The sequence below is a fragment of the Staurois parvus genome, unplaced genomic scaffold (genome assembly GCF_062004578.1).
Source record: "Staurois parvus isolate SC_StPar_1 unplaced genomic scaffold, SC_StPar_1.0 ptg000613l, whole genome shotgun sequence".
Taxonomy (NCBI): domain Eukaryota; kingdom Metazoa; phylum Chordata; class Amphibia; order Anura; family Ranidae; genus Staurois; species Staurois parvus.
This window is the reverse complement of record NW_028318409.1, coordinates 954,626-1,026,714: the sequence shown is the minus strand read 5'-3', so window position 1 is coordinate 1,026,714 and position 72,089 is coordinate 954,626.

The window sequence follows — 72,089 nt, the reverse complement described above, 5'->3', positions numbered from 1 at the left end:
TTTTTATTTCCTTGGAAGATTTTACAGTTTAATTTTGAGACTGCTGATTTTGTCAGTTTTTGCAGTTGACTTGTGGCTGCTGTTAATTTAATTATTTGAAGTGAATTGTAACCTTTTTACATATTTTCTTTGGTAGGAAGCTGATATGCATAGTTAAAATTTGCTTTCTCCCTTGGTTAACCACTTCCCGACTGGCCGTTTATATACAACGGCCAGCCGGGAGCGTGCAGCACCGCGATCCAGTGCCCGCTGTGTCCTCCGGACACAGTGAAACACCGATCGTCGGACGGGACCTCTGTACGAGGTCCCAATCATGTGATCACTGATTGGCCAATCAGTGATCACATGCAAAGTAGTAAGCAAGATGTCACTTCTGACATCATTGCTTACCACGTGTGAAATCTGTGAATGATCATAGAGGTCACATGGTACAAGGGTATTCACAACAGCCTTGTACCATGTGAGAAGCTGTGACCAATCACAGCTCACTCAGTAGTTCTCAATGGCTGCAAGAATGCAGACAGAGAGAAAGAGAAATGATTGCTTTTACATCCTATATGGGTGTAAAAGCAATCAGTGTAAAAAAAAAAAAATCTTCATCACCCCCCAAAAGTAGTACAGTGTCACCATGGTGCCCAGGCCAATTTTCAGGTTTCAGCGCTCTCACACTTTGAATGATAATTGCGCAGTCATACAACATTGTAGTCAAACTAAAATTTTTATCATTTTCTGCACACAGCTAGAGCTTTCTTTTGGTGGTATTTAATCACCGCTGGGATTTTTATTTTTTGCTAAATTAACGAAAAAATCCAAACATTTTGAAAATAAAACACGTTTTTCTTTGTTTCTGTTATAAAAGTTTACAAATAAATAATTGTTCTTCATAAATTTAGGCCAAATGTATTCTACTACATGTCTTTGGTGAAAATAACCCAAATTAGGATGTATTATTTAGTCTGTAGGAAAGTTATAGAGTTCACAAACTATGGTATATATCTGAAAGTTGATCAATCCTGAAGTACTGACAGCCAATCTAATTTCTTGAGGTCCAAGAATGTCAGAACAGTACAGATATCCCCCAAATAACCACTTTTTGCAAAATAGACAGTCCGCCGTATATCATAACAGGCATGGCGAGTTTTTTGAAGTTGTAATTTTCGGAAATGAAGAAATTAAAAAAATGATTTCCACTATTTTTTTTGTACATACTGTCACCAGTGCAGTACAACATCATCATATAACTGGCATGGCGGTGGTCAGGGACACTGACTGGTGACAGTACAAAAAAAAAAAATTGATAATTTAAAAAAATTCTTTAAATTTTTTTATTATTCTTTATTACATTTTCTCTCTTAAGATTTTTTTTTCATATTTCACTATGACCAAAATAGTATAATGTTACCATAGTAAAGGAAAGGGAAGTGATCAGTATTTTTTTTTACACAATTTGCTTCTAGCAATGAATTTCTTTGCTATAAGCAAGCATTTACCTGAATGAAATCGATTCATTCAGGTTTTTTTTTTGTGCTTAGCTGTGATTTGGCCACAGCTAATCACATGACACAGCTGGGCTGTGATTGGCCTAGCATGCGCATGTGAACACTGTGACCATTCACAGCTAGACACACTTGTATACAATAGATGGCATGAAAGGAAGCCATCCATTGTATACAATGGTTATGTGACCTGCTGTGATTGGTCACAGCAGGTCATATGGTACTGGCAACGGGGCCGGTACACAGATCTGTCATCGACCGTGCGGGCAGGCACAATGCGCATGCCTGGAAGGACGCCATATGGCATCCACCCGGAGGGACGAGCTGTTCGCCTGGCCGCCATCTGGCTATAGGCTGGGCGGCAACTGGTTAAAGAGATTTAATCTGCACCCAATATAATGCTTTTTTACTTCTATTTGAGAGCATAGTACCGTAGTTTGCTCCTTAATAGTACCAATTTAACTTGGTATATTTATTTGGTCTAGTATTATTGCAGGAATTTTGTTCTCTTTATTCAACCAAAATTAATGACAAAAGGCTCCCTAATGATAGCTGTATGTATAACCATGTCTCATCTTGACCAAAAGCTTCATTATGGATAAAAGGAATGCTTCCTTAAAGTGTTTGTAAACCCTCACATATACCCAGTGAAGTGACTGGTCTCAGTCAATACACAGAGATGAAACAAATCCTCGTATATAAGTTTTACCTGTTTATCTGCAGTATTCTTTTCTACAGTCATACAAAATTCTGAATTTATAAAGCTTGCCTGAGAGTTCAGAAAAAAAGGGGGCAGAGACTGAAGTTACATTCTGCAGAGCTCAATGAGGAGAGCTCTAAGAACTTATTGGAGGACAGGGACACACACAGCTCATAGGAATAGAGCCGAGGCTGTCAATCTGCTGGAGGTCCCTTCCCTGTCACCATTTTCCTTTTGGTGTCAGGAAAATTTGTCAGAAGTGGTTCACGCTGATAGTAGAGGGAGGAACCAGCAGCAAGAAATGACACTTAGTGCTCTGGATAGAAACAAATACACACTATAGAGGGATATGCTTTGTTCATATTTCATGTCTGATGTTTAAATCCACTTTAAGTCTAAGTATTCTAATCAACCACCAAGTGGATTCATGGATTCTATTCTGTAATAGTTAGGGCCAATTTGTATGGTGCCTCGGTTTAGGGACACCTATTTCTTGTTTTGGTGGCCTTAACCTGGCTAAGAATAATGTGGCAATGGCTATATGAGCCATGACTGCGTTTTTGCTGATGATGGGGAAAAAATGTGTGACTCATGAAGGAAGAGCTTCCTCTTTGTCTCTCCCAACTACAATGGATATACAAAGTGTACACACCTCTGTTAAAATGTCAGGTTTCTGTGATGTCATATAATGAGACAAAGATAAATCATCTCAGAACTTCTTTTTCACCTTTAATGTGACCTATAAACTGTATAAACAACAAACTGAAATCTTTGAGGTGGAAGGAAGTAAAAATAAAAAACTAAAATAATTAATTTGCATACATGTGCACACCCTTAAACTAATACTTTGTTGAAGCACCTTTTGATTTTATTGCAGCACTCCGTCTTTTTGGGTATGAGTCTATCAGCATGGCACATCTTGACCTGGCAATATTTGCCCACTCTTCCTTGCAAAAACACTCCAAATCTGTCAGATTGTGAAGGCATCTCCTGTGCACAGCCCTCTTCAGATAACCCCACAGATTTTTGATCAGATTCAGGTCTGGGCTCTGGCTGGGCTATTCCAAAACTTTAATCTTCTTTTGATGAAGCTATTCATTTGTTGATTTGGATGTATGCTGTGGCTCGTTGTCATGCTGAAAGATGAAGTTCCTCTTCATGTGCAAGGTGAAGAAAAACCACCTCAAAGCATGATGCTGCTACCACCATGCTTCACTGTGGGTATAGTGTTCTTTTGGTGATGTGCAGTATTGTTTTTGCACCAAACATCTTATGGAATTATGGCCAAAACATTCAACCTTGCTTTCATCAGACCAGAACACATTTTCCTACATGCTTTTGGGAGACTTCAGATGTGTTTTTTGCTAAATTTAGCCGGGCTTGGATGTTTTTCTTCACAAGAAAAGGCTTCCGTCTTGCCACTCTACCCCATAACCCAGACATATGAAGAATACGGGAGATTGTTGTCACATGTACCACACAGCCAGTACTTGCCAGATATTCCTGCAGCTCCTTTAATGTTGCTGTAGGCATCTTGGCAGTCTCCCAGACCAGTTTTCTTCTTATCTTTTCATCAATTTTGGAGAGACGTCCAGTTCTTGGTAATGTCACTGTTCTCCACTTGATGACTGTCTTCGCTGTGTTCAATGGTATATCTAATGCCTTGGAAATTCTTTTGTACCCTTCTCCTGACTGATACCTTTAACAATGAGATCCCTCTGATGCTTTGGAACCTGTCTGCGGACCATGGCTTTTGCTGTAGGAAATGGCAGGAAAGAACTACTAGAACAGCTGAACTTCATTTGGGGTTAATCAGAAGCACTTTAAATGATGGCAGGTGTGTACTGACTCCTATTTAACATGATTTTGAATGTGATTGCTTAATTCTGAACACAGCTACATCCCCAGGTATAAGATGGTGTGCACACTTTTGCAACTACATTATTTTAGTTTTTTATGTTTACTCTCCCCCCCCCCCCTAAAAGATTTCAGTTTGTTTTTCAATTGAGTTGTACAGATTAAAGGTGGAAAAAGTTCTGAAATTATTTATTTTTGTCTCATTTTTTTACATCACAGAAACCTGACATTTTAACAGGGTGTGTAGACTTTTTATATTCACTGTATAGGCGCAAGCCATATTTTACAAATCATATGGCACAAGCCTAAGATGTAAGTAACAACAGATATAGAACTAGCAATGGAGCAAACAATTATCAGTCCATAAGGTCCATATCATTTGGAAAGTCCATAATCAATAATCAGTAAAAAGCACACAGTAGGCAGCTCCACCAAGAGACTGGAATGTATCTCTGTAGAAAGCAGAGAAAAACACAAGGGGGTGCCACTAAGTGCAGTAAGAAAACAATTTTTAATAAGCCATAAGTATTGCACTCACATATTACAAGAAATGAAGAGCAGGTATAAACATAGATAGCTATGCCATGAAAGATCACAACCGCTTTAGTGTTGATATATTGATGGCAGCATGGGGGAACAAACACAGCTAGAGAACCAGCCAAGCTTCTGTGCTTCACAGGAGGCACCAACTTCCAGAATCGTCCTGGAACGCATAACCAGAAGTGAAATCAAGGACCACTGTGGAGCGGAGGGAGGATCTGTAGCCTTCGTAGCCTAGGTGACGCGTTTTGGAGCACCAATCAGCTCCTTTATCAAACCTGATAGGCTAAGGGGACAATCTCTTTATATATTGGTACAAGGACATGTGTAGGCAGTGCAGGGGCAGTCTAAACATGATGAACTGCACCACGGTGATAGCTAGAAATACTCAAAGCCCATATGTAAACATTTATATATTCTATCAGGGTTCTTCACTTGTGTAAAATAGCTGTCACGATCAGGGGTCAGGCTCAAAGACCAGTTGCTATAGCAGTGGAAAGGCTCACCTGAATCCAGCAGGATAGGTACACAGGCAGGTCACCGTGGCGGAGGAGTGGGATCACCCGAGGTACGGAGTCTAAGTACCAACAGGTGTTCACCAGAGCTCCTGATGGTGGAGATGGATTTTACTGCGAGTTAGCACCAGGTCACAGCCCTCAGGATCACCCCACCAGGAGGTGAGCAAGCGGAGGTCCAGTAGCATTAAGGAGGTCCAATAAGCAGGTAAGGATCAAACGGAAGCATGGTCAGCCAAGGGTCAATAACAAATGGTTGCAAAATATGGAAAACAGCAGAGAAGGCAAGGAGCAAGATACTGGCTGGAGAGCACAATAATCTGGAAAACAGGAAGTGCAGAGACATGGCTTATATCAGGAAGTTCATGGGAGGAGCAAGTGGTTCAAGGTTCATGATAAACAAGGTCAAGGTAGGATCATCCAAATAATTGTCAAGAGAGCTGTCCTGCATTCCAGGTGGCTCAGCAAGAAGAAACATTGCCACTCACCGCAGAAGGCCCAGGTTCAGACCCAGGCTCTGACAATAGCCATGTAGCATATGTATACACAGAAAGATATACACTATATTTCTGAAAATATTGGGACACCCCTCCAAATCATTGGATTCAGGTGTTCCAATCAACTCCTTGGCCACCGGTGTATAAAATCAGGAACCTAGGCATGCAGACTGCTTCTACAAGCATTTGTGAAAGAATGGGTTGCTCTCAGGAGCTCAGTGAATTCAAGCATGGTACCGTGATAGGTTGCCACCTGTGCAATAAGCATCAAATGAAGTGGTATAAAGCATGCCGCACTGGACTCTAGAGCAGTGGAGCTGTGTTCTCTGGAGTGATGAATCACACTTCTCTGTCTGGCAATCTGATGGATGTGTCTGGGTTTGGCGGTTGCCAGAACAGAACTTGCCTGACTGCATTGAGCCAAGTGTAAAGTTTGGTGGAGGGGGATTATGGTGTTGGGTTGTTTTTCAGGGTTTGGGCTTGGCCCCTTAGTTCCAGTGAAGGGAACTCTTAAGGCGTCAGCATACCAAGACATTTTGGACAATTTCATGCTCCCAACTTTGTGGGAACAGTTTGGGGATGGCCCCTTCCTGTTCCAACATGACTATTCACCAGTTCACAAAGCAAGGTCCATAAAGACATGGATGAGCAAGTTTGGGGTGGAGGAACTTGACTGGCCTGCACAGAGTCCTGTCATCAACCCAATAGAACACCTTTGGGATGAATTAGAGCGGAGACTGAGAGCCAGGCCTTCTCATCTGACATCCTTGCCTGACCTCACAAATGCACTTCTGGAAGAATGGTCAAACACTCCCATAGACACACTCCTAAACCTTGTGGACAGCCTTCCCAGAAGAGTTGAAGCTGTTATAGCTGCAAAGGGTGGGCCAACTCAATATTGAACCCTACGGACTAAGACTGGGATGCTAATAAAGTTCATGTGTGTGTTAAGGCAGGCGTCCCAATACTTTTGGCAATATAGTGTATATATTAAGAAATTATGTAGAAAATATATATGACAAGGCTACGGTAGACATATAAAACAGGATGTGGTATGATTATAGGATCCGGAACTGATCATAGCTCATACCTCTATGCCTATAGGACAACTAGAATTAGATATAAAATGTTTTATATGTCTACCATGTCTAATCCTTTAGGTCTAGTAGGCAGGTTAGGAGGTGCCCCACAGTAAAAAAATTATTTTAAAAAGTGCATGGTAGGACTTTTAAGGGGAATCCCACCCCCAAAAAAGTGGGGGGGAAAGAGTGTGGGGTCCCCCCTAAATTCCTAATAGACCCTTGATCCAAACACAGGACTGGCAGGGCAGGAAAGGAGAGGGGGCGATCGAGCGCCCCCCACCCTCCCTGCAGCTAACCAGGCCATGTACTCTCAGCATGGGGACGGTGTCCCCATGCTGATGGGAACAAGGGTCACTGGGCCAGGGTTGTGGGGGTCTGTAGGCAGAGGGGCTCATTAACATCAGGGTACCCCTTTAAATAATGGGTCATCCTGATACTGCCCCCCCTGTGAATGAATAAGGTACTTGTCCGCCTACCCATTCACTAAAGGGTTACATTTAGAAAACATAAAGACACCAGACTTTTGAAAAATTCCTTTGATGCAATTTTCGGTGAGGCAGCATTGCTGGGTCAATGCTGGACACTGTGACTGATGATGGATTACATCAATGGAAGCATTTTTTTTTGGCCTTTTTTTTTAATTAAAGGACTTGTCAAAAACTGTAAATCACTGTCAATCACATTGTCCATTGATGTAGATCCATATAAGTCATGATGAATGATGCCCACCACCCAGCAAAAGTTTTTATTTTTATTAAAGGACTTGTCAAAAAGTGTGTGTGCATTTTTTTTACTTTTCGATTTTTTGGTAAATGAGTAGGGATACTTCATACCGCCCACTTATTACATGTGAGGAGGACTGGTATCTGAGTGTCAACTTATTATTAAATAGGGCTTCCAGATTCTGACAAGCCCTCCACCTGCAGACCCCCCACAGCCACAACCATTTTTTTTTTAATTTGGCCTTGATTCCTGGAACAAGAGTCCCTATTGAAAGGTTTCACCTTACTCTGAGGGCAACTCTAAAACGCTGGATTTCCCAAACCCTTCCTAATTCTTTATAAAAAAGTTTTGCCTAAAGATACACGTTAAGTCTCATGAATGACATAAGGAAAAGCAGAACAAAAACACACAACAGGAATTATAGCAGAATCACTAATCCTGAAATATATATATATATATATATGAACAAATTATCCATTGAACAGACAATGCAGTCTCTCATTTAACACACCTAATCTCCTGACTCCAGATCATCAACCAGCATGGAATTATAAAATGTTCTTTAACCTCTTTGACCAGAAAATGATGTAATTCAGAACGTGGCCTTAAGGGCTCATCAGATAGCATCAAGGGAAGCCTTGTCTTCCCACGCTCAGGGCAGCTGAACATTTAAGTGCCTGAGAACAGCAAGGAAGACACTTCATTATTGCATGCATCCATGTATTTGCTAGTAAAAATAGCTTGAGCTTTCTTTATACAGTGTTGACGTTATTTGGTGTACTGTACAATATATGCATAAATTTATAGTCCATAAAATACAAAGGTTACATTTAATATAGCTTCAAATAAAGAAGAGAGGCTTCTGATCGTAGAAGCTTACAGTATGAAAACTAGCCATGCAGTTAACAATTTGTACAAACTCTGTACAAGCTCCTTTGTATTTACTAAAACATTAAAGCTAAGGGCCCTTTCACAAAGAGGAGTTTTTGAAGTGCTTTTGTGTTGCAAAAAGGGCAAGAAAAGCTCATGAAAAATACTTTCCTATGTATGTCTATGTATGTCTTCACACTGGTCTGTTGCACTTAAAATGCGGTGTAAAAAAATCATGCTTGCCGCATTTTTGGGTCATATTTGGTCAGTAAAAAAAATGCCCCAAAAGCAGCCCCCCCATTAAACTGAATGGGAACCACATCAAAAACGCATCAAAAACACTACAAAACCATATAAAAATACACACCACGTCTGTGGGTAAAGGAAGTGATGTGAAGGGGGGGGGTTTAAACATAATGCAAATGCTTCAAAAGTGTTAAAAAATGCATTAAAAATGCAGCATGCTTTGCGCTAATTATAACACAATGCACCAAAAGCGCACCATTAACACATAGTTATTTTTCATGCAATTTTGATGCGAACCAGTGTGAAAGTGCCCTAAGTACACATTAAAATGAAAAAAGTTTGTGCACTGCGCAGCTAGTACAGAACCCACCCTCTAACACAGGAGCCAGCTGCAACAAATCTGATTTATACACCAAGAAATAAAAATCAAACAATAAGTGCTACAGCGCTCCAATTCCCTCTTTATGAACTATTATCAGAGCATACCTGAAAACACAGTCCTTATTTATATTGGTGATCAAAACAATCCCAAATCCCAAGGCCCAAATCAGTGTTCTACCTTTATCAATCCAAATACATTTTTAAACACTTTCTACCAGGTGACCAACACTGAATTGACCTTCAATGTGGTATTAAACCCAAAAAATGTACTATATATTGCTGTTTACTAATCATTAGATGTGGTGGCTGCATCAGTTTTCTTTTCTTTGGCTTTTTTCCCTCTGTTTTCACTTGGTGATCTGGCCAGTAACACACCTCCAGTATTAGTGAGACACCACTCTGAATGAATAAGCACAGGAGGCACAGCAGGCAGCAGCATTGTCAGTTTTAGGGGGATGGGAGTGTTAAATGCATTAGTAGATTTAACAACAAATTGAATCCAACTCCAGCTAACACTTTCTAATCACTTATAGCAAACAGGTTTTTTTCTACTTTTCAGATAAAGGTTTTATATGACTATATAAAAGCCAACCATTTTATCCAACCGTGATAGTGTTGAATGGTCTCATCCATGTAAACTGATACAATCTGCTGGAGAGCTTGAACTTCGAAAAAACAGTCACTGGCTGAATCACCAGATGAAAATAGAAGTAAGGGGTGTGATACTGTTTTAAAGAGAAAAATACTTAACTTGGAAAATTAAAGTTTTGTTGACACAACAATATTGTTTATACACTATATATATATATATATATATATATATATATTTTCCATGTATTTATAAATGTTAAAGCAGAGTTAGTTTCAGTTGAATAACAAAAAATAGAAGTCAGCAGCTACAGAGACTGTAGCTGCTTGACTTTTGAAATACAGACTGTTCCAGAAGACTACGGAGAGGGAGGTCAATGTCCGTTTCCAATTGCCTTAGGCAATCGCACCGGAAGTGGGAGTGGGTACCAAAGGTGCCAATCCTTAATGGGGAGCAGGGGACAAAGCATTAAAGCTTCCCCTTTTGGGTGGAGCTCCGCTTTAAGGTTTTTTTCCCCAGTATTCCCTTGTGTTAATTTTCCAAGCTACATTGGCTATTTGTCATAAAAATGTTTGTGCATCATCAAGCTTATCCCTGTAGATAGGCTGGAGAAAGGGAGAGTGCTTGTGTTGCTTAATCACTGCACCTGGAAGGGGACATCCATACCAGCAAGGTATATGGGTGCAACATGTAACATGGTATGAAAGGTAGGGTTATCTTTTAAATATGTAAAAATGACATAACATATAAAACAGGAAAGCCACAATCATAAAATATATACATATTCTCTGTAAAGTGTTCTTGGAAAGTTAGTTTGTCCAAGTTAAACATTACATTAGTGTCAGCATTAGGTAGTAGCTGAAGGTTCTGCTTGTTCACAAGTGCACAGGGATATATTGCGGTCATATAAGTGGACGTTCTTTTGGCCATGCTACTCAGTAGCCAGTCTGAAACCACACATGAAAATGAACATAATATAAAAGAGTTTATATTCTACTGTTTATGTATGGTCATATTTCTCGAAGTCACCAAGTGTTCTGAAAGAGGTTCCCAGTACACACTGTATCTGACCCATTCTTGGAAGTGACAAAAGTGATGTTATATGACACTTGCATTATTCATGGCAGCCTTGGTTCTAATGCTCTGACTGTAATTGAACATTTCTCATGGTTCACTTTGCTGCATGCGAACATTATTAAGAAATGTGTATGACTGCAGAGACTGAATAGTACTTGTAATAAGCTAAACAATAATCACAGGTAAAACTGTCATTTACATCAATAATGCAGGTGATTATCATGGTTAAAAAAAATGAATGGCTAGATTAAATAAGCTTGCAGTGCACTGTCAGTAACTTTACAAGTCATGCATGAAATCCTGACATACCACAATATACAGAAACATTATGGTGTTTTAAAAAACGACTTGTTATGATTAACCACTTGCCGACCACCTCCCATAGGAGTATCTACTGCGTGATCCAGCACTTACGGGTAGGGCACACTCTTGTGCCGCCGGTGTACAGGCTGTGCTGTGATTAGTCACAGCACAAGCCAATCAGCGGGTTCCTGGCCAATAATTGATTGACTGGGCAGCACAGTGGCTAAATGGTTAGCACTTCCGCATGGCAGTACTGGGGTCATTGGTTCAAATCTCAACCACGGCACAACCTGCCTCGAGTTTGCATGTTCTCCCTGTGCCTGCGTGGGTTTCCTCTGGTACTCCAGTTTCCTCCCACACTAGACATGCTTGTAGGTTAATTGGTTCCTATTTAAATTAGCCCTAGTATGGCTATGTATAAATGTGAGTAAGGGACCTTAGATTGTACGCTCCTTGAGGGCTAGTGACTAGTGTGAATGTATATATATATATGTAAAGTGCTGTTTAATTTGATGCCGTTATATAGGTACCTATTAGCCCTAATATGGATATGTATGAATGTGAGTTAGGGACCTTAGATTGTACGCTCCTTGAGGGTTAGGGACTGATGTGGATGTACATATATATATGTAAAGCGCTGTGTAATTTGACGCTGCTATATAAGTACCTATAATAAATAAAATAAAAATTGACAGTCCCCGCTGATCGGCGAGGAGAAAGAAAAGGCATAGCTATGTCAATGTAAACAATACAGAGCTCTCTCCTGTCAGTGGGGATGTGCTGGTTTTTGTTTTCCTGCAAAGCAGGGAATAAAAACCGGCAAATCAATTAATGTATACACCTCACAGTACACACATAAATATTGATTAGGCACACGTTTAACCCTTTGATCACCCTAAATGTTTAACCCCTTCCCTGCCAGTGTCATTGGTACAAGGACAGTTTATATTTTTAGCATTGATCACTGTATTAGTGTCATTAGTTCCCTGCAAAGTGTCAAAAGTGTTAGTGTCAAATTACCCACCATACTATCACAGTCCCGCTATACGTCGCTGACTGCCATCATTACTAGTATAAAATAAATAAACAAATAAAAAAATCCATTATATACAGTATACCATAGTTGCAGAAGCTCTATAAATATTATTGCAATTTTTTTTTTTTACCATAAATTTGTAGCAGAATACATTTTGGCCAAAATTTATAAATACATTTAATTTTTTAAAAGTTTTTTTATTGGATATGTTCTATAGCAGAAAGTAAAAAATATTGTTTTTTATTTTTTTTTAATTCGGCCTTTTTTCATTAATAGCGCAAACAATAAAAAACCCAGTGGTGATCAAATACTATCAAAAGAAAACTCTATTTGCGCAAAAAAAACATTTGTGTACAGCGTTGCATGACCGTGCAATTATCAGTTAAAGTATTGCAGTGCCAAAAAGCAAAAAATGGCCTGGCCATGTGGAAGGTAATCTTCCGGAGGTCAAGTGCCTCAGAACAGTCCTCGATCTCCAAGCAAGTGTTTAGGCTGGACTGCAAATAGGTAGAAATATGCCATCCCTTTCCTTAATGATTCCTTAGACTGTAGCTTTATAACAAGTCAAGGTGAGCCCGCGAACACCCAAACCCTATGCCGTAGGTTGCCTTGTAGATGATCCTGCCCTGCACTCTGGATTGGTTTACTGATAGTGACAGCAATGGACCATGCCTGTGCAACATTTATCACACAGAAACCTGTAGCCGTTAGCAGGAATAGCCTGAACAATCACCTGTATGGCAGGTGCACAGGTACTCAGGGGCGGACTGACCATTTGGAAACTCGGGCACTGCCCGAGGGCCCGAGGTCAGTAGGAGGCCCCATGAGATGCCCCTGGTACCTTTTTCATAGGCTTTTTTGAGTTTTGGCAAGGACACAGGAGCCCCATGATCCCCTATTGCCCAGGGGCCCATGAGTTGTCAGTCCGCCCCTGCAGGTACTCTTTTAAAGAAAGCTGTAGATTTAAGAACAACTTTTGAAAATATATTAACAACTTAAGTTTATATGAGGTTTATTAATTGGGTTTAGATTCAAGTTATTTCTCAGAAAGTATTTGAATCATATTTTTATAATAAGAAATCTTTCCTCTGTCCTCAGATGAATTTGAGGAAACAGACTAGTGATATATCTGGAGAGACAATCCGTGACTATTTATAGAAGTTGCCCTACAAAGAACACCAGCTTTAACCAGCAAATAGCAGCTTAGATCCTTTTCCTTTCATTAGAGGTTTCCAGCCATATCATTTTCATTTGCCTACTCATTGTCATTTTCCTGTCATTTGTTATGTGTACTCCCGTCAGATCTCTGTGTCAACAGCTTAAACAATATTGTTTTACAGTCATGACGTAGAACTGGAAACTGGATTGAATTTCCTCTTCATAAAAATGCCACAGAGGTAAAACCAGTCTGCAAGGGACAGATGTAACACAGAAACAGATAAGTAACAACATCTGCATTCCCTGCATTGTAAAAGATTGGTGCATTTTTGGGAAAGCACTGCAGGCAGTTATGAAAGGTTACAAAAGACAATTAGATATCCTAACAATGCAAAACACAAGAACAAATATGAGGCATCACACTTCTTCTTCAAAGCTATTGAAAGACATAAGCTGATTATCAAACAATTTCTATCTTTTTTTACTAGTCCCATTGATAATTGTTATGCTATCTATGTATGCTGCCATGGGGTTTGTATACAAACACTCTACCCAGTTATATAGGTAAAAGAAATCTAATGGCTGTCTCTTGTCTACAGCTATTTACTATATTTGTACCACACCCCAGTTGTAAAGTTGCATATAAACATTAGATGAAAGATCTTTCCACAGATTTACATGTAAAGCAATAACTCAACCTGGAGCTTGGCCTTTTCTCAAGGGCCTTAGCCTCTTCTCATATTAAAGTGTTCCCCTCTACAAGCTTTCTATATACCTATGTATGTGCTACACTTCACAAAAAACAGTGCATATATCCAACAATATAAGTGCAAATTAACATGAAAAGGTCTAATAGCAGTCCATCAAACGTGTTCAGTGCTTCAATCTCATCTGTTATGTGCATCCCACACCATTAGTGACAATCACCATGAACATGCAGAGATGCTTACCAGATGTTCATGACTCTCAAATTATAGAGAAGTCATGTAAACCATAGTATTGTAATGCATGTTAACCAGCCAAATCTCCAACCATCCTCCAACAGTCAAGCAACTTGCAAAAGCACAACCTTTCTAACTTTAGAACATGAGAGGAACCATTTGACCATTAACAGCCAGAATGCACAACATCTTTAGGCACCTTAAGTGTAAAGCATATGAGTTCAAGACAAGATTACCCCCAACAACTAATAGAAAGTTAGAGTTTTATAACCAATTATTTTTTATTAAAAAATATAAATGAAACAGACAGTTGCACAGCTACACTATATTGCCAAACGTATTGGGACATCCCTCCAAATCATTGGATTCAGGTGTTCCAATCACCTCCATGGCAACAGGTGTATAAAATCAAGCACCTAGGCATGCAGACTGCTTCTACAACATTTGTGAAAGAATGGATCGCTCTCAGGAGTTCAGTGAATTCAAGTGTGGTACTGTGGTAGGTTGTCACATGTGCAATAAGTCCATCTATGAAATTTCCTTGCTACTAAATATTCCACGGTCAACTGTTGATGGTATTATAACAAAGTGGAAGTAACTGTGAACAACAGCAACTCAGCCACAAAGTGGTAGGCCATGTAAAATAACAGAGCGGGGTCAGTGAATGCTGAAGCTCACAGTGTGCAGAAGTCGCCAACTGTCTGCAGAGTCAATAGATAAAGACCTCCAAACTTCATGTGGCCTTCAGATTAGCACAAGAGCAGTGTGTATAGAGCTTCATAGAATGGGTTTGCATGGTTGAGCAGCTGCATCCAAGCCTTACATTACCAAGTGCAATGCAAACCTTCAGATGCAGTGGTGTAAAGCACGCCACCACTGGACTCTAGAGCAGTGGAGACGTGTTCTCTGTAGTGACAAATCGTGCTTCTCTGTCTGGCAATCTGATGGACGTGTATGGGTTTGGCGGTTGCCAGGAGAACGGAACTTGCCTGAGTGCATTATGCCAAGTGTAAAGTTTGATGGAGGGAGGATTATGGTGTGGCGTTGTTTTTCAGGGGTTGGGGTTGGTCCCTTAGTTCCAGTGAAGGGATCTTTTAAGGCGTCAGCATACCAAGACATTTTGGATAATTTCATGCTCCCAACTTTGTGGGAACAGTTTGGGAATGGCCCGTTTCTGTTCCAACACAACTGAGCACCAGTGCACAAAGCAAGATCCATAAAGACATTGATGAGCAAGTTTGGGGTAGAGGAACTTGACTGGCCTGCACAGTCCTGACCTCAACCCAAAAGAACACCTTTGGGATGAATTAGAGCGGAGACTGCGAGCCAGGCCTTCTCATCTGACATCCTTGCCTGACCTTACAAATGCGCCTATGGAAGAATGGTCAAACATTCCATTAGACACACTCCTAAACTTAAACTCCCAGAAGAGTTGAAGCTGTTATAGCTGCAAAGGGTGGGCCAACTCAATATTGAACCCTACAGATTAAGACTGGGATGCCATTGAAGATCATGTGCATGTAAAGGCAGGCATCCCAATACTTTTGGCAATATAGTGTATCTGTAACTATATAAAACAGTGTAGAAAAGTAGATATATATAATAGTGGTTCTTAACCAGTGTGTCAGGAGTCACGTGTGGATCTTAGCTTGTTTTGATGTCTTTGCCAGCAGCTTCTCAGACATGACTTTTTAAATATCTGTCAGACAGCATTTGTAGAACGTAGCAGCTATTCCCAATATTTTTATATATTTCCAAGAGGCCTATTCATCAATAATAACTCTTTTGGATTGTCAACTACATGACGTACTTGTCATCACAGTTGCAAGGGGATATTAAGTAAAGGGCTTTATTATAAAAACTTCTCAGGTAAGTGGTTGTGGTACTGCTTCTGCTACAGTTTTATGTCACTCTATGAGAGGAAGATTGAGGCCAGGCACACTGTGGGTGGTGGTTGTTTACATATACAGTCAAGGATCTTCATTAGGAAGTACTGTGGGGTACGAAGGTGGCCCGTTTTAATTCCCTTTTTTGCTACTAGATGTTCCCATAGCCAGGGGTCAGGGAAGACTTATTACTTAGTAGAAATTAAGTAGAACTAAAGAATAAAATTTTTTTCCATTTTAGATAGAGTAAGAGAGGTTTATAATTCCTTTTACCGGGCAGCAGGGATTGGTCCTGAATGGGGCATATGTGTCCCTATTATTTGGGTTGTGGTCCCTTTAAAGGGGACAAAAAGATGCATAGATGAGGAGTACTTATGTATTTTAACTCATGCAGAGTAAGGGCTGGGTGATCAGGCAAAGGGGGAAAGCTTTTCATGTGGAATAGGGCAGTCTTCTGGTGTCTGTGAGGTGTAGAGTGGCGCAGGACCCAGCTGTGTGATGACTGTGTGCTGTCTGTAACTGAGACATTTTTGATCTGTTAAACTTTAAAGTGATGCTAATGCCTCATATTTTTTACCTATAGTGTGACCCCTTACTTCCACTTCTGGTGTTCCCCACTAGCACTTTTCGCTCCTCCACTCCTGAGGGTGGCCCATAGCAAGCCATGTGCTATACAGGCACACATGTGGGCATTCTTCTCAGCTGATATGTGAGCTTCCATAGACATACAGTGCGGCTTAAACCTGCCCCCTGCTCCCACCTCCCTCTTTTTGCAGTGCCAGTGTGCAGTGCAGTGGGAATCCTCTATCTGTTAAAGTGGAGTGTGCCTTGGGCACTGCTGAATACAATCAGCACACTGGTTGCTACCTTGGAGTATCTCTCCCTCTGGGGGTTCCCCCCCCTTCCCCCATCCACGTGGTGGACATTGTGGGATTCACACCATACACACTAACTATACACACCAGATCACCACTGTATGGCTCCAGCCTCAGGATTCCACCTCTCCAGTGAGACCGGCTGCTGATGACTATGATGTAAGACCTGAAGCAAGCGTGCAGGGTGCTGTTAGCAGTATCAGTGAGGATGGGTCAGCCTGCTTACTTCCCCACACATACAGTAATAGAGAGTATGCTAATTCTCCTGGGGGCCCCATGCTTATTATATAATGTTAAAGCAGGGTCACTTCTCCTGGGTTCAGGATGGGGTAAAGAACGGACACACTCCCCCGTTCCTCCACTTTTATCACTGGATTCATCTTATTTCTTTATTTTATCATTAAAAAAAACCCCAACAACTCTGTTTTACACAGTCTGTGTACAAGTCCCCAGTCTTTTTTTTTTGCCAGTTCATCAATTAAGCAATCATTTCCCATTTACTAATCTTATAAAACCCCCATAGCCCTTTCCCTAGCATTCCTAACTAGCCTGAGATCACCACTCTATTGACCTTCTCCAGGTGCCTATATACCTTCTCCAGTTGCCTCCTGTGCTGTCTACATCCTGGCCTTTAAAATACTAATACAGGACAACCCATACCTGCACTCTAAAATTCCATAGACTTGAATGTGATGTACCTATAATGCCTCAGTCAAGTCTAATATTAGTGCACAGATGCAGGCAGCCTAACACTAGATTTTAACCAGCTGGAATGTAGAAGACACAGGAGGCTCTTGCTATTGGAAGTAAGTGCACAGTTTAGAAGGTGGACAGTTTTGGCTAGTTAAGGGGGGGGGGGGGGGTCGTGGGGACTTTATAGAACTAGTAATTGTGTCTTTTAAATTCAGAGAAAAAAATGCACAGGATTTAAGATGCAGACCCATTAAATTGAACATGTAAAGAGCTTTGTTTGATTTGGCTGCATATAACTTATAATAGCTTTAATAATTCACTGACTAATTTTCCCTGTTGACTAGAATTACTCTTTAAATAATTGTGAATCAAAGCTAAGATATTTAAAGAACAAACCTTTATGGCAAGAGAGACATTTTTTAGCTATCTAAAATCTAGCCAAACCAGTTTTGTTGCTAAGCCTACTGCATAAATAAAGTATAATGCAGGAAACAGCTTTGCAGTTATATTCTAGTGAAGTAAATGTTCACATAAAATGGATCCGTCATGAATTACACACCTAACCCAATAGCTTTATGTATACCACCCATTTTTATGAGAAATAAAATGTTGTATGAGCTTCCTCAGGTGATAAGTGTTTTAGAGAAGCTCTGACAAATAAGCACCACTTTAGATGGCCAGAAAATATGAACTTCTGAAAGAGCAAGGTTTGTTCAGTTATTACAAAAGTGTGCAGATAAGTTTGATCTTTTTGAAGTTTAAGGCCAAAATTAACATGGTTGTACTGTGGTAACATGTGTCAACATACATTGTGCACTTTGATGCACTGTGTGCCATTCAATCTGTGGTGGTAGCAGGGGCGGATTGACCATTTGGAAACTCGGGCACTGCCCGAGGGCCTGGGGTCAGTAGGGGGCCCCATGAGATGCCCCTGGTACCTTTTTCATAGGCTTTTTTGAGTTTGGGCAAGGACACAGGGGCCCCATGATGCCCTATTGAGGGCCCGGGGTTATTAGGGGACCCCATGAGATGCAGACCAACAAAAAGATTTGTGAAAAGAGATTCACAAGAAAGCGGCTACATTATGTCCATAATGTAGCCGCTTTCTTGTGAATCTCTTTTCACAAATCTTTTTGTTGGTCTGCATATTTTTTGGCTACTGGATAGAAGCCATATATTGGGTGATACAGTAATTTATATTTGAACCTCTAAACCTATTTTTTACTGACCCCATGAGATGCCCCTGGTACCTTTTTCATAGGCTTTTTTGAGTTTGGGCAAGGACACGGGCTCCATGATCCCCTATTGCCCGGGGGCCCCATGAGTTGTCAGTCTGCCCCTGGGTGGTAGACATAGTACTTTTTTTGATGTGTTAGGAAGACCATTCAAAAGGTTGGGCTACCTTAACACAACCCACATTACTGTGCAAGTTAATGCACCAAAAAATATAAATATAAATTGTTGCTGTATTGTCTCCCTTTATATTGTATATAAACCCTGTATAATAATAATAATAAAAATGGACACTAAAGTATACAATCACACCTTTCTGGGAGAATATCGGGGCTACAATTGCTGAGAATTCATTGGATAAACTTAAAAACCATGAACCTTTGCTGCTGGAGTCTTGGAAAGCTGTGAGTCATTGGTATGTAATAAAACCCCAAATTATCCCCGTTTTTTTTTTCTATTTTTTTTTTTTTACTAAAATATGGAAGGCTTAATTGAAGCAGCTTGATCTCTGCCAATTATGTTATTAAATTGTCTGAGAAAAGACATCTGTAAAAGTAACTATAAGATATATTTTGTGTAAGATAACAGATTTTAGGTTTGCCAACCCTTTAAATGTGATTCATACTATTTGTAAAGGTGTTCTTTTTCTGTTGAGCACTCTGAGCTTGGAATGAAACATCTATTTCTTTTACACCCAATATTACCACTCCGAAAAGGTGACAATAACTATTTAAACAATGAAAACAACTAGCATGAAGAAACACATGCAAAAATAGTTATATATCGCCATCCAGAACCTGCAAAATTTGATCTTCGGAGGCTCAAAAAGGTCTTGAAAAGTCATCAGAATAATTCATAAGGTTTTAGCAAGTTATTATGTTGTGAAATAGTGATAACATTGGCCTAAAAGAAAATATGATTTTTCCTATTCAATACGATCCACAGAAATGCTACATAAAACACATTTACCATTAAGTACATCAGGGTGAGTCAGCCAGGAAAATGTGATTTGGAAGCAGAAAATAATAAGAAAGGTAATTGCAAATATTTCTTATTTTATGGGACCATTAGAAGTCTGTTAGGAAAGGGCTTCAGTCAACCTGTAACCAATCAGTACTTTAGTTCATATTAGATACAATAACAAAACCAACTGTTACCTGCAAGGCAAAACATCAAAGCATGTGAAATTGTTCTCATTTCTTTGAAAAAATGAAAAAAAAAAATACTGTTTAACTTGATTTTAACTTGCAGAAGGCTCATTATGCAAACATCCAGTGTAGTAATCTTTTAGGTCACACTTCATTTGAAGCCCACATGTATATATATATAAACATACTGTGTGCCACTGCTTATAAATTGTCTTGCAACAAAAGACATTGGGGTTGATTTACTAAAGGTAAATAGGCTGCGCACTTTAAGTGCAGTGGCATGTGCAGTTGCTTTAGATCTGAGGGGAAGCTCTGAAATGAGAATGATACTCATTCTTTTGTTTACATTAGATCACTTTATGCATTTCAAAGGTGGCCTACATTAATTCTTCTTCAAATCCTTCTTTTAACAATTTCTGTTTCAAGACCTTCCTTTGTGTAACATAGTCCTCATTTCTGGTGAAAGTCCTTCCTATTCCATAGAACTGTCTCTCAGGGACATTGTGGTTCCACCAGGGATGGTGACTGCTTGCAGCACTAAGATATGAGAACCCTGCAGTGGGTTTAAAAGAAGAAGTTCTAGAAGTAATAGGTCAATATCTCTATGACTAAACTCTAAATCCAGAAAAACTAAAATGTATTTGTCTACCACATGAGCGAATTCTATTAAATATGGGTTACTATCACAATACTAGATAAATTATGGTAGTCTCTCCTGGCTACCATCCTAAATATCATCTATATAGCTAGCAATGAGAATCAGGTTCAGCTTGAAGGATTATGGGCCCAAATGTGAAAATGTTCCCAATTCTCCATAAAAATTATGTTATAACTCAGGGCAAACCAGGCTCCCATTGCCATGCCCCTTGTTTGAATATTAGATTCTTCAAAGTATGAAAAATATTGGTTGGTAATCTCTCAAAGTAAAATCAGCTTGTTTGGAATCAATTTACAGAGATTTAGAAAGAAAAAATTGTACTGCTTAGAGACCAAATCAGTGCTTTATAGATTTGTTCAAAGGTGATACAGGCATAGAGATCAATGAATGGCTATCTTTCCATTCATACTGTGCTAACATTTCTAACATGAATCTCTTCCTCTGTTGCTTTTTTGGACCTTCCAAATATGGTGGAAATGGGGATCGACTGGGCACTGTCTAAAATGACATGTGAATTCTGTTTTAGAAAGTACACCTGACTTCAAAGTTTGTTGTAACATAGTCTATAGAATTTCTTTCTATTATATATGTAGTCTTTGGACAACTTTTCAAAAGTGTATGCATTAGACAATAACCTATATGCCTCTAAGTAGTCACAATATCCTGAATTACAAGATCACCTCACTTATCTGTCTGCTGTATGATTCATTCCTTATCTATAAAACCCTTGACCACCTTTCTTTCTTAGTAAGTTAATTTGAATATACACTATATATAATAGAAATTAGGGATGAATTGTGTCTTAGAACGATGGAGATAAAAATTAGGTATGGGCCTGAAAGGTGTATGTTTTAAAAAAAAAAAAAGTAACCCTAACTCCTCAAGGGGGAGTTTTTGTTCCCTGCCATCACAAAATTCCTGAAAAATGCCCAGGGCCATTTTAATGTTTTTTTCCTGGATTTAGTATTACCAAGACAAATGTGTCTCCACAATCTCAAACTGAGAATATTTCTACTGAGGTTCAGAAAGTTTTGTATTGGGGAAACCTACTGGATTTATATTTTAAATAGCCTTGCACCCCATGGCTTAAATGGAGCTTTAAATTTAGTAAGACCTCTCTATTCACTGTATTTAGGAGGTGTTTTCAGTTGATGATAATTATTTAGGGATGAGTGTAGATGGCCAGAGTAGGAATAGAGGAAGGAGACATTGATTTATAATTTATGTTTTTTATATACATCCATTTTATTTTATTATTAGATAATATTTCCATTTTAGAGTATTGGTCACAGATGCTATATACTGTAGGCTTAGGTATCGTTGTGACAGGCTAGTTGTAATAACATTAAAGTGGTTGTAAAGGCTGAAGGTTTGTTACCTTCATGCATTCTATGCATGACGTTAAAACACCTTCTATGTGCAGCAGTGTCCCCAGTCCCCTCAATACTTACCTGAGCCTCATCGCGATCCATCGATGTAACTGACAGCCTTGATCTCCGCCTCCTCATTGGATGAGACAGCAAACAGGAGCCATTGGCTTCTGCTGCAGTCAATCACAGCCAGTCAGCCAATGAGGAAAGAGAGAGGGCAGGGCCAATCCGCGGCTCTGTGTGTGAATGGACACACGGAGCAGCGGGTGCCCCCATAGCAAGCTGCCTGCTGTGGGGGCACCAGACAGAAAGGAGGAGCCAGGAGAGTCTGCAGGAGACCTAAGAAGAGGAGGATCCAGGCTGCTCTGTGCAAAACCACTGCACATAGTAGGTAAGTATAGCATGTTTGTTATTTTACAAAACAAAAAAAATGAACCTGTAGAATCACTTTAAGATTATGAAATATATACTTCCAGTAAAAAGTTTTAGATCATTCCCATTTTTCCAGCTTTGTAATGAATCTTAAACTGTTTAAGTGCAGTGAATAACCTGAAATAGTTGTTAAAACCGACAAAAACTGGAAAAAAGTATATTTCAGATTTATACAAAAAGACCTTTTTCAGGGAAGAAGTAATGGGTTAACAACTCACAGTTGTTCTGCAGCAATGTAAGTATATTACAATGGAAGTTCAGTTAAAATCTAATTAAACCTATTCCCACCCCCTTTTCTAAGACTATTTTATCTACCCTGTGAAAGAACAGATGCCTATACTTACCTATTCTGAAGCCACTCTGGTCACAGGATCTCTGCAGCAGTGAAGAGGAGAAATCGCCAACAAGGGCCGCAAATGCCTGCGCAGTGATGTCACCCATAAGCTTACAATAGGGTATCCATTGTTGGCTGCTCCTCCTCTACGCTGAAGCCGGTGCTGGGACCTGATCATGTGACCAGATCCAAACGGCCTCAGAATAGGTAAGTATAAGCATCTTTTCTTTTACAGGGAAGATAAAATACTTAGAATGTGGGTAGGAGTAGTTTTAACCGTAGTTAGATTTTGACTGACCTTCTACTTTAAAGCTTGAAAATTAATGCTAACAATTCCTGCAGGTGCCCCAGTTTTAGCTGATTACTTACAAGCTGTCTGTCTGTCAAAGAAATTCTTTGCTATAAACAATCAAATTGTGTAAAAAAAAATAATGATCACTTCCCCAAAGTGGTACAATGTTACTATGGTAACATTATACTACTTTGGTCATAGTGTAATATGAAAAAAAAAATCTTAAAAAAATATACCGTATATATTTATATAATAAAAAAATAAAAATTATAAAAACAAAAAAAAAATGTATATATATATTTATATATATATATATATATTTTTTTTTTTGTACTTTCACCAGTCAGTGTCCCTGATCAATGTCACACCAGTTATATGATGATGCTGTACTGCACTGGTGACAGTATGTAAAAAAAAAAAAATTGTGAAATTTTTTTTTTAATTTCTTCATTTTCCGATAAATTTTGACAAAAAAATTACAACTTCAAAAAACTCGCCATGCCTCTTATGAAGTACGTTGGACTGTCTACTTTGAAAAAAGGAGTCATTTGGGGGATATCTGTACTGTTCTGACCTCAAGAAAATTAGATTGGCTGTCAGTACTTCAGGATTGATCAATTTTCAGATATATACTATAGTTTGTGAACTCTATAACTTTCCTACAGACTAAATAATAAACACTGATTTGGGTTATTTTCACCAAAGAAATGTAGTAGAATACATCTTGGCCTAAATTTATAAAGAATAATTATTTATTTGCAAACGTTTATAACAGAAACAAAGAAATGTGTTTTGTTTTTTCAAAAGTTTCGGTCTTTTTTTGTTAATTAAGCAAAAAATAATCCAAGTGGTTATTAAATACCACCAAAAGAAAGCTCTAGTTGTGTGAAGAAAATGATAACATTTTAGTTTGGGTACAGTGTTGTATGACCGCGCAATTGTCATTCAAAGTGTGAGAGCGCTGAAACCTGAAAATTGGCCTGGGCAGGAAGGGGGTAAAAAAGGTCCCTGGTATTGAAGTGCTTAATCATCTTTGCAGAGACAGTTGGCTGATACTGGGGTCTGTGGATGTGCTGTATGCAAGGTGTTTCATTTATTTATTATTTATTTATTTCAGGTACTTATATAGCACCATCAATTTATGCAGCGCTTTACATATGTATTGTACATTCACATCAGGCCCTAACCCTCAAGGGGCTTACAATCAGGGGCCATTTGGAAACTCTGGCACTGCCTGAGGGCCCGGGGTCAGTAGGGGACCCCATGAGATGCCCCTGGTACCTTTTTCATAGGCTTTTTTGAGTTAGGGCAAGGACACAGGGGCCCCATGATCCGCTATTGCCCAGGGGCCCCATGAGTTGTCAGTCCGCCCCTGCTTTCAATCTAAGGTTTTAAAGTGGATAGATTCAGTTTGAAGCAGTTTTGTGATACTTATCTTATGAGGATTTTATTAATCCTTTTAATAAAAGTACTTTTTATGAGGAAATGGGACACTTTTCCTTCTTTATGTTTACATATGTTGCAGACTTCCCTGTCTCTGATGAGAGCTGCCCACCTCAGTGAAGCTGGACCTTGTGAGTGGATTCATAGAAACTCTGTGGGTGGTTGTCAGGCTGGAGACTTGAATTGGTCCCAGTGTCTTGTGTTTGACCTCGGACTGTTAAATTACTCACCAGTTTCTAACTGACTCCTCTTAATTTACAGCCATTAGGTCCAGACTTTATAGTACAGTACAAAGGATCTGGGAGTACCCAAGTATTATGCAATGCATATTAAATTGCATCTAGCTTGGCAAAGTGATTTTAATCATGTACCATAAATTAATGGATGATAGACTATAATCACTGTTCACAGCTCTCATTATATTCAGATATAGTACATTGACCGTACATTCCTGCTAATTTCTGAATTTTCATTAGTCTATGCATAGAAAGTAAATGGTATAAAAACAGGACAGGACTAATAGTTTCATATAACTAGAAAAAGGAGCTTGTTTATGTCTAAATCGGTATAAGAAGATTCCAAGCATATATAGGAAATCGGAAGTCTCAACTCATCCCATATGAGGAGAACATTGTAAGAACATTCTGTGAATTTCTAAATTTGCACTTTTTTCTTCTGGGGCTATTTTTGGTATGTGTTCATATAGTTGTAACTGGACAAGTTTCAGGTGAAAATTACATATGTACACAACTACTATTCATGGGACTTTAAAGGTATCAGATATATTTTAAGACCATATTCTGTATACTAATCATATAAAAAAATCACTTTATTTACATACATTTCACAAAATCTTTAGCCACTTGCTACCTGCCCACAATGCTTTTACTGCGAGCGGGCAGCAGCTGCAGGCTAAGCGACATACTGGTACGTTTGCTAAGCACGTGCACTGGCACACTTCTGTGACCCATGACCACTGCCATTCATCACAGTTAAATTTTGCTTATAGGCAAGACTAAAATCGCACTCCCCATCTAAATTTGTCCCACCCTTTCCTGTTTAGGATCCACTCCTTCATCTGTAAACTCCGCCCCTTCAATTTTAGGCTCCACCTCTTCTTATTAGAGCTTCACCCCAGGAGATGGTCAGAGACGACGAACAGGATACAGGAGAGGGTCCCCACAACCCCTGCCCTTGCATCAGGGTTCCCAAGTTCCCCCCTCCTTAAATCAGGGTCCCCAAAGTCCCCCTTCAACATTAGGGTCCAAAAATCCCCCCCAATAAATCAGGATTCCCTTTAAATCATGGTCTCCAGAGTCCCCCCACCTTATGTGCATCAGGGTCCCCATAGCCCATCCCCTTATACATCAGGGTCAGTCCTTTACATCTTAGTCTCCAGAGTCCCCCCAACCTTACATCATGGTCCCCCAGAGCCCTCCTCCTTAAATCTTGGTCCCCATAGGCCCTACCACTTACATCAGGATCCCAAGATTCCCCCCAATACATCAGGGTCCACCTTTACATCGTGGTCTCTAGAGTCCTCTCACCCATAGACCCTTCCCATACATCAGGGTCCCCCAGAGACCCAAATCCTCCTCCTTAAATAAGGGTCCCCAGAGTTTTCCTCTTCCCTTACATCAGGGTCCCAAAAGTCCCCCTATACAGCATTTTCTTCAGAGTCCCCCACCTTACATCGGGGTCCCTAGAGCCCATTCTCTTTAATTTGGTCCCCAAAGTTCCCTCTGCCCTTATATCAGGGTCCCCCCCCAACCCCCCTTACCTCAGGGTCCATTCCATTCATTTTTCTAGGCAGCTACACGAGCTGGAAGAAGTCCTGTCCTTGCCACCCCCTCCTCCTCCTCTGAATGTCACAGCCTGGGGACGGAGCAAGCACCTGATTGGTTGTTATGACCGCCGATGTCCTAGTACCCAATCACGTGCTTTCCCTGCCCCCACTAGCGCTGACAGTGACAACACAGGGCAGCAGTGCAACGGAACACCCCACAGACTGAGCACACACGAGCCTGCCCCCCGAAAACAGCCGCCTACTCACAAGCCTACCCCCCCATCTCAGCACACAGGAACCTGCCACCCCCTCTGAGCACACACGAGCCCACCCCCTCCCAAACACAGGGAGACCGCCCCCCTTCCTGAACACAGCCGAGCCCGTCCCCTGCCCGAGTTCACTCGAGCCCTCCCGAACACAGCCCTTTGTAGATGGCACTGGTCCCTTCTGCCTGGGGGCGATGCCGCTCACCTGAAAAATGCCGCCCAAGGCAGGTGCTTTGTTTGCCTTGTGGCATATACACCCCTGGTCACTATGTTGACACTGAACTACTTATGTAAAAAAAAAAAATAGTAAAAAAAGAAAAAAAATACAAGTTTACAAAAATGTAATAAAAAATGTTTAGATTTTCTTTACATACTGTCTCCAGTCAGTATCAGTGGTCACCACCACACCAGTCATATGATGGTGCTGTACTGCACTGGTCACAAAAACATTAAAACAAGTTTTAATTACATAGTTACATAGTTAGTCTGGCTGAAAAAAGACAATAGTCCATCCAGTTCAACTATAAAAAAGAAAAAAAAAGTTATCCTACACCACAGTTGATCCAGAGGAAGGCAAAAACCCATCAAAATTATTTAATTTCTTAATTTTCTAAAAAATTACAACTTCAAAAAACTCACCATGCCTCATACTAAATACCTTGGACTTTTCAAAAAGGGATCATTTGGGGATATTTGTACTGTGCTGGCATTTTAAGGCCTCAAGAAATGAGATAGGCCTTCAGTACATCAAGACTGATCGATTAGAGCTTTCTTTTAGTGGTATTTGATCACTTCTTGGTTTTGTATTTTTTGCACTATAAAAAGAAAAAGACCAACAATATTTTTTACTTTCTGCTAAAAAACATATCCAATAAAAAAAAATTAAAAAAATCAAATTTATTCATAAATTTAGGCCAAAATGTATTCTGCTACAGATTTTTGGTAAAAACCCCTCAATAAGAGTGTATTTGATTGGTAATGGTGGCGATCAGCGGCTTCTAGCGTGACTGCGATATTGGGGCGGACAGTCTGACACTGACTGACACTTTGTGGGAATCAGTGACATTATCACAGTGATCAGTGCTAAAAATATATACTTACTCTGTATTAAATGATACTGGCTTTGAAGGGTTTAACATCTAGGGCAGTCAAAGGGTTAAAGGATAAGTTCACCTTTTAGACAAAAATAATAAATGCATATTTTTTGCAGGTAAAAAATTATGCATTTATTATTTTTGTCTGCAGGAGTCTGGAAAGCATTGCACCAGCGATCAGTAGATTGCTGATACCATGCAGGTCTCCTGCAGACCTGTCAGAATATCTGCTTGGCCATACGGGTGTAAGAGTAAACAGATATTCTGACAGGAAGCTTCAATGAACTACCAGGATGCTCCACAGCACCATGGTAGTGCATTGAAAACTACAAGCTGACAGCCACTAAGGCTGTTGGGACTTGCAGTTCATTCATTCACGGAAGTCCATGAATGAATGATGCAGCCTTGTGGGAGGAGCCCAGCATGGCCGCACTGTTTTCAAGTTTGACAGATAGTACTATCTGTCAGAGGGAGGGGGCCGGCAGCCGGCAGCTGCAGCTATAGGAATATGTTAAATGTTCCACCATAAAAATGAGTGGAACATGTAACATGTTCCCAAAGGTGAACTTATCCTTTAACCCTTTGAGGACCAAGGGACGTATTTGTCCCATGTTTTTAATTGCGTGTATCATCTGATTAAGAACTTAAAACTCTTTTTTTTTTTTGGTTTGAGTCAAAATATTAGTTCTTATCAACAAGCAACAAATGGATCTAGCTTTTTGCCAATTATTTCATGAAATGGCTTAGTTACAGCAACTGAAGTGTACGAACTTTAAAAACAAAAAAAATTATTCTTCTGGCGTTCCAAAATCTTACGGTCCTCAAAGGGTTAAATATGTGCCTAACTAGTGTTTTACTATGTGCTGTTTTTACTAATAGATTTGCTGGATTGCAAATCTAGCAATCCAGCACATCACCGGTGACAGAAAACAGCTCTGCCTTGTTTACATGGCTGTGTCCTGGCACTCTCCTGGATGATCAACAGGTGCCGGCACTCATCCATTGGCTGGCACCTGTTGATTTGCTTCTGCTGTGTCAAATCACAGCGGAAGTGCAAAATCACATACTTATATATACAGTTGTGCTCAAAAGTTTACATATCAATAAAAAAAGGAAAAGAGAAAAAAGAGGTTCAAAATCAACTTGCCAGCCAGCTTGCCAACAACTGAATTAACCTTTCTAACAGTATGCGTTAAAAACAGGGGTTCAGTTAGCACACATTTGCAAATACATACAGTGGGGCAAAAAAGTATTTAGTCAGCCACCAATTGTGCAAGTTCTCCCACTTAAAAAGATGAGAGAGGCCTGTAATTGGCATCACAGGTAGACCTCAACTATGAGAGACAAAATGAGAAAAAAAATCCAGACAATCACATTGGCTGATTTGGAAAGAATTTATTTGCAAATTATGGTGGAAAATAAGTATTTGGTCACCTAAAAACAAGCAGGATTTCTGGCTCTCACAGACCTGTACCTTCTTCTTTAAGAGGCTCCTCTGTCCAGCACTCATTACCTGTATCAATGGCACCTGTTTGAACTTGAAGACGAATTCTCCAGCGCTCTAGGACCCAGACAGGTGGCGAATGGATGGAACCAGACCTGGAAAAATCGTCCACCAATGCATAAAGGGTTTTGCGGCTCCAAACAAGGCTGGGGAAGCCCGACCAATACTGCACCTGTTTGAACTTGTTATCAGTATAAAAGACACCTGTCTACAACCTCAAACAGTCACATTCCAAACTCCACTATAGTGAAGACCAAAGAGCTGTCAAAGGACACCAGAAACAAAATTGTAGACCTGCACCAGGCTGGGAAGACTGAATCTGCAATAGGCAAGCAGCTTGGTGTGAACAAATCAACTGTGGGAGCAATAATTAGAAAATGGAAGACATACAAGACCACTGATCTCCCTCGATCTGGGGCTCCACGCAAGATCTCACCCTGTGGGGTCAAAATGATCACAAGAACGGTGAGCAAAAATCCCAGGACCACACGGGGGGACCTAGTGAATGACCTGCAGAGAGCTGGGACCAACGTAACAAAGGGTACCATCAGTAACACACTACGCCGCCAGGGACTCAGATCCTGCAGTGCCAGACGTGTCCCCCTGCTTAAGCCAGTACATGTCCGGGCCCGTCAGAAGTTATTAATAATATAAATAATATAAATGTCAAAATTTCACAATTTCTGCCAGGGTATGTAAACTTTTGAGCACAACTGTGTATATGTGATTTTGCACAAAATGTCTGCCCTGTAGGAGTAAATCCGCTATAGGGCGGACAGCAAGTGGATATACACCAATTTGGGTTATTTTTACCAAAGAAATGTGGCAGACTACATTTTGGGCTAAATTTACGAAGAAAGATTATTTGTTTGCAATTTTTTTAACAGAAACTCATAAAAACTTTTTCAAAATTTGGGGGATTTTTTAATTTATATAGCAAAAAATAAAAAACACTAGTGAATAAATACCACCAAAGGAAAGCTCTGTGTGAAAAACATGATTAAAAAATGAATTTGTGTACAGTGATGCATGACCAAGGAAGTGCCAGTTAAAGTTGCACAGTGCTGAATATCAACAAATGCCCTGGTCATGAAGGGAGTAAAACTTTTCAGTGGTCATGTGGTTATAAACAGAAAAATCTGAAAGTGTTGCAAAAAAATACTGAATCAGCAAAGATCCAAGGAAAGGATCCAGAGACAATGGCGTCCTAGATAGTTGTACCTAATAAAGTAGCCACTAAGTGTAGCTTCACAGGATGTCAGTGTTGATTGTTCCAAAAGGTGTACAACATATGGAACTCAGGTGTGGGTGGAGTAACTAATAATAAGTATGTTGGGCAAAGTACAGCATGTAAACCGCAATGGCGATTAATGTAAATACAAAATATAAAACAATAACCCTTAGAATTTTTATATAAAAGCTGCTGTGTGTGTTTCCTTGTGTACACTACTTTCGGTAGACATTGTGCCAGACATTTTCCCCCACATTTAATGATCGAAGAGTTAAGTAGCATAATAGAAAAACGGAAACTGGTCTTTGAAATTTTGGAAGAAAAGTGTAATATTTGAAGGAAAAATGTCATAAAACTAAAGACACGAGCGTACCTCAAATAAACTTGCAAAAGTTAACAGGAAAAGGGAGTGACTGCATTATAAGTAACTACAAAGATCACACTGCTGTACCAAGGATGCATGCTTGTCAGAGAATTCCTGTGAGATGTTTGGCACTCAGAAATGCGCATGCACGCTGCATGTCCCCGAGCATGGTGACCAGGTATGCGCATACACACAGGAATGCTCTTGTGAATGCACGTAGAGACTGCCTATTTAGGGATCATTTCTCATAAATATAGAATTTAAAGTGTGTCTAAAGCTTTTTGTTTGTTTTATGTAGAATATGAAAGGGGAGGAACCTCTGTTAAGTTTTTATGATCATTTGTGTTTCTGCTGGGGAGATTCACCCTTGCTGTTTGTCCTGGTGACAGGATAGAAAGTGCTGGAAAATATTAACATTTTAGTTGTCACCAGAGCAGGGGAAATTTCCTTATGGGGATACTTGCCAGTAGCAACTGTCTAAGATTGAATTTCCATTCACTTTGGGGAGATTTCTTCTAACTTCTAGTTGTGTCTACTAAACAGGAACTGGAGGCAAATCCCTTGAATCAGACACAGACAGCAAATAAAAACAAACAAAACAAACTTTACAGGTATTATAAGCCTCTTCCACTCCAAAACCCAAAAAATAGACTTTAAATGCATTGTAACTTTTTAAAAGACCAATTTAAAGATATGTTCTATGCAATTATACTTTTTATTAAAGCATTGGAAACTGTGCAGCCGTGAATGTTTGTGATCATAGAGAAGAGATTGTCAACCTTGCTTATGCAGGCCATAGACGGGCTGTTTATCGGGCCAAATAGTCTGCCGATAAACGAAAACTTGGTCGTTGCCATTGCTGATGCTGCCACCAATGTCCACAAAAAATGACTGTTATTTGTGGATTTTCCAGCATGACTGATAAAAATAAACGAGAAGATCTGCAAAAAATGGCCGACGGGCTGGCCCCACCAACGGCGTGAATATCGGCCGATTTTTCATACGGACGAAAATTCGGCCGATAAATGACCCGTCTATGGCCTGCATTAGCGGTGCATTACTGAATTCAGCAGAAAGTAGATAAATGCAAATGCACAAAAAGAAATGCTGTACAAATGGTCCTGGGAGATGTTTTTGGTGAAAGCAGAAAATAAATGTTAGTAACCGCCTGGCGGTACCTCTAGCAGCCCACCGGAGAGGATTCCCCAGATCGCGGAGTCTAAGCCCCAGCCTGGTTGTTCACTGATGGTGGGGATGGACTTGGAGCAGACTGGAACCAGGTCGCGGCCCCTGAGTACACCCGTCTGTGGTAGAGGAATCCGCCGGGGGTCTGTGCAGGTGGAGAGCCTGACGTGAAGAGGCAGAAGGCGGAAGCAGGGATGGCTGGATCCGTGCCGGATGGATGAGCGTGGTCAAACGGGCCAGGTCGGTAACAGAGGGGTCAGCGTAGTACAAGACAGCAGGCAGAAGAATAGTCGGGTCACTCGCCGGGGTCGGTATCAGTAGTTAGATCAGGTAGGGATATCCAAAAGAGAGGTCAAACTTAGCCAGGGGTCAGAGCAGGAGAAGTCAGCAGAGGTCAGGTCCAGGCAGGTCAGCAATGAATCTCAAAACAACGGGAATACAGGAACACAGGAATAAGACCATACGGCAATGAGTGTAGGTACAGGGCAGGTTTAAATAGTGCGCCCTGCCCTGCCATTGGTGCCAGGCGAGCGACCGCGATCGCGAGAACTCATGCACAGCCGCCGCCGTCCATGCGCGGAGGCATTCGTTGCCGCGATCCCTGACAATGAATGCATTGTGAAAAATACATTGCAAGATGTACAGCAGTTTTCTTTTTTTGAATAAATGGTTGTAGGTATTAAAATATACACATACCTACATTACTTCTGTGTAATCTAATACACAAATCTCACTAAACAACCATTTTCTTTTTAGAAATCATCTCTTCTTAAAAAACAGGATATTAAGCAATAGCTTATGCAAACATCCTGGATTTATCTTCTTGCATTTAAATGTCTTGAAAGGTTGGCTGGCAGACAAAGCTATTGGATGCATCGTAACACGGATCCGAGCCACGGTGTTACTACAGGACACAACCTTTGACTTATAAACAAAGGCTGAGTATTGTCCCAGCACACTAGGCCAGTATACACACTAGATGTTTATTGAGCAATATTCTTCATTCATATGAATGCTAAATATCATTTTACCAACATGGGCCATTAGGAAACTGAACCTTTTTGTTTTATTGTATGGAAATAACATAAAAGGCTGGAATTTGCATATGTTTCTATCATCGCCTGAAGCCACTGCACTTATTGATAGATAAGGAATAGGATGTCAGATATGTCAGAGTGGCATACAATGACAGTAATACAATCTGTATCTTTCAGTCTGTCATCTCACCCACTGGTTTCCAGTGTTATGAAGCAGAACACCTCAAAACAATGAGTCACTCCACCTATGAGAAAGCAAGATCGCTTGAGATAATGGAAACAAACCGTGTACAAATGTAATCCCTTCGTTTATTTTTCTCCCCGTTGCAAAACTTATTTTCGCAACAATCTGCTGTATAAGTGAAACAATCAATTAATAAAATCAAAAATATATTACTACCTCTCCCTAACTAGGGAGCCAGAGAACTGGCTGCTTTTGTCATCACCGACTCACCTTAACCTCCCTAGCGTTATGATTATGTCAGTATTTCTGTGCTCAAAGCGGTACATTGTTTTCAATGGAAATAGGTTTTTTTTTATTGTAGGCCTGTAATTCTTAGGAATAACTCACTGAAATCTGTCCGAACAAGAGTCTAGTAAACATCCCAAAATATGATAAAATTTGAAACACAAAATCATAAATTATAATATAATAAATAATCATAAAAAATAATAATATAATAATAATACATTTTATTCAATAATGTAATCAAACCAAAAACACTGAAATTTGAAATATAGCGCCAAGTTCGCACATCACTTAGCTCAGTCGCAGAATCGTTTTCAGTGTCTGATGACGAATTGCCCCATGAATCAATATCACTCAATTATGCAAGTGGCTCTAATTTACTATCGCGGTTCTCTAGCTGATCTAAAACCGATTTTGACCTAAAGGGATGCTTTTTGGACGCCATAGACGTTTCTCAGTTTCCAGGCAGAAAGAACAGTAAAAATGCAGGCAGGGCACAGGACAAAGCACTAGGGACAAAATGTATGTGAAATGCTTTGATACAGTAATGTTTTACTATGTGATTTTAGTGTATTATGTGTATGTTAAATTTTGACATTTTTGAATCTCCTGCCGGTTTCATCCCCCGTACGTCCCAACGCTCGCAGGGAACGGAACCTGGAAGATGGATGCTGGGATCGACCGGAGGACATGGCCGGGGATGCAGCAGGAGGACAGCATGGGACAGCGGGGCAAAGTAAGTGATCCAGGGATCCCAGAGCAACGCTGCAGTGTAATCCTGAGTGTAGCTCGGGGTTACCGCTTCTGGTACTGAAAGTTAACCCCAAGCTACACTCGGGAATACCTCCAGGGGGGTTAATAAACATGGTGAAAATATTAAAACCTCCTGCGCTTCAGATGAATGTAAAACATTAAGCTGCCAACACCCTCCTTTTTACCAAAAAGTGCATAAATCAGGGGTCCCTGATGAAGTCACGTGTTATCCGTGACGCAACGCATTGGTACGTCCTGATGACATTTCCGGTACGTGGTGACGTCACTTCTGACGTACACGCCATATTGGGACTCCAGATACACCCACAACACAAGGATACCATGAGGATTTATACTATGCGATAAATCGACTGTGGATATGTGAGTGGGCATTTTTTTACTATCCTTTTCAATAAACATTACTGTATTACGCTATGGGAGATCTCTGTTTGTGTCTCTGAGCATCATCTGGTGGTAAGGAACCACCACCATACAGCGGCTGGAGGTGTTCTTTTTGGATGACAGCGTTTGATGTGGGATCAACTGTGGACCTGTAGACCGGTTGGCTCCTGAGGGATACATCCTATATAAAACAAGGTATATTGGCCCTTGTGATCAGTGCAGGGAGGTGAGGAGGCACTCAGACCATTATAGGATTGTGGCACCAGTGGCACTCTCACGGTTTTCAAAGGCTCACAGTTTTTTGCTTGAAGTGGACTGCTTATTATTCACTATTATCAATTATTGTAGTGTGTTATTTTTGCATGACCTTGAGTGTAACCACTATATAAGTATTTAGTCACGTGTTGTCTTCCCCATAGGGGGATGCACAAGGGGATTATTGTCATTTTAATGCATGTGTATCTGTGTGATATCTGAGAGCATATATATGTATATATATATATCTCTATTTATGAGTTTAGGTTCCATATATGCACATTTATTTATACATAGTGGGATTTTTCTAGCGCTACACCATTTTCATTTATATTTTTAATAAACATGGTGGGGTCCTCAAAAACCAATGTACAGTGAGAAAGACGTTGGGGAATCCAAGAGACCCCCTCAAAAAAAGAGGTTTTAAAAGGAGAACCAACAGCGGTATGAATAAAAGCAACAGCCTTATTGAATTCACAAAAAGGTAATAGACCTATTAGGCCAAATAGATCCTCTATTCACATGAAAATAAAGTATGATAACGTTATCTCTATGCTGATGACACACAAATCTATCTTTCTACCCCTCACCTCACTCCTTCAGTCTCCTCTTGTTTTACTAACCTACTAAGTGACCTATCGTCATGGATGTCACTCCACTTCCTCAAATTCAATCTTTCCAAAACTGAGCTCTTAGTATTCCCTCCAGCCCGTGCCCCCTCCCCTGACTTCTCCATCAAGATCAATAGTACAACCATCAGTCCCTCCTCTCATGCCAGGGTACTAGGTGTAATCCTAGACTCCCATCTGTCCTTTCAGCCCCAAATCCAATCGCTGTCCAAATCTTGTAGACTTCACCTCTGCAACATCTTCAAGATACGGCCGTTCTTAACCTCTGAAACTACTAAGCAACTTATTCACTCCCTTGTTATCTCTCGCCTTGACTATTGTAGCTCCCTCCTCATTGGCCTACCTCATCACAGGCTATCCCTTCTTTAGTCTATCATGAATACTGCTGCCACACTTATCCACCTTACTAACCGTTCTGCCACCCTCTTTGCCAATCCCTCCACTGGCTTCCCATTGCACAACATTGCCAGATAAAATTCAAAACATTAACAATAACATATAAAGCCATTTATAACTGCCCCAAATTACATCACCAATCTTGTCTCCAAATATCACCCAAACCGTACTCTCTGCTCCTCGCACAACCTCTTGCTCTCTAGCTCCCTTGTCTCCTCCTTACATGCTTGTCTCCAGGACTTCTCCAGAGCTTCCCCCATCCTCTGGAACTCTCTACCCCAATTTATCAGACTATCGCCTACTCTGCTCACTTTTAGGCGATCTCTGAAAACCTATCTCTTCAGGGAAGCCTATCCTGTCCTCAGCTAATAATGGTATCTTCTACTCTTCCAACCAGTCCATCCCCCACAGTTACTACCTTTTGTATCACTAGCCCCTCCCTCTTAGATTGTAAGCTCCAAGGAGCAGGGCCCTCCTATCCCTCTTGTATTGAACTGTATTGTTGTTGTATTGTCTCCCATTACATTGTAAAGCGCTGAGCAAACTGTTGGCGCTATATAAATCCTGTATAATAATAATAATAATAATAATCACCTTAAAATGACCCAGGCCACACACAGTATGAATTAAACGCTATACAACTACCCTCCGTCTTATAAGAGTAATACTAAAGAGTCGATTATATCCAGAGTCTCATACAGCGGGAACACCCGTATTCAGCCACTAGGGCAAATGACAGGACTCTGGAAAATGGGCTCTCCAACCAAACCTTGGTTTTCAACCAAACCAAGGCCCTCATAGCATAAGCAACACATGAGTAGTCAATAATGGACAGGGGACTCAAAACAGGGCCCAATATGAATGTAGGGCCATTCAAGTCCCAATCAGAGCCACTGTGAGAATGTATCCCTTATAAGCACAATAAAGGTGCTTTAATGTGGGCAGTTTATGAGAGGCTGACAGTTCAGTAGTGATGGAAATTTAAAGGCTAATTAGCCAGTGTGGCCAGGTATACCCACCTAAGCTGATCACACGTGCATGAGAAGTGATATCAGTGTCATTAGTGTTCAGTTTGAAGTAAAAGGCTCACAGCCTAATAATCATGAGGTTTGGGGGCTAATTAGCCAGTGCAGCTAAATCAGACCAGTCCAGCTTAGTCACAGGTGCATAAATGGCATACAAAGCCAGTTTAGAAGTTGTAGCTGTCGTTGTGGGTTTAAATTAGAGTAATAGCTGTACACCGTACAGATGAAATGTAGAGGTATGGCACTGGTATGGCAGCTGCCGCATAAAGCATGCCCGCAGGCTCTCACCACTCCAAACGATATAGACATCTGATGACGGTGTAGCGAACTTCACATGGTTAGGCAGGTGAGATGATGGCTTTACATACATCCAAGTGAGCAGACCTTGATAGCTTCCAGGAACGAGGCCGGGTTAGGTTGGGTAACCCTCTGATTTTGATGGCTCAAAACGGTAGTCTCCAGTAGTGTAGTGTAGCGGAGGTGGTGTGTGGGTTACTGCCATGCTCGAATCGGTGAGGTGGATCCACACGTAACTTCCTTGGTAGGCTTAGCCCAGGGACTATCTGGCACTCCCTACGCCACATTATAAATAAACCCTTTTTCTATGAAATTTCTGTAAAACAAAAAACATTGATATAACGCATACATGTAATGTATTTTATTAAAGAAGAAATATGATTTTGTGAAACAAATGTGTTAATATCCCACCCCTGTGTTTCCCTTATGGCCTTAGGCAATTTTTACATTTTTCATTCTGGAACTATGGACCTGTTGATTCAAGGATAACTTTGTCATTGCTAAGGCTCGGTTCACACTGCTGCGACTTGGGATCCGACTTGTGAGACCCCAAGTCTCATGATATGTAAAATCCCATGTTAGTCAATGAGAACTGTCTTAATTAGCACTACTGAAGTCACGCTGACTTTAGAAAAGGTTCCTGTACTAATTCAAGGCGACTTCTATCTGACTTGTGCCCATGGGCTTTAACCACCTCCCACCCGCCATGTAAGGAAATGATGGGGGGCAGTGGCTTTCTCGTTCTGGGAGGACTACATATGACGTCCTGGGGGCGCATGGCACTCAGTGGTGCGCTGTGTCCCTGGGACACAGCAAATCACCAATCATAGTAAAGAACCGATGACACAGGCTCTATCATGTGATCAGCTGTGTCCAATCACAGCTGATCGCATGCAAACAAGGAAATGACGGTTATCGGCAGTCCTCTCCTCATGCTGACAGCTTGTGAGGAGAGGAGAGCTGGTAAGCAGCATTCCTCAGAGGGGACATCTACACTGATCATTAGAGCACTGATGAGCAGTGCCCTTATGATCAGTGTAGCCCCATCAATGCCACCTGTCAGTGCCCATCAATGCCACATACCAGTGCCCATCAATGCCACATATCAGTGCCTACCAGTGCACATCAATGCCACATATCAGTGCCCATCAGAGCTTTCAGTGCCAACTATCAGTGCCACTCAGTGATGCCTATCAGTGCCACCTATCAGTGCCAGTCAGTGCCGCCTATCAGTGCCCGTCAGTGCCACCTAAAAGGTCCAATCAGTGTCTCCTAACAGTTACAATCAGTGCCGCCTAACAGTGTCAGTCAGTGCCGCCTATTAGTGTCGCCTATCAGTGCCATATATGAGTGCTGCCTTTCAGTGCCCACCAGTGACGCCTGTCAATGCCCATCAGTGCCTCCTCATCAGTGCAGCCTATCAGTGCTCATCACTGCAGCCTCATTAGTGCACATCAGTGAAGTGAAAAAGTTCTTATTTACAAAATTTTATTACAGAAACTAAGAAAAAACTTTTTTTTTTCAAAATTTTCAGTCTTTTTGTTTGTTTATCAAAAAATAAAAAAACTCAGTGGTGATTAAATAGCACCAAAAGAAAGCTCTATCTGTCTCAAAAAAAAAATGATAAAAACTTATTTTGGGAACAGTGTTTGCAATTGTCATTCAAAATGTGACAGTGCTGAAAGTTGAAAATTGGGCTGGGCAGGAAGGGGGTAAAAGTGCCCAGTAGGTAAGTGGTTAATGAAAGTTTCCTCCAAGTCGGATCCTCATCTATATTTATGTGATTTGGATCCAACATTACAGGAAGATTACCCAGGGTTTCCCTGAAAGTTGCTTCAGGGTTGCTTCAAAGTCGCTTCAAAGTACTACTCAAGTCACCTGACAAAGTTGCACTGTAAGTTTTCAGGTCGCAGTAGTGTGAACCAAGACTAAAGATATCAAAGTAATACATGTATTGTTTTGAATTTTTAGTACAAACAAGGTTTTTTTTTTTTGTTTAATCAGTGTTAGTTTTAAATTAGTGGTAATTTGGATAAATAGTGTAAATTATATTTTATTTGTGTTATTTAAAAAATCACAATAAAAACAATGAAATACAAATGAAATAAAAGTAAATTTTCCAGCTTATTTTTTTGTAAAATGCTTAAAAAAAATTAGGTGCAAAACGAATAAAAAAATAGGTTGAATGTCATTAACCAAATACTGTATGGTCAATAACTTTATCCAGCATTCATTACTTGATCATTAAGTCAGTGGGTCGGCAGGGCATAATTCATCATGATTGATGTTGGACATTGTTGAATGACATTGACATTGACATGGTGTGTGTGTTTTTTTTATTTACTAATGATATTTTTTGTGACTGTTGTACTATGTACTTTGTACTCATTCATATGGGATAGGAGCCAGATATCTGGGGGCCCCCTTATTCCACAGATAGCTTCCATATGCCTATAGGTCCCCTACTAGGCCAGGGATGTGGGGGTAAGGCTCTTGTCTCCATAAAAACGGAGACAAGGCACCTTTTCATAGCGGAGGCACTGTCCTGGCTGGCTTCATTCTGCTTGTAACAAATAGCATAGGATCCCCCTCAAAATCCATACCAGACCTTTATCCAGTGGCTATGGGTCTGATATGGATTTTGAAAGGGGCACCGCATTGTTTTTACAAACAGAATGAAGTTGGAGATGAAATGTGATTTAAAGGCAATAGTTTTATTTTTCTTGTCGTTGTGGGAGTACAACATACAGGTGTGCAACTTCATATGCAGATTTAAGACATCCCCCAAGCATGTTATTTAAAGGAACTTTTAATCAATTGTACCAGCAACAGAAATGCTGCACACCGAGATGCAAAATGACATTCTTCCTTTATTAAAATAGCCAGCAGGAACAAGTTCTATTCTGACATGTTTTACACTAGGCTCAGTGCTTTCTCAAAGATTTGCACTGAATGGTAGTTTGTAAAAACATTTTTTGAATTTGTACATGCCCCCCATGGTAGTGCCCAGCTACCCATGCTCTTTCTAACAGAAGCTTCAAATTGGCTCTGACAAATACCTAAACAATAATTTTTATTATTACCCACATATAGTGAATAATATCATACAATAAAAATTAGAAGTTTCTTTTTTTTCAATAAATCAATCTGTTTCATGCCTTTACATCATTTGCATTGTCATTACACATATTTAATTTAAACTTATCTTATATTTTTTGGATTGATTCCTAGTTTTTCCAACTTGCATCACTAAAGAGATAATAAAGCCTAGTGTGTTCCTGGGCAACAGTGGAATGGCATCCCATTTTCAATACGTTTCACAGACAACTTGGCCAACAAGACCCCTGATATTTCTACAAAGGTTATATAAAATATTAATTAGAACCTAACCATTGCAACATGTTAGCTCTAACAATACATTCAACATAAACAACAATTTTACTGGTGTGAATGCCCTTAGAATCCCTTTGCATATATACAAAGACTTTTTGGAAGATATTGGTGATGCTGCCTCTAGTGGTCAATTTATATACCGCAGAAGGCCATTCCTTGCATAAAAGACTAGACCAGCTTTGAGATTGGAGGGTAGGAGCATGATGCCGTATCCAGACTGATCCTCAGGGTACAAGTTTTGACCCACCCCATGTCTGTGAACTGTAATTGTATTTTGTGGTAAGTGCATGATATACTAATCTAGGATATATTAATTATGAATACTATACACATGCGACCTTGTGTGCATTTATGTGCATATGTATCTTCCAGGAGATCAAATAAGAACTTGTCTATAAAAGTGGGAGAATCTGGACTTTGGGGAACACCACCAAATGGGATGAAACATATGTTGCCACATAGTGCACAGATTTAAATGTCTTCATACCCCCTTGGCCTCCATTGCTTTGCAACCCCCCTTTCATCCCAGGTCTCCACCCTCAAGATTTCACTTGGAGGACCAACAAAGGCCTGCTATGTATTGCAGATATGTGTGACCATGGAGGTGACTTTTCAAAGAAATTCCTGAAGGAAAAATACCAACTCAGAATTTTATCGCTATACCTAGATAGCGCATTTCTTAGCTACTCTAAACCATACTTCTGATCTAACCTCTTCCACACCAATAAAATATTTATGCAGGAATTTAGATACGTACACCAGTCATATCTCTAAAATCTATAAAACATTGACCTCTGGCTCTGCCAAGCTGTTCTATATGGATAAATGGGAACATGACATAGGTGAGATGTTAGAAGTGGAAGATTGGTGTGGGATTGCACACTATGCATCTAAAACATACATTAATACTTCACTGATTGAAGTGAACTATAACATTTTCCTAAGGTGGCACATGGTGCCAGTGAGAGTGGCATCTTGTGTCCCAGGTGCCTCCCCACTGTGCTTTAGAGGATGTGGTCTGGAAGGCACATTGTTTTATACATTGTGGACCTGCCCAAAAGTGCAGAGGTACTGGATTCGTATTTATAATTTTATTTATTCACTTACCCAAGTAAACCTCATTAAATCACAACAGGCACTTATGGAGCACCCAATAGAGGGGACCCCAGACACACGAAGAAGCGCATAGCATTTATTTTTGTAGCAGCCAGAATTCCATTGCAAAGTTATGGAAATCCCCTATGATTCTTTTTAACCTATTAAAGACCAAATTATCATGGATCATCGTTAATGAATGCCTTTCAGTGATTCTGAATGGTAAGCTGGCCTTCTTCGACAAAATCTGGATTAAATTCCTCTTGTATGTCTTTTGAGACATGTACAACAACATATCTTTTGACCGGACAGGGTGCATTTTCATTGTCTTTCTGCCCTTTGCAGTCTTTTTTCTCCCCTTATATTTCTTCATATTGCTTCTCCTATAAGGCCCTTGGACTAATTGTTATGATGCAATGTGAAATACATGACAAATATAAGCCTGCACTCTTGGGGTGTGAAGCCAGTCTATTGCAGTCACATTAGATGTCTGTCTTACTCTGCCCTTCTCCCACTAATAATATAGCGTGTGGGAAGAATTACCCTAGCTAACATTGCAGTATCACCCCAATGCCCTTCCTATTTTTAAGATGACATCAATATAAGGGTGGAGTAAAATTGGGTCTGTGTTTCCACAATCCCATTGTTTCACATTTAGATTTCCCGCACTGTGTTTCAGGAAAATTGTGTTTACTGGAAAATACGTTACTTCTTTCTTTTGTAAAGATTTGCACTTTTTTTATGCAGCAAAAGTATACTATTTGTCCTATGTGCAAATGTTGGCTTTTTGTACTTTCTTTGAAATACTAACTAAAAATCATTGGAAAAAAAGTCCCAATGCTATGTAAAATGGTTGGATTATTGAGAGGTCTTTATACTTCTGTTTATACAGTATCTTGATTAGGAGTTCAGTTTCACCTCACGGGATTGCTGGTTTGAGGTCTGTGGTTTTTAACAGTTCTGGTTCAATACAAGTAACATGTGTATGTATTTAAGCTCTCAGGCATGTAACATTTATTATGTTGGATATATTTTGAGATCTTACACATTGCACTGGTCGGTTTCTAAATATTTTGTTCTGTGACGTTTTCAAAAAAATCACCAGTCTTTCCTGAAGACATGGACCATCACTGACCTGCAGCACACTAGGCATTATTATCTGTTTAGAAATACAAGTTTGATAACTAGGAATCAAGGATGAAAATGTACAATAAGTATATGTATGTATGTATAAGGACAATGGTACAATGGTGCAAGGCATAACATGAGTAGTGTAAAGGCATGAAAGAGGCTGATTTATTGACTAAAAGAACCCCTGAAATTGTAATTGTATGGTGTTAACCATTATATGTAATAAAAGTTATTATTTTTACTGACATACATGGTTTAGTGTGGAACCTTTAAAGTCTGATTTACTGTTTAGTATGCTCATGACAAATGCCAGAAAAAAAAAAGATTCAACAGCCACAGACTTCTATGGGGTTCAGGCACTATGCATGGGGTTCATGGATTTTCCACTGGGTTTGGAGAACTTCCAGAAAACTGAACTTTGCTTGGTTTACAAATCTCTAATTGTTACATAGTAACACTAAAGAGGCTGTTTTGCAAGTGTCAGTTTACACAGAAGCATCAAGATCTGCTGTTGTGATAGAAAAAGAGTGTTGGAATTTCTAGGAAATATTGCATGGAGATGTGGATTAGGAGGTACATGGCGCACAAAACATGCCCAAAGTATTGGATATTGTTTAGGGTGTGTATGGCAGTCCAAGACCGAATATATACCTTATTTTAGAAGGACAGCTATGTTTTAAATTAGTGCATTGCAGTAGATACCAACCAATGAGGTCTTGAAGACCTTACAGTGGACCTACCATTAGATACATTTTTCATGGTAGGTGCATATGTATGCTAAGTAATGTGGAAGAGTAACACTTCCAGGTATTTATTCCCTTTTACAGAGATCACAGAACTAAAGGCATTACCCAGGGTCCGCATGTACTTCCTTAAATAAGATGCTGGTCAAAGGTGACCTGGGCATGTGTATCTTGGTGCCTGTGCAGATGTACTATCTGCTTCCAAGCAGATAAAGCGGGTTCTTCTTCGCTGGCTTGGTGACGCGGATACATCTTACTAACTGTTCTATGGAGAAGTCTGCTCAGGATCAAAAACTGCAAGCATGATGACATCATAAAGAGGCAACTGGTCACAGTGAGCACAAACTGTAGAATTGAATCACTTATCACACCCAGAAGCGGCACTGGTGAGGTTATCCAATTGGATATCGAAGTTAGATGAATAAAAATCTAATTTTTTTTTATCTTCTGAATCAGTGGGAAGGCAGTGGAATTGAGGTATGGGAGAAGGGATTGCATCTATCCAGAGATGAGCTTTAAAAACGACTGAAACCAGAACTAGTCACCTTAGCATAAAATCAGGATTGGCTTCCCTGTATATACAGTACTTCACTGTAGCTGTCAGGGATCTGGGTATGACCAGAGATGTGTGGACTGACACAGGGAAACAGCAGGCTTCTGGAACACAGGCGTAGTCAGGCTGGAGAGGTGGAATGGTCAGGCAGGCCTTAAGGTACTGTCAGGCACCGCCCGGTGGGATCTCTAGTGACACACAGAACAGGATTCCCCAGGGCGCAGAGTCTAAGCCCCAGTCTGCTTTTTCACCAGAGCCCCTGATGGTGGGGATGGACTTGGCGCAGGACTGAGACCAGGTCGCGGCCATTCCTGAGTGCACCCAACTGTGGTAGAGGGGTCCGCTGAGGGTATGTACCTGGGGAAAACCTGATATGAAGGGGCTGGCAGGTTCGGACAGTAGTGACTGGATCCGTGCGGGATGGATGGATGACAGTATGGAGTGTAGCGTAGTCAGACAAGCCGGGGCGGTAACGGTGGAGGCAGATCAGTACAAAGCAGCAGGCAAAGAGTAAACGGGTCACGAGCCAAGGTACAGCAACAGGAGGTCAAACAGCATAGGAGTAGGCAGAAGAATAGTCAGGGACGAGCCAGGAGTCAGAGCAGGAGAAGTCAGCAGAGGTCAGGATCAGGCAGGGTCGGCAACAAATCAGATAGGCAGAGGAACAGGAACACAGGATACAAGGTACAGGGGCTCATGGGAAACAACACCAAGGCACTGATCACAGGCCTGGTCCTGCTTAAATACACCTCCTGCAATCAGCCTCAGGTGATGGCCTGATTGCAGGAGTGAGATTCTGGCTGCTGAGAGCACCCGCTTGCCAGCCTTGGTACTGCAGCCCACAAGGCAGGTGAGTCCCACCACCATTGGCGAGTCCATTCCTGACAGTAGCTTTTCCTTAAAGGCAATCTGTTGGTATCATGTTCATGCCAGTTATCTAGTTTGCTGTGCATTGTTGCAGAAAGGAGCCTAAAAATATGGTTCACTTTTTGGAAATTAAGGAATACTCTACAAGGTGTAAGTGTGTCAAATGCCAATGAAAAAACTAGGGAAGTAAAGCTTCACTGCCCTTGGGAACAAGTATAGGCTGAGTACTGTATCATTTTGTATATTATTAATTTCACTAGAGCCTGCAGGATATTCCAAAGCCTCTTTGTGCAGAGGTGAGCTTGGAGAGCCTCAGCACTTTGCCTAGTTATATAATGTGCTGCATAACTGTCAAAAAAACTCTGTTACGACAGCTGCCCTTTCAATTGCTCTAGGCTCATATGAAAGAAGAATGGGGCTTTCTGCTTTACATAAATGTGGAAGTTTTATGTGATGTCATTCTACGCTACTAGTTTGTCTTATTTTGCAATATGTGTTTAGATATTCTGCTGTATTCGTTATTATGTCTGGTTATATTTCAATGTGATCCCTGAAAATAGTCATTTATTTGAACTATTTACAGAATTACACTTGATTGCATTGAAAGTAATATGTGCTTCTGAAATGTAAAACAGCTCTGCCTTTCTTTTATGTGTGACTTTTATTCAGTTAAATCATCTCATGTAAATCATTGTATTCTTAGTAAGTGAATACGGTAAACACCTAACTGAAAAAATGCGTCTATGTTTATGCCCGAGGTATTGCACTTCAGCCAGATAACAGCATTGTGCCTCAAAGTGCCAGATACGACTCTTATTTACCGCTTCAAATTTCTGCTGCCTGCAGAGAATTACACTGACAAAATGTTGTTTCCAGAAGACCTGCCAAGCTGGAACACATTACTTCTTATCTTTCTTAACAAAATCCCTAGCTACCTGTATGTCCAAGAGACGAGTCGAAAGAGCAGGCTAACTCTAAAATTATGTGTTCAATTATATTGACGGGCCGTAAGCTGATGGAGGCAGAACATACAGTGATAAGGGTGTAAGGCTTCTATAAAGCATGTCTGAACTCAAAAACAAAAAAATAATATACCAGGACTTACCAGTCCTTAGATATTGTGGCTGCAATATATATTCTTATATAAATAAGTTTTTAAACTTTATTTTCATCTGGTGAGCCTGCCAATAACACGCTTCCTGTCCCAGGGTCAGGGCCACTGATAATGGGGCACCACTAGTCCTCCTGTACTGGGCCCAGGCCAGCAGGGGGAATCAGATGTGGACAGGGAGGGTGATTGGTGCAGGGGGGGAGCAATTACTGGAACCGATCCTTTGTATTGCTCCCTCTGCAACAGCTGAATTCTGACATCTCCTCTCCCACCAGCTGGCTTTCAGCTGCTGTAGAGAGAGCAATACATTGTTTCCAGTGACTGTCTCCCCTCTGCCACACTGGTCCCCATCCCTGTGCACCATCCTCTTCCGTCTGCTGACTGGGTCTCCCTGTGTGCCCCCTTCCCGTATGGAGTGCTGCTGGCTCTCCTTCCCTCCCACCAGCTGCTGCAGGCACATGGGATGTTTCAGGACGGAGAGCAGGGGAAGGGCTAATAAATATGTAATATTTATCGCTCCTTCGTTTCTTGAATCAACACAATGACTGATCAGTACTGTAACGGGCCCAGGCTGTGCTAGGGTATTTCTGTTATACTCTCGCTTCCCCGTCCGAACACCATCCACGGACCCCACCACTGATCATGCAGAAAATAGACAGCACCAGACTCTTCTTAAGACAGGAAGTCAACGGCTTTATAACACAAACACAAGATATATATACCCCGGGGTGGGGAAATACAACCAGGAACAGGAAACACATCAGCAGGCCGATCCATTAGGGGGAAGGGCTGCTGGTAACACCCCCCGACCAAACAAAGACACACAAAGCTGGATATAGGTTATATAGCGAGCGCCCACTGCAATGCAAAGATTTAGCTGCTAGAACACCTAAAAAGGTAACCAACATAACCTTCCAAAATAGTATAAAGAGAAAAAGGTGCAGCGCTAATAATGCCAATACTACTATATTAATATCAAATCAATATCTAAAAATATACAAAAGATATTATGGATATATTAAACGTCCCAAAGTCACACAAAGAGTGTGATATGCAAATTCTGTCGTATCTCCTTTTTTCAGGATAATCAATCCACAGGTGAACAGGAAATGAGTGAAATACGCACTTACCAGAAGTGCGTTCAATAAACGCATGAAAAGAAAATTCCTTTTTTCATCAGGTGCGTCGGGGTCCTTTGGTCTCAGGTTAGGCTGCACTCTCACTAGAGATCCCTCCTGGCCGGATTCCCTGGCTCACTTCTGGGGTCCCTCCTTAGGTTTGGTTTATCTGGGGTTCCTCCTTAAGCTTGATACCTCCCGGAGTCTCTCCTTAAGCTTGGTACTAGAAGGGTAAAGCTCATAGAGAGCAGTAAGGGACATCCCATACCGTGATACTGCATAAAAAGCTTTATTTCCAAGTATGTATATAGTAAACAGGCAAAGGTACTGACCGCAAGAATAAGTGTTGGCCACCAACGGTGGCTTAGATGTCCATTTGCTGAAGCCCCCCTTGACGCGTTTCGTGCGATGCACTTTGTCAAAAGGGTCCAGGAGGAACCCCAGATAAACCAAACCTAAGGAGGGACCCCAGAAGTGAACCAGGGAATCCGGCCAGGAGGGATCTCTAGTGAGAGTGCAGCCTAACCTGAGACCAAAGGACCCCGACGCACCTGATGAAAAAAGGAATTTTCTTTTCATGCGTTTATTGAACGCACTTCTGGTAAGTGCGTATTTCACTCATTTCCTGTTCACCTGTGGATTGATTATCCTGAAAAAAGGAGATACGACAGAATTCACATATCACACTCTTTGTGTGACTTTGGGATGTTTAATATATCCATAATATCTTTTGTATATTTTTAGATATTGATTTGATATTAATATAGTAGTATTGGCATTATTAGCGCTGCACCTTTTTCTCTTTATAAAGACACACAAAGAGATGCAGCACATGGCAGTGAAAAATGACCAACCCCACACCAATACACAAACATTACATCCCATATTAGTTTGCTAGAACAATGGGATGCAGCCACATGGCAGAGAACAATGAACAATGGAACAACCACATGGCAGTGAACAATGGACAACCCCCCACCCCACCTATACATGTCTACACAATATCAGGACAGACCACCCTGTACCCCTAACAGACACAGGGTGGGTTACACATAAGAGGAATCTAGGGAGCTGATACGGGGTCCCCCCACCCCCAAAAGTCACTCCCGTCACAAGTACTGATCACTCATTGTGTTCATTCCTAACTGATACATAATAAACTGTGTTTACCTCTGCAAAGAGTGGTTTCTTTTTATTCACTGTCCAGTGCAGCTAGGGCTGCAGAGAAAAGGACTGAGAAATTTATATACACTGTCTGTGTTTAGGACCATACACCTACATCCACGCGCCTGTCAAATTGGGACCTGCAGCTGTGTTTGTATAGCTGCTGTGTCCCCTTGGCATATCATAGCCTGCCACATAAAAACACTAATTAACACTGTACAGACTGTAGCACCCATGCAAATGACCCACAAGACCTCAATAGTGCACAGAACTTTATTTATTAGCTCAATACACTTTTATATTTTAGATTTAGCTTGAGTTTTGTAAGTTATGTTTGGATTGTGTCTGCTAATAATGATTTGTCAGGTAAGCTGTATGGGGCCCTGTGATATATAACAGCAGCCCTAGGGTGCCAAGGCTTACACTCTGCACTGTATTTATTGAAGAGCAGCGTCATCACCCTAGGCTATTCTCCTGATTTAGTCTACAACCATCTACCGCTTTCCTCATCTCAACAGGGAGGACATTGAATTTTGAGTAGGACAAGGAGTTTATTTTGTATTTGCAGAAAATGTACTTAGCCTTAAAAAAGACAATTAATGCAGCCAACACATCCAAGGACTAGTTAGCTGCAATATATTACAATTTGTTCTTGTGCTTAACCTCTTCCCACTGCGGACTCTTGGCGTTACCAGTGGCTAACGGAAAGCTCCCACACGCTTTCAGATCATGTGACTGCTATGACAGTCAGTCAAGGCGGTCACATGATCACAAACCCTGCCCTGGGCATCTAAAACCCCTTAAAGGGCTGGGAGGAGCCGACACCAAGGGGTTTGACATAACTTAAAATGTCTCCCCAGGCAAAAATCCAAACTTTGCAAGTTTCTTAGAAAATATGCACATTTCATATCTGATCAAATAACAAAGCTTGGGGGATTGCAAAAAAAACCTGCTGATCCTGCCATTTCCCTCATAATAATATTATTTCCGGTCCTGGGCCAACAATGCTATTCAGCCACTATTAAAATGGCTAATCCCCCAGCATTGTTGGCACCTGGAAGCAGTGCCAATGCATATTTTCTTGTGTGTTCCTCTACTGCACATGCCCCGTACTGTGGCCTGAGCCCGACAATGCTCACCACAGACAGATACAGATAATCCTCTCCTCCCTCCCTCAGTTATGTCAATCAGTCATTTCTCTGTGCAATATCTGTCCACCAAGATAATAGGAAAGGAACAGCACAGAGATTTGGCAGTCAGGTGACTTCCGAAAAAAATTATTAAATAAATATATTTAATTGGCAGGTTTTTTTTTAGTAAACAGCAGAGAGTTGAAAAGCAATAATGTAGGGAATACTTGGGTCATCTGTTAAATGTTGCCTAAAATTCTAGTTTAAAGCCCTGCTCCAGGCGTAGTTATGTTTATGCTTTTGCAAATATTTATTACACTAAAAGTATATTTTTATACTGGTTTTAAGAGAGTTCCTGAAGATAGACACCAATTCTAGTGTTGTGCCTCCACCCTCTTCTCTCTACTTGTTCTGCCATTCACAAAGCACAGCACAGTGATATTTTTTTTGTTGAAAAATATACTTTATTTTTTACATAAGTATAAAAAAACAAGATACTTAATCGAGGTACATTTCACCCTGTACTGTGATGCAGCACATAAATACACCACATAACAATACAGTTCCAATCATATAATAAATACGTTCACTCAACGGCATGAAGCCTAATGTGGTGTGCGGAGCGAAAAGTTCCCCAAACCATCACTTCATGCATGATGCCGCTTACCCCGAGACTGTTTGTGGCCCCCTAAGGTTCCACCAGAGTACCTAGCAATGCAATGTCAGATGTGCAGTGGCTGAGTCTGGACCCCTGTCCCAGAAATCCAACATGGGACCACAGCATAAACTGTAGCATGCAAAACATTACCGAATGAACAAAAACGATTCAGAAGAGCAGAGGGTATGACGGGGGGTAGGAAGGAGAGAAAGAGGGCAGAGGGAGGGGAAGCAGAGTTCACAGGCCCGAAGCTTTATTGAGAGGAAAAAGACACACAAGGGAGAGTAGGGGGAAGGGGAAATCTTCAGATGTCCTCTTCCTCCTTAACCCCTTGGTGCCGCTGCCTCCCGACCCTTTAAGGGTTTCAGAAGCCGGGAGGCGGGGTGGGGTTTTAGGGTCATGTGACCACCTTGATTTGCCGTTACGGCGGTCACATGATCGGGAAAGGTACCGATCGAAAGAGGAGATCGGGACCTTTCCGTGAATACCGGACATGTGTGCTGGGAGCACGCAGGGCGCGTGCTCTCAGCACATATGTTTTTCTTAATTGCACACAAATGTGCAGCCGCTCAGCGTCTGCACATTTGTGTGCGGCCGGCGTGAAGAGGTTAAAGTCCACCAAGTTATAGTCTCTGAGCAGACTGTGGACCATTTTGCGACAGTCCTCAATGGACAACCTTTCCCGCTGGTGGATGAGGTGCTTCCTGGCGCACCATAAAGTGTCCTTGAAACAACACAGCACCCGCCAGGCGCTGTCACTGTCCTCCAGGGTAAAAGTCCCACGGAATAGTCTGTTCAACACACCAAAGTGTGTGATGGCTGCCTGTGGCACAAAGTCCTTGAGTTCTCGTTCCAAGGCTCTCAACAGGTCCTGAACAAAGGAGCGCTCCCAGAAAACGTGCTGAGCAGTTTCCTCCTGGATGATGTCTGTATCTGCTCAGGTTCCTGGCATGCATAAATGCCCTGAGTAGCAACCCCCCTTGGATCGCCATCCATGCCAGGTCCTTGTGCCTGTTGGTGAGTCTCTTTGAAGAAACATTCCTCTAGACCACCTTGCAGGTGGCTGAAGGCAGGCCTTGAATCGACTCCAAAATGTCAGTGATATTATTGCAACTATGCTTTGTGAATGGTAGAACAAAGATAGGGGGTGGTGGCACAACACCAGAACTGGGGTCTAGTACACCATTGCAAAGCATCAGGGAGACAAAAGGTTTGGCTTCTGCCGTACACATTGGTAGTGCTTAGTAGAGCCTACACAGAGCTCCTTGAGTAATATAAAGATTACAGTTATTACAGATTTACAAATCTGAAATGCAACTATGATTTTTACATGCAAAATAAAATATTTGGGAAGGTTATTGTTTGTGTATTCTACAGAATTAGGGAGATGTGTTTATCATTTATTATAGTTTCTTGGAGTTTATATACATATACAGTATATTTATGTATTGAAATATTTTGTGTAAATCAGTGGTTGTTTCTTAAATGTTTCTCAATAAATGCCTCTGGTGTTTTCTGCCACTAATATATATTGTATATCTAAAGCTATTTTTTTTCTACTTTTTGGATTATTTAAATTGTAAAAATCCCTGTGCGTCTTTGTGAACAATTCCCATATCTTTCCGTTCTGTAGATATAACAGGAAGGAAGATTAAATCGATTTAAAATAAGAAGGACTCCCTTTTTAGACAGTTGTCACAGGAACAAGTGTCCTTATTGGAAGATTTGCCCTCTATTCCTGTTCTGGTGACAACTCAGAATTCTGGAATTTCCTATCACTTTCAGCTCTGTGACAGTGATTACCAGAACAAATAGCTTGAATCTTTCTAGCTAGGATACAATCTGCAATAAGAACCTGAAAGTGATTCTAGCTTCTTACCATTCTATATAAATTCTGTATTACAATAATATTATTACTAATTCTATCCAAAACTAAAAAAAAGTTAGGGCTTTAACTGCCTCCCGCCCGCCATGTAAGGTAATGATGGGAGGGTGGCGGTTCTCTCGTTCTGGGTGGGCGTCATATGATGTCCTCCCACCCTAACTGTGCGTGTGTGCGTGTCCTCGGGGGCGCGCAGTGCGGCGATCAGCGGTGCACTGTGTCCCTGTAAAGAGCCGATGATGTCGGTTCTGTCATGTGATCAGCTGTGCCCAATTACAGCTGATCACATGTAAACAGGAAATGCCGGTTATCGGCAGTCCTCTCCTCACGCTGACAGCTCGTGAGGAGAGGAGAACCGGTAATCGGTGTTACTCAGAGCGGACATCTACACTGATCATCAGTGTAGATGCTCTCCAGCCCTCCTGGTGTACCACCTGAGACCCCAGATGAATCCTCCTCTTCACCCAGCTGCCTGAGGGAATTCCTGGGCAAGGGGACCCAGAAGCTGCCACTGTAGATAAGCAGTCCTGGATGAGGAGCTAGTTGGGTTTCCCACCTGACTGCCCTCTCCCCTTATCTGACCCAGGGGGTGTAGGATTACTCACTCTTCCTCTCCTGTAAGCTTGTTGGGTTGGTGGCTGCCTTCAGGCCTTACACTGGGCTGGCTCCTTCCCTGCTTCCCAGACTGTCCTCTCTCAGGGGACAGTTGAGGTTGAGAGATCGTCCTGTCCAGCACCTGCCTGTAGGTGGGCCACTCCCTGGGCCTCCTTCCAGGCTCCAGCCTCTCACTCCATCTTCCACATGACACTGACCCACTCCTCCCAGGCTCTGCAATACTTAAGGGATTGCCTTGGTCACCATGCCCAGCTTCCTGCCAGGGGATTTGCCAAGGTCCCTCAAGTATGTAGATTTGAGCTTCCTCCCCTCCCCCATCGCACCTCCAGAAAGATCTCAGGTTTCTGTAGAGGTGGGAAGGCTCTAGAAGCTTTAACCCTCAGAACCTTTCTAGCCGATTACTTTGACGCAGTTGGCCAGCTTAAGCATGCATTGCAGTATGTGTGAACTAAATATCCCTATTTATTGCATAGTTTGCTTGAAAGGGTATATATATAAGTGTGCAGAGGGTTCTTCAGAATTTCTAGTGTTAATATGTGGTTACACCCCTTTAGCACCTGATGGATAAATGCATGCGCTAGCTTTTGGGATTCAAGCACAGGTATCTCTTCTTTTGTTGTATTGTTTTGTCAGTAGCCAGACCTGAACCTTGTAGCTCTCCCCTATTGTGTCTTTTCCCCTATGCTAGCATTGTGTCCACAGTAGCATTTGCGTAGACAGAGCAGAGTAGGACTGGCCATAGAGGGATTACTTTGGCGCAGTTGGCCAGCTTAAGCATGTATTGCAATATGTGTGAACTAAATATCCCTATTTATTGCATAGTGTGCTTGAAAGGGTATATACCAGTGTGCAGAGGGTCCGTCAGAATTTCTAGTGTTAATATGTGGTTACACCCCTTTAGCACCTGATGGATAAATGCATGCGCTAGCTATTGGGATTCGAACACAGGTATCTCTTGTTTGTTGGGCAAGGACACAGGGGCCCCATGATCCCCTATTGCCCGGGGGCCCCCTGAGTTGTCAGTCCGCCCCTGTGTGCTACCAACTCTTTCTCCTAGCCAGCTTTGCATATTGAAATAACATTTTTCCCTATCAGGTAGAAGTTTACTACACAACTTAGAATAGAGCCTATGTTCTAACAGTTTTTTTATCTGACATTTCAGAGAAGAATAATTTATATTAACAAAGACCTAAGATGTACAATTGTTGTTTCTGTTGGTGATCTTAGCCTGAATATATATCTAGCATGGTGATTGCTGTTTGCCTAACACCTGTTGATCAAAAGCGTACACACTTGTCTTCTGGCAACCATAGGCATAAGGATTGTCAACCAGTCCAGCCAAAATCTACCCTGCTCTCAGAATCTAATAAACATTGTTTTTCCATGTGGGTAGAGAGCAAGGTACACTGATGTACCATCCTCATAAGAGGTCTCTGATAGATGTAACTTCACACATTCCAGATCTAATAGGTGTCTCAAAATGATACTATGCTAGCACTATCATATGTAGAAAAATATATGCAGAGTCATAGATTTGCAAAAATTGTATATCCTCTTTCCAGGTTTTTTTTTCTCAGAAAATAGGTTCAGGAACTCAACCACGTACCCTGCCATCTACCACATGTCTTACTTTTGTTGTATTAAGCTGAAGCAGCCGGTCGATTCCTGTAATTCCCCACACACTGTATGTGGCTCTGCCTCTCACTTGCAGGGAGATCAGCCAGTGGAGGTGTCAGTGTCCACTGCAACCCAGGTACCTGTATCTCCCTTGTCCCGCACTAAATGGGAGATCAGATCTGTGGGAGTCGTTGGGAGACAAGCTGTCACTTGTAAACACAGAAGTCAGATTTCTGTGATTACAAGTGGTAGTGGTGAGCAGGGAGCAGGGGTCCTAAGCCAGAGCAGGGGCGGACTGAGCATTTGGAAACTCGGGCACTGCCGAGGGCCTGGGGTCAGTGGGGGGCCCCATGAGATGCCCCTGGTACCTTTTTCATAGGCTTTTTTGAGTTTGGGCAAGGACACAGGGGCCCCATGATCCCCTATTGCCCGGGGGCCCCATGAGTTGTCAGTCCGCCCCTGAGCCAGAGGTAGTGGAACTGAGTTACGCCAAGTTCCAGCTGAAAAAAAGTCCTGCCCCTATCACAGAAGTACGATATTCTGAAAATAAAAATGTACATTTACATAAGCTTTCTATTTGTATCCATATTGTTTACATGAACATTTGTCAATGTGATGTGTTTACTGAATGCAATCTGCTCTGTAACTGTGACAATCTAATTAAAAAGATGGATAAAAAATAATCTGTATGCTCTGTGCATTTTCTTCACGTTTGTAATATAACAGATAAGATGTCGGTGGTGTGGTTTTCTTCTGAGAACCACATTGGTTTGTTTGTTCACCTAAATCTGTGCCAGAAGTCAGGATTTGGCTTAGAGACCTAAGAAGACTAGAGACTTAGAAAATCAACATTTAAAATTTATAGACCAAACCAATCTGAAAACTGAACCACATTTAAATTCTAAATTCAGACTTGAAAGTGTAGTAAGTAGTAACTTTTGTAACATAAAACACATTCTTTTTTTATTATTTAACCCAATATGCTGTTATACAGAGTTTTGCCCCCTTAGTGACCAGACCATTTTTTCCTAATTAGCACTGCTTTTAACTGGTAATTCCGCAGTCATGCATCGCTGTCCCCAAGCAAAATTTATTGCATTTTTTCACACAAATAGAGCTTTACTTTAGTGGTATCTGATCACCACTGGGTTTTTATTGTTTGCGATATAAATGAAAATAAACCAAAAATGTTGAAATAAAAACAATATTTTTTATTTTCTGCTATAAAACATATCCAATAAAAATTTTTTTAAAATCTAATTGCTTCATAACTTTTGGCCAAAATATAATCTGCTGCATGACTGCTGCATGCACTGCTTTGCAGGGATGAGAAACAGAGAAATAGTTCCCTCTGTACAGAACCCTTTGTTGATTGTCAACACAGAGCTCTGGGCTGTAATTGAACACCAGCTTTGAATCATTGGCCAGGACCTGCTGACAGACTTCCACATGTGCATGTCCTAAACAAGGAAGCAGGTAGCACCGTACCAGTGCGTTGCTGTACCTGCACAGGCCGCCTGTCTGCAGTAGATTGCAGGCAGGTTGTCCAGAAGTAGTTAAAGAGCTTGTTTAATATATTTGTAACTGTATATTATACCAAATGATGAAATTATTAAAAAATGCTTACAGTGTATCTAAGGTCAAAACCTTTTTCCTAATTAGTTTTTGATAGGGTAAAAAAAGGTTTGGTAACTCTTTTGGGTTTTTATTGTAGTCTGTGTCCCTGATGAAGAGAATAAGCAAAGGGAAGGGATGAGAAATTTAATAGGGATACTTGTTCCGATGACAACTGTTCAAAAAGATATTTCCCATGTGTATATACAGGATTGGAAGTGATAAAATCTCCCCATTGAGACACAAAATCCTGATGGGGTTTTAACCATTTCTACTCTATGCAAAACTAAGAAAAAGTTTTGGTTTGGGATACACCATTCCCTCTAGTCTCCTGTGATCCTTATTGGTCCTTTACTGCTATGGTTGGGCCACCTTACCTGGGAAGCCCAACAGGTGGAATGGTGGGGAGGAAACAAACTAACTTATAGGGGAAATTTGCATAAGATATCAAACTATTTCAGTGGCTCCATTCATTGTTATGACTTTTTGTTACTTTAAAGTAGTTGCAAACCCTTACATAAACCCAGTAAAGAGACTGACCTGATACACAGAGATGAAACAAATCCTCCTACATACACTATATTTCCAAAAGTATTGGGACACCCCTCCAACTCATTGGATTCAGGTGCTCCAATCACGTCCATGGCCACAGGTGTATAAAATCAATCAACTAGGCATGTAGACTGCTTCTACAAACATTTGTGAAAGAATGGGTCACTCTCAGGAGATCAATGAATACATGGTACCGTGATAGGTTGCCACCTGTGCAATAAGTCCATCTGTGAAATTTCCTTGCTACTAAATATTCCACGTCAACTGTTCATGGTATTATAACAAAGCAGAAGCAACTGGGAACAACAGCAACTCAGCCACGAAGTGGTAGGTTACGTAAAATGACAGAGCGGGGTCAGTGCATGCTGAAACGCACAGTGCGCAGAGTTCACCAACTGTCTGCAGAGTCAATAGCTAAAGACCTCCAAATTTCATGTGGCTTTCAAATTAGCACAACAGCAGTGAGTAGAGAGCTTCATTGAATGGGTTTCAATGGCCGAGCACCTACATCCAAGCTGTACACCACCAAGTGCAATGCAAAGCGTCAGATGCAGTGGCATAAAGCATACCACCACTGCACTCTAGAACAGTGGAGACATGTTCTCTGGAGTGACGAATCACGCTTCTCTGTCGTCTGGCAATCTGATGGAGGTGTCTGGGTTTGGCGGTTGCCAGAAGAACGGTACTTGCCTGACTGCATTATGCCTAGTGTAAAGTTTGGTGGAGGGGGGATTATGGTGTGGGGTTGTTTTTCAGGGGTTGGGCTTGGCCGCTTAGTTCCAATGAAGGGAACTCTCAAGATGTCAGCATAGCAAGACATTTTGGACAATTTCATGCTCCCAACTTGACTGCGCACCAGTGCACAAAGCAAGGTCCATAAAGACATGGATGAGTGAGTTTGGGGTGGAAAAACTTGACTGGCCTTCACAGAGTCCTGACCTCAACCCAATAGAGCACATTTGGGATAAATTAGAGCAGAGACAGTGAGCCAGGTGTTCTTGTCTGACATTAGTGCCTGACATCACAAATGCACTTCTGGGAGAATGGTCAAACATTCCCATAGGCACACTCATAAACCTTGTGGACAGCCTTCCCAGAAGAGTTGAAGCTGTTATAGCTGCAAAGGGTGGGCCAACTCAATATTGAACCCTATGAACTAAGACTAGGAGGCAGTTAAAATTCATGTGTGTAAAGGCAGGCATCCCAATATTTATGGCTATATACTGTACCTTCTACCTGTCTATCTGCAGTCTTCTCTTCTCTACATCCAATGAAAGCCCAGAATTTGTCAAGCTTGTCTGTGAGTTCAGAAAAAAGGGAGGGGAGAGGTGAAATTACATACTGCAGAGCTCAGTGAGGAGAGCTCTGAGAGCTGATTGAAGGGAAGGGACACCCCACCCCCTTTAAACAGCTCACAGAAATATAGCTCAGGCTGTCAATCTGCGGGAGGTCCCTCCCCTGTCCCTTTTTTCTCTTGGTGTCAGGAAAACTTGTCAGAAGTGATTCATGCTGATAGCAGAGGAACAAAGCAACAGACAGAAATTACACTTTGTGCTCCTATTTGAAACAAGTACATACTATAGAGGGAATGCTTTGTTCATATTTCATATCTGAGGTTTACAACCACTTTACAGTAGATATAAACAGTCTACACACCCATGTTAAAATGTTAGGTTGTTGTGATGTAAAAAAAATGAGACAAAGATAAATCATTTCAGAACTTTCCACATTTAATGTGACTTATAAACTGTACAACTCAATTGAAAAAGAACGTGAAATCTTTTAGGGGGGGAAAGAAACAAAAAAACTAAAATAATGTTGCAAAAGTGTGCACACCCTCTTATAACTGGGGATGTAGCTGTGTTCAGAATTAAGCAATCACATTCAAAACCATGAAAATAGGAGTCAGTACACGCTTGCCATCATTTAAAGTGCTTCTGATTAACACCAAATAACGTTCAGCTGTTCTAGTAGGTCTTTCCTGACATTTTCTTAGTCGCATCCTACAGCAAAAGCCATGGCCTGCAGACAGCTTCCAAAGCTTCAGAGGGATCTCATTGTTAAAAGGTATCAGGCAGGAGAAGGGTACAAAAGAATTTCCAAGGCATTAGATATACCATGGAACACAGTGAAGACAGTCATCATCAAATGGAGAAAATATGGCTCAACAGTGACATTACCAAGAAGTATACATACAATCTTTTCGATAATCCCTCTACCACCCCCGAACAGTGCAACAACATATATCAGTAAATGTCCACATATGAGTCCATGTATAGTGCTTTTCAATATATAGTGTTTTCAAACGTTGGAGACTCCTTCACTTTGCTGTTTTTCAATCCAGGAACCTCAAATAAGGATACCTCAAAAAAATATAAACTAAATATAGTGCATTATCTTTAAACAAAGAGACACTCGTGAAAAAACCACACGTGAGAAGCTACAAGTGATTCCTCCTACACTCTCCCCAGTGACAAATCAACACTCCCAAAACCAAAAAAAAGTGATGAAGTGCAACACTCCACAACCAGTGTCACCTTCCAAAAGTACTATATGCCATTACCCTCTCATAAAAAAAACACACGCATCCAAATAAAATCGTGCCATCTCTCTTGTGATTCAAAATACCATTACCCTCTTCCAATGCAGACCAAGCAAAGATTCCTTCCGGGCAATCCAAAATTTCTCCCTCACCGGAAGCTTCCTATTGCTTTCAATTCACCTTCCCCGTTCCTCAAAGGGGCAGATAGTATAAAGGCTCAGTGGAGTATATAAAAGGGTATCACAATTTTATTTATATCTTACATAGATTACGCCAGCGTCCATCCTCTCCCACAGTCCATATAACTGAACTCCAGTCTTCAAGATGGCCGTGCCGCTCCTTCCGGTTTGAGATAATACTGTTACGTCCTTACGTACTGACGCGTTTCGTCACTTCCGACTTTTTCACCTATAGGTGAAAATAGGTGAATAGGTGAAAAAGTTGGAAGTGACGAAACGCGTCAGTACGTAAGGACGTACCAGTATTATCTCAAACCGGAAGGAGCGGCACGGCCATCTTGAAGACTGGAGTTCAGTTATATGGACTGTGGGAGAGGATGGACGCTGGCGTAATCTATGTAAGATATAAATAAAATTGTGATACCCTTTTATATACTCCACTGAGCCTTTATACTATCTGCCCCTTTGAGGAACGGGGAAGGTGAATTGAAAGCAATAGGAAGCTTCCGGTGAGGGAGAAATTTTGGATTGCCCGGAAGGAATCTTTGCTTGGTCTGCATTGGAAGAGGGTAATGGTATTTTGAATCACAAGAGAGATGGCACGATTTTATTTGGATGCGTGTGTTTTTTTATGAGAGGGTAATGGCATATAGTACTTTTGGAAGGTGACACTGGTTGTGGAGTGTTGCACTTCATCACTTTTTTTTGGTTTTGGGAGTGTTGATTTGTCACTGGGGAGAGTGTAGGAGGAATCACTTGTAGCTTCTCACGTGTGGTTTTTTCACGAGTGTCTCTTTGTTTAAAGATAATGCACTATATTTAGTTTATATTTTTTTGAGGTATCCTTATTTGAGGTTCCTGGATTGAAAAACAGCAAAGTGAAGGAGTCTCCAACGTTTGAAAACACTATATATTGAAAAGCACTATACATGGACTCATATGTGGACATTTGCTGATATATGTTGTTGCACTGTTCGGGGGTGGTAGAGGGATTATCGAAAAGATTGTATGTATATTTTGTTTGCACTTTCAAGGGTGAGAGTGATACTTTTCGCGGGGATATCTAGAGTTTGTATTATATTTCTATTACCAAGAAGTAGACATCCCTCCAAAATTGATGAAAAGACAAGAAGAAAAGTGATCTGGGAGGCTGACAAGAGGCCTACAGCAACATCAAAGGAGCTGCAGGAATATCTGGCAAGTACTGGCTGTGTGGTACATGTGACAACAATGTCCCGTATTCTTCATATGTCTGGGCTATGGGGTAGAGTGCAAGACGGAAGCCTTTTCTTATGAAGAAAAACATCTAAGCCCGGCTAAAGTTTGCAAAAACACATCTGAAGTCTCCCAAAAGCATATGGGAAAATGTGATATGGTCTGATGAAACCAAGGTTAAACATTTTGGCCATAATTCCAAAAGATATATTTGGCGCAAAAACAACACTGCACATCACCAAACGAACACCATACCCACAGTGAAGTATGGTGGTGGCAACTTTGGGGCTGTTTTTCTTCAGCTGGAACTGGGGCCTTAGTCAAGGTAGACGGAATTATGAACAGTTCCAAATACCAGTTAATATTGGCACAGAACCTTCAGGCTTCTGCTAGAAAGCTGAACATGAAGATGAACTTCATCTTTCAGCATAATAAGGACCCAAAGCATACATCTAAATAAACAAAGGAATGGCTTCACCAGAAGAAGATTAACGTTTTGGAATGGCCCAGCCAGAGCCCAGACCTGAATCCGATCAAAAATCTGGAGGGTGATCTGAAGAGAGCTTTGCACAGGAGATGCCCTCACAATCTGACAGATTTGGAGTGTTTTTGCAAGGAAGAGTGGGCAAATATTGCCAGGTCAAGATGTGCCATGCTGATAGACTCATAGCAAAAAAGACTGAGTGCTGGAATAAAATAAAAAGGTGCTTCAACAAATTTTGCTGGAGAGCTGTGAAAAACAACAGACTTGCTGGCTGGATCACCAGATGAAACTAAAAGAAAGAAAGCCTAAAAAAGGGTTTAATTTCTGGGTTATCAGGAAATTTTGAGAATGATAGGTGCAATTTGATTTATATTTTTTTTTACATTAAAGCTGCTAGCTATGGGGACACTGGTGCGTGCTCAGTCCCGAGCTTTGCTCTATGTGTCCATAAGACACATAGAGCTGCGGCTTGTCCCTACCCCCCCCCCACGCTCTTTCCTCATTGGCTCACTGGCTGTGATTGACAGCAGTGGGAGCCAATGGCTCCTGCTACTGTGGGACCTGGGACAGCCAAAGCTGCCATGCACATCGCTGTATTAGGGGCGCTGTGGGGAGAGCAGCACACAAAAGGTTTTTTGCCTTCTTGCAAAAAATGCATGAAGGTAAAAATAACTTCAGCCTTTACAACCACTTTAATGTTTTAATAAAGACATTGACAATAAAGAGTTTAGGTAACACTATGGCTTAATTAAAGTAAGTGTGCAAAAGCAACAGCAAAAGCTACCAACACACACCCAGCAAACGTGTGTGGACACTTAAGCCAACCTTAGATGGATCAAAATTCAGCTGGTTCAGCAGGGACCACCCAAACTTTGATCCACCTACGGGCAGGCTTGTTGTTGTTGGTTTATTTTTTTCAGTTGATCAGCGCTGCCAGCTATAGCCAACAACACTGATCATTGTATTTTTACAATTGGGAACTCTCTTAGCTGTCAGAATATAATAGCTCTGTGCAGGGGCGGACTGACAACTCATGGGGCCCCCGGGCAATAGGGGATCATGGGGCCCCTGTGTCTTTGCCCAAACTCAAAAAAGCCTATGAAAAAGGTACCAGGGGCATCTCATGGGGCCCCCTACTGACCCTGGGCCCTCGGGCAGTGCCCAAGTTTCCAAATGGTCAATTCGCCCCTGGCTCCATGAGGGGGATGCCCTCCAAAAACACTGATAGTGTTGATGGGTAGAATTGAGTATTTTTTTTTGTTCAACCTGCTGACTGAACAAAAAAACCATATCATATATGGCCTGCCTTAGGGTAGATGGGGACAGCTGACAGTGTATTTTAAAGGGAAAGATAAAGTAGTTGCTGCAAGACATTGCTATACAGTGGTATACAGTGCTATGCAAAATGCTGTAATGTGCTACATTAAAATGAATATCGAAGTGGTGGGCTACATAGTGCATGCTCCCCATTCTTGACTGTGCTGTATAGTTCTACATTACTTGCATTGTGGTGGGATGTATATTATTGTGTATCCCCCTTTGTATTCACAGTGCATAAACCCAACAGTTTTTAGAACTACATTTTATGTGTGTCAGCAACAACTCGAGTTGCTGTTAAGCTGCTGTTTTTCTTCTTTCTGCATTTTTTGATGTTTTTTTCCCCTTTATTTCACATGATCTTTATAACTTCCACTTTTGATTAGGTTTAACAAAAATAGAAAATTTTAAAAATGTTTGGGGTTTAGTGTATGTATAGTTTACTTGAGTATATTTCTGCTAGGGTCTTTATTTATTTCAGGATCAGCAGAATTAACTTGTTTCTGACAAATGCAAAGCTGCCCCTTTGTTTGCAGCACATCCACACACACACTAGTGTGGTACAGTTTTGTACACCAAATCAAAATTATTAAGTGCACCAAAGCACCACATTCTCAATCCCCCTATTACCATAGCTGCTAATAATACTAAGTAAACCCCTGTATTCCTCATGTTTGGGAGGACTGAAGGGGGAGTCAGAGTCCCTTCACAGCTAGTAGGGCATGAGCAGGACCAAGCATTGCTCAATTGCACCTTTGAGAGGCATGGCACATCTGGCTTTTCTTTCTGGCAATGGGCATGCTATGTAGCCAGATCATGCAGAGGAATTCAAAAAGCCACCAAGCCTTCCTCATCCTTTTCCTTCCAGGAGAAGAGTAGCACATTTTCCCCAGCAGCTGCAAAAGTGCTTTATTTTTCCTCCTCCTTCATAACTCTATTGCCCCATGAACTGCCATGGAAAAGATGACTGGTACAACATCAGTAACTTGCTGCAGGAAGATACACAGGAATTCATTTCATTGGATGATGAGGAAGAGAGCACTTTGAGCACAGGAGGAGAGGACAACAGGCAGGAAGCAATATTTGCCATTGATAATCCTGAATCCTTAGCTTAGTGTGAAATGAGTTTGAGAGATGAGTGAGGTGGAAGGATGATGTTGCAGACTGTATCAGGGTGCCTATGATTGTAGAAGAGGAACATGGGGGAGAGGTACAAGAATTGCATGGTAGGATTTTGTCCAGGGCCAGGGGAAGCTTGGAGAGAAGTGGAAAGAGCAGCTGTCTTATTCCACCAGAAGGCATTTCCCCAAGTGTGCAGGCCAGTGCCATCCTCAGGGTTGCTCCAACTCAACACATGTTTACAGCAGTTTGTTGACAGAACTGTAGTGGTTTGCAGGCTCTTCCTGCAGCTTATCAAGTGTGGTAAATGTATCAGTCATTTGTATTTGAGTACCACATGGTTGAGGAGACATGTGATTCGCTACAAAGTTTGGCAGGAGAATCAATGATATTGGTCAGCAGCAAAAGGCTTGCACTCCTCTTCCTCCTTGTTCCTTTCTTTCCACCTCTGAAAACAACTCTACAAGGTTCTTCATTGGCATCCGCTGCAACATCCTCTGCTTCCAGTTATAGAGAGAGAAGTCTGACAAGGGGTTTGAAAGAATATACCATATGGTAGATCAAGTGAGGAAGAGGGGTCAGCATGGGGCCATTCTGAGTAGGGCCAAGCATGGACTTAAACCTTGCTGTGAGTCCTTTGACCCCACCTTGCTGTCTCCAGCAGCATCCTTGACCATACAGGTGTCTTTCCCTAGCTGCTGAGGTAGAAGAAATAAAAATTGTAGTCCAGTCACCCATATGAACAGCATCTCAATGCTAGCTTGGCTAAATTGCTGCCTTTACAGCTGCTTCCTTTTCAGGTGGTGCAGTATGGGGGAATTCGCCCTCTTTCTGGTGGAGTGGGCCCTCTTCTGCAACTTCATGCACTATATTGACAGGCACCCAGCCACCATTTGTTTTGCCTAGAAAGCTATCTATGCACTCCACCAGCACATGGAATCTAATGTCTCCATGTCATTGGCCCATGTGGTCAGTGGCAGGGTCCACATGGATGCTGTTTTTCTCATGTTGAATGCTGTTTTTCTCATGTTGCCCTCAAAGTCACATAAAAATGAGAACCCTCTCTCTATCATGTGGTATTCTTTAAATGTTTTTTTTTTCATGATTAAATTTCCACCATGGTAGTGCCCAGCTCCTATATACTTTGTTTGGCAGTCCCTTGCCTATTAGCCTTGAACATGGACAGAATTGTTTTTCAGGATTCACTCTTTACCATAGAATTCAATCAAGCCCTGAATAAAGTTTGCATTTTTTGGACGTTACAATCCAATGTACAGCCTGCAAATAGAAACCCTGCAGGATTTATTCAATCTTTGTAAACAATTCAGGAACATACGTTTTCCCTCTACTTTGAAAAACAAACCTAGCTCTTTGAGCCATTGTTGGATAATAACAATACAATACCAAAAATATCAGTACAGTAAACAACAAAATAGAAAACCTTTGTATTTAAATCAGAACGTGATGACTACATAACAATTACTCTGTAGAATACATAAATAACCTAAGAAGGCAGTAGGTCCCGAAATCATATTTTTTTCTCTGTGAATTTTACATTGAATTCTGATGAAAGTTATTATTATTATTATACAGGATTTATATAGTGCCAACAGTTTGCTCAGCGCTTTACAATATAAAGGGAGACAATACAGCAATGATACAGCTCAATATAAGAGGGTTAGGAGGGCCCTGCTCCTTGGAGCTTACAATCTAAGAGGGAGGGGCTGGTGATACAAAAGGTAATAACTGTGGGGGATGAACTGATAGGAGAAATAGAAGATTACATTATTAGCTGATAGGCTTCCCTGTACAGTGGTTTTCAGAGATCGCCTAAAAATGGGCAGAGTAGGCAATAGTCGGATAGATAGGGGTAGAGAGTTCCAGAGGATGGGGGAGGCTCTGGAGAAATCCTGCAGATGAACGTGGGAGGAGGAGACAAGGGAGCTAGAGAGTAGGAGGTCGTGGGAGGAGCAGAGAGGACAGTTTGGGTGATATTTGGAGACAAGATTGGTGATGTAATCGGGGGCAGAGTCATAAATGGCTTTATATGTTATTGTTAAAGTTTTGAATTTTATTCGTTGGGCAATGGGAAGCCAGTGGAGGGATTGGCAGAGAGGGATGGCAGACATGAAACGGTTAGTAATGTGGATGAGTCTGGCAGCAGCATTCATGTTAGACTGAAGAGGGGATAGCCTGCGATAAGGTAGGCCAATGAAGAGGGAGTTACAATAGTCAAGGTGAGAGATAACAAGGGAGTGAATAAGTTGCTTAGTGGTTTCAGAGGTTAAAAACAGGCATATCTTGGAGATGTTGCGGAGGTGAAGTCTACAAGATGTGGACAGTGATTAGATTTGAGGCTGAAAGGACAGATGGGAGTCTAGGATTACACCTAGTACCCTGGCATGAGGGGAGGGACTGATGGTTGTATTATTGATCTTGATGGAGAAGTCAGGGGAAGGGGCATGGGCTGGAGGTAATAGTATGAGCTCCATTTTGGAAAGGTTTAGTTTGATGAAGTGGAGTGACATCCATGCGGATGTCAGTTAGTAGGTAAGTAATGCGAGAGGAGACTGAAGTGGTGAGGTGAGGAGTAGAAAGATAGATTTGTGTGTCATCAGCATAGAGATGGTACTTAAAGCCATGGGAGTTTATCAAGCGACCAAGAGAGGAGGTGTAGATGGAGAAGAGAAGCGGTCCAAGGACAGAACCTTGAGGGACCCCTACAAAAAGAGGAAGTGCAGAGGAGGAGACAGAGTCATAGGTAACGCTGAAGGACCGCTGCGATAGGTCGGAGGAGAACCAGGAGAGAGCAGAGTCTCGGAGGCCAAGAGAATGGAGTTTTTTTGAGGAGGAGGGGATGGTCAACAGTTTCAAAAGCTGCAGAGAGGTCAAGTAGTAACAGTATGGACTAGTGGCCATTGGTTTTAGCAGTTAGTAAATCATTATTGAGTTTTAGTAGGGCACTTTTAGTGGAGTGCAGTGAGCGAAAGCCGACTGTAAAGGGTCAAAAAGTTGAAAGTTAGGTAGGAGCTCAGGCGATTTTAAACTAAGCATTCTAGGAGTTTAGAGGTAAACGGGAGCAAGGAAATGGGTCTTAATTTGTTCAGGTTGATGGGGTCCAGCAAGGGCTTTTTAAGTATGGGAGTGATGTGTGCATGCTTTAGAGGGGTGGGGAAGGCACCATTAATGAGAGAGAGACTGAAGATGTGAGTGAGGGAGCATAGGACAGAAGAAGAGGGTGACTGTAGTAGTTGAGAGGGGACAGGATCCAGGGGGCACGTGGTGAGACGGGCTTCTGAGAAAACTTTAGTGACCTCTTCAGTAGTAGCAAGGTCAAAAGGTTTTTATGTTATTTGTAATCTCAATGAAGGGGGATTATAAAGCCTTCAAAATGCATTGGTTATGGTTTTTACTCTCTTGATAAGTAAAAACTGTACTGGACTGTTAATCAGTTGCCAAACTCTTTGTCATTTCATAAGCTTCCTCTTCAGACCCATCAGAATGTAGAGAGCAACCTCTTAACTAAAATATCAATAGATCTAAAAATCTACCAAAATTCTCATTCAGTGCTACACCAATGAAGTTGAGGGATTTAGATTAATTTATCATCTTGTATAATAACAACATGATAACATAACATTGTGACAGTGAAGATGCTAATTTACATATACTTACAATATACTACTCTGCATTTTTACAAGCATTTAATGTTTGACACTGAAAGCTTGTTGTCAACAGGGTATTTTTTTACTGTCAAAAAGATTGGCATCATTTTTTTTACAAACATTGCCAAATGCTTGGCACTGCACAACACAATAAACATACTGGGGCACAGCATTCTACAATCACCTTTTGTAGATGGTCCCGTAAATACACTAAGCTGCTTAAATTATTTCAAAATTGTTTAAAAACTATTCCACATCTCAAACTACAAAACTGTTAGTATTTTTAATGATCTCTATAAAATATCTGCATTTTTAGGAGCCTTTCTTTATTCGGTGCTGATTTCTCGACTGACGTCCAATTTAGTGGCTTTCCAAGGCATGCTTATAATATGTGGATGACCTGTTCCAAGTTATGACAACACACAGATTATACTAGATTGTGGCAGAGAGTTTGTACTAGTCATTTAGTTCAATTTCACAAACAAAATCAGAAAAATTCACTTTTGTTTAAGTAAATATTTACAAAAGAGCAAGCATGACTAAGATTGTTGCAGAATTAAGTAATCTTACTAACGGTATAATAGCCAGTTGGCACTCAGTCTGTTATGGTGAAAAATTTTCACATTGCAATACAATGCCATGTTAAATACATTTGAAAGCACAGAGACTGCCAGTTGTTGAAAATCTATGAAAAATAATCAGATGGTGCAGCCAAAATCTATTTTATTCTAAATGTTTTTAAAAAAGCCAATATTTGTTGCTATTATCATATGACATCTTTTTAATAATTCTCTCATTGTACTGTGAGGAAATTATTGGGATATACATTATATCTGTACCCTATATATTTCTGTGCATACCACTATGGTATGGTGGAAATCAGGGAATACCTTTTCTTTAGCTTTTCCCTGATACCTGATAATCCTTATAATGCTCTTACTCTCAGTCAACACTGATTTCTCACTTGTGTCCCATCGTGTTTAAAAGGGATTAAGCAAGGGAGAATGTCACCAGCAGACCGAGGATCACCAATAGGGGTCCAAAAGTTTTAATGAACGATCACATAGTTACAGCAAGGCAACGTCTCGGAGTCTCGCAGGACACCTTCATCAGGCATGTGACCAAAAGTGATTAAGAACACTAGTGAACACCATTTCAAAGAAAAAAAGAGGCTCTTAAAAATAGAAGAACTCACTATGACTTCACACACTTTCCTGTATCAGTGAGTGAATATCAGGTCTACCTCTTGCCCTACAGTATCTAGGCCTTGATCCCTGGTTTGGCTGCATGACCTTGATGGTTTCCTGACCCTGGTTTCTCTTGCAGGCTACTTTGGTTCTTGACTCCTGGCTTTAGTATCTGACTGTGTTTTTGGATATTCCATCTAGCAGTTTTCTTTATCATGCTAAGCTTGTTGCATGCAGGTCTGCAGGGCACATTGCCTGTGGCTAGGAGGCTCATTTTTTCTCTTCTGCATATTCTAAACCACAAACACATGTATGGAGCCTTAAAAATACCACAGGACCTTTCGTAACACCAGCTGATTTGAGACTTTGCTACTAAGTGAAATTCCACCCTGTACTATCAGTGTAAAGCAGTTAGTGAGTACATATATTTGAATAACAGCAACCAGGGAACATGGCCTTTTGAGTCTTCGTCCTTCCCTCTTAAAGTGTTACTAAACCCACAACAGCAAAGTCTGTCTGTATATGCAGTAAAGCATGCTTGTTATATTCACTGTGGGACTGTGGGGATGTTTGATCCTTTCTTCTCTGATCCTCCCCTTCTTCCACATTCCCCATTTCATCTCCTGATAGAACAGAGCCTCAGGGACACTCTGCACATGGTCAGTTTGCTGTGTACTGCAAGAGTTTTTTCTTTTTCTTGGGAGGGTGCATGTGATCAGCACAGGGCCAATACGCACTGTCCAGACAGAGGGTCAGGGGTTATGCAATCTGATAGGGCAGTGATAGGAGAATGAAACTCCTCCTACAAGCTTTAACCAATGCTCAGCTGGACACTGAAAGAAGTCACAAGACTGCTCTAACTGCTGATAAGAAAAGGTATTTAGCAGTTTATATTTACATAAATAATTGCATTTCCATGTTCTTGGTGCTGTGGGAGACCAGATATAGTGAATGCAGGGTCCTGGGTTTAGTAACACTTTAATATCTGCATACCAAGAAGGCCTACTGCATTTTGGGTCTCTTTGAGGAGGCCACTTAACTTGTCAGCAAGCACAAAGTAGATATTAAAAATAATCTTTACTGGTTTGGGGTAATAACATCCAAACAACCAATACATGTTTACCGCTGCTCCACATCCTAGCAACCAATGATGCTGCATGGCCCAGCCGCCAGCATGCTAGAAACCAATGATGGGGGGGGTTCTGGCACAGCTCTGAATTCACCTGTTTGTGTCCACTGTTTACATCCACCTGATATGATCAGGAGAGCTGTAGGTCATGAGTTGGGGTTCTGCTGCTGCTCGCATTACTGGCAATGATAAAAAAACAAAACAGGGTGGAACACGCCAGGCTTAAAAAATATCATCTAATTAAATAAACATCTGTGCAGTAGGAAATCAGGAAGGCCTCTGCTGAGCACCACAATACCAATTTTTTTGATTCCAGACCGACACTTATAGAGGTCCTTACCTCAATTAACACTTGCAAATCCTCCATGTTCAGTTTGTCAGACCAGTTAAAAGAAAATAAGGAAGAAATATTCTTCATGTACCATGACTTTCAGAATGTCAGGAAATGTCAGGGAACTGCCCTTAGAAGCATTTGATCACACCAAGATAGGTTTTAGCAGATGCTTTTCCTTTTTAAAAATGGCACTGTTTACATCCAGGGAAACCAAAAGTGATGTGTGCGCATGGCTTACGGTTTCCTATATCATAGAGGTGATCAGAGCAGTTCTGGTCTCTGGTTACCCAAATGGTCAGCTGGCAGAAACACTCCCGGTGGGATGGCACAGCCCAAGAAAGCTGTAGGGGATGTCCCCTCCTGCTGCTTGAAAAGCAATCCAGCAACTACTTAGTCACTTGGATTGCTTTTACAAATAAGCTGACCGTTGGCTCTAAAAAATTAAACTGGATGATGCCTGCAGCTGTAGGCATCATCCCGGTATAACCACCGAAAGTCCAGTGACGTACTGGTACTTTGCTGAAGCTGAAATAGATATTTATTGTTTTAATTATGATTGCAGAATGGTATGAGAAGTAAAATGATATGGGTTTGGGGAAAGGCTTTTTTTTACCTTCAATGACCTGTTGAAAAATTATGTGATTTTAAAAAAACACTGATCTCCACCAGTTATGAAACTGCATAAATTCCAAGTCCTTTTTTCCTCTCCTCTAAAACCCATAATATTGTTTGGAATTCTCAAAAGTAAATTAAATAAGGACATATTGCAAGCAAAACAGGTTTTTGTTTTAAAAATGTTATGGATTATTATTCGTTGATTTCCTGTAATTCGTCCTATGTAGTTTATGTTTTAGAATGCCCGTGCCACCTCCAATATGTAGGTAGAACAGGGAAATTATTAAAAACTAGGATAGGTGAACATATAAACAACATTAAAAAAGGGTTTGATAAACACAGTGTGTCGAGACATTTCAAATTAAAACATAATAGAGATCCTAGTTTATTGACATTTTATGGTATAGATAGAGTTTTACAACATTGGAGAGGTTCAGATATGATTAACGATACATCTAAAAGAGGAACCTTTTGGATATATGAATTAAACTCTTTAAAGCCTAATGGACTAAATATTGACATCGACTTAAATTGTTTTCTCACTAATTTTTAAAACTTTGGGGATGTGGAGTCAGCTCATATGGTATAAATAAAGCTAATACTGGTTATATATAGATAAGTATCTGTTTAGATAATTGATTTTGTGGAGTACATACCGGTAGAGTGCCCCTTTAAGATAGGTACTGCCCTTTAAATAATATAAAATTCAATTTCTTTTTATTTTTTGTTATGTTTTTTAGATAATTTTATAATTGGTAGATATGATTTATTATTATTATGGATGTGTCTTATATTTAATCTCTCAATTTGGGATTTTTTGAATGCTTATACTATATTTATGTAATAGGATATTTTTTTATCAATACCAGTATAATGATTTGGGTATTTCCCTTTGTGAAATTTATATAATGCTGTATGCTTACTATTATAATGAATATTGTTGTTTCTGTGAGATAATAAGAATGCCACAGTAGTAATATATTTATTACCCTATGATTGATAATGATAGCTCGGAGAGATTGAGTGGTTATTGTGTTAAGATAATGCCGTTAGATCGATCCAATCAAATGCTGTATTGCGGACTAGTGTAGAGGATATATAGATAGAGCATGGCGGCTGACATCCATTCCGCTCCGTAAGGACGTTTAATGACGAAACGCGTAGGGCGGAGCTTGTGGATGTGACGTCAAGACGTTTCCCGAGGCTGTCGGCTGTTACATGAGCAGTAGCAGGCTAGGTTCGTCTCTGTGTCTTAGAACGTTGATATTGCTGGTGTCGGCTGGGACACCTTGTTTGTGAGTTTTATGGATTACTTTGTTTTAATAAATACTATGTTTTAAACGTACTGCACCATGAAATTCTTCTCTTAAATTCCCAAGTACTGCTATATTAATACGAAGAGGCGGTGACCAAAAAGAGATATCGCATATTTTTTGCTGAAGTATCCTCGTGCAGAGTATTGCTCCCAGGCCATTTGAATAATGCTGATGAAATTCCTGCAGAACATCGCTCCCAGAGCAAAAAGTGCTTATGCTGGTTTATAATTTAATCAGCATATAGCTCTGGTGAGTTTATTCATTTTATTTATATATATTTTATAAATGAATACAAAGGAAAATAAAGAGGTAATGTAAAATTCAAAAGACAGTGTTTCAAATAATACAATGAAATATAAAGAGAGAAAATGCTCTGATGATACTGCTCATTGTGCTGTAGGCCAGTTTTTTTTGGGTAAAACATGAATTTACTACAAAGGAAGCAGAAGTAATTAAATTAATAGGGATTCAATTGGTTCAGATGGAAAAACAGCTAGAGACCATGTTAGAGTGAGCAAAGGGTCTTATCTTCAAAAGAAGGAGTGGGAGAAGGTCAGATAAAGTTGAAATTTTAGCAAGATAGTGGCTATGATCTTTGGCTGTGAAAGATGCACTGTGTGCTCTGATGTGCCTGTGCCAGGGGATTATCGCTACTTTACTGGATTATTGCTGAATA